Source organism: Scyliorhinus torazame, chromosome 2, assembly GCF_047496885.1.
Source record: "Scyliorhinus torazame isolate Kashiwa2021f chromosome 2, sScyTor2.1, whole genome shotgun sequence".
Classification (NCBI taxonomy): domain Eukaryota; kingdom Metazoa; phylum Chordata; class Chondrichthyes; order Carcharhiniformes; family Scyliorhinidae; genus Scyliorhinus; species Scyliorhinus torazame.
Window position 1 is genome coordinate 378,492,663 of NC_092708.1, and position 68,884 is coordinate 378,561,546.

Consider the following 68,884-nt stretch of genomic DNA (forward strand, 5'->3'; position numbering starts at 1 on the left):
GCTGCAGCCAGCTTTGAACAAAGGCTGCCGTTCGCAGGAGCTGATGTCCAATAATGGTGCGAATGGCCTAAACATTGACTGTTCTCACACAATGGTTTCAACAAGAGGGCCTCGTTTAACAAGCCAAAACCAGTATCACAGGAGCGAGCGAGACTTGGGCTAGCAGAATTCCTTTCATGATACAGTCTTTGGGCGTGAGGGGAAATCTTCCTGCCTGGCTCGAGTGGTTAGAATCTGCAATGCACTGGGTTCAGAAAGCTGGAGAGGATTAAGTTTGCCCTGAGAGGGTTCTGCAGGCGGTGGCAACCGTTCCTAGACTACCTCGCGGAGCGTTAGAGGAAGGTCGGTCAGCAGCAACACTGGGGGGGGGCGGAGGGGAGGGGGGAACGAGAGATTGTTTGAGGGGATGGATGAGCAGGAGATAACATGGAGGGTGGGGGAAACTGGCACGTGCGGGCGAGAGCCAGTGTATAAAGCTATGTAAATATACCATTTTGCCATGTATATATCTTGCTCAGTGCGATTTTGTTACGGAGGGGGGGTTATTGTTTGTAAGGGGAAAAAATTGTGTTGTTAAAAAACTTTAATAAATATATTTTTAAAACAAGAATCTGCAATGCACTGCCTGAGAGAGGGTGCTGTGGGCAGTTTCAAGCCTGCCTTTCAAAAGACAATGGGATAATTATCTGAAGGGAAAATATTTGCAGGGCCACGGGGAAAAGGCAGGTTGCTGCTGCTGCATTCTCACTGGCAAGACATGCAAGTGTTTTCAAAAGCTTGCTCCGCAGCGGTGACAGTGACGTACGTGTGGATAGGTGGAGTACTGCTCATTTACATAACTGTCATGCAGTCTGATTGACAAAGGGGAAAAGAGGCAGGTTCTGTCAATATGAATCTCCTGTTTCAATGGCAAAGGCCAGGAGCAATGTGGCAAGAGTGAAAGTGTCAGTGCTTTCATCGAAGAGTCTTTGGAATGCTGTCAGCGTGCTGTAAAAGAGGGAGGGCATATGGCACTCGGGCAACTCAAGAACATTGGCCATCGCTTCTCGGCCTTTTGGCTAAGATCAAGTGTAGTATCTGTTCTTATCAGTTTAATATCTGATACGTCCCTTATCTGGGGACCATATATTAAATTGATTTTTGGAGCAGGGAGATGGAATAGGGGCTTGCTCCGTCCACTCCACGCATCGACCTGGTATTGCAGTATCTCCAGCAACGGTGCACACCAACCCTTCATGGGGAATTTCAAACTCAAAAAACAGCTCAAACACATACAAATATACACTTTATTCACAGTTCTTTCAGCACACAACAAAATCCTTTGGCAACTGGCTGCTGCTACTCACCATCTACCTGGCCCCGGGGTGTCATGAAGAATGACCAAACGCATCTTACAAGCACAACGGCGAAAGGGAACTCATTCGAAATTCACCACCCATTTCACTCTTCAATGTGCATTACTCCGCTTCTCGGCCTTTTGGCTAAGATCAAGTGTAGTCTCATTTGATCGAGGGAAGCTGAGGATTTTGATGACGATCGTGGATTGGAGAACTCGGAGGGATTGAAGTCGTCAAAGAAGAAACGTTTGGAGCTTGGCTGCTATTGGTGGATCTACATGCTGGCCTAAACCTCGGGTTTAGGCCTAACGCCGATACAGTTTCACACCCAACGTACGAGCTATGGATGCAGCTGCATCCCGACCACCAGGCTGGGGCGTGCGAAACACTGTCCGAGTCACAGTGAAGAAAACGGATGGAGAGTCACCTTTGGACCGGAAACACTTCGTGAAGAAGGTGCTGCTCGAGTGCTGTGGGTTTAAAGCAACAGAGATCTTCTGCTTGCAAAACTTCCCCAAGAATGGTTTCTTTGATGTCACCTTCAAGAGCGTCGCAGCGTGCATCAAATTCTTGAACGTCTTCAAGGAAAAAGGTAACCAGAGTCCCTTGTCGATCCTGACTGCGGAACCTCTGTTTACGCTACCGGCACAGCGAAATCGGGTTGTTACACTGCACACGTACAACCCCCACGTCCCTGTATCTGATGTGCTCACGTTCCTCGCCAGGTACGCTGAGCTGAAAAGTGACAGCGTGCAAGTGAAAGACACCTTCGGCATCTGGACAAGTGAGCACCAGGTCAAGGTGACCCTAAGAACGGACAGCAACGGAGCCATCCTGCATCCCCCCTCCAATTTCGCTATTGGAGTAAATCGTGGCTACCTCTACTACGTGGGACAGCCACGAGTATGCCACACCTGTGGCAAAACGGGGCATGTTGCCGCAAACTGCAGTGTGACCTTCTGCAAGAACTGCAGGCAGGAGGGACACATGACTAAGGACTGCAAAGAAGACAAGTGCTGCAACCTGTGTGGGGAGGCCGGCCATCTTTACAGGGCCTGCCCGAAACGCGGGGCGACATACGCTCAAATCATCAGCAGCGGAGTTAAAAAGGCGACCAGAGAGGAGGTGCATACACCCTCCACCGAAAAAGACACCACGGCTCAGAATGAGGAAAAGCAACAAAAGGGCCCCCAACAAAAAGAAGAGGCCCCAGCACCTCCTGACAACCCAACCCCAGCCCCATCTGATGAGGAACACTCAATGGAAGAGGAAGAGGATGGGACAAAGAATAAAGAGCCCTGGGAAACAGTGAACAGGGACAAACGAAAGCGGAAACAAAAAAACAAACTGAAGAACCCCCCGAGGGGTAGTGGCAAAAAGCGACACCTCTCAGCCGGCGCACTTAGCGCCGACACCTCATCCGATGAGGGAAAACAGGACAAGAATCGGCCTCAAATAAAGAGGCAAAGCACCAACGTGGAACGGAAGGCACAGACCCCCCAGACCACCGACCGGGAAGGAAACAAGGTCACAGACCAACCCCCGATAGTAACGAGCAGCAACAACCCAGGTGAAGACCGGCCTGCAACCCCAACACCTACTGACTGCCATGACGAACGCCAGGGCTACATCACCCCCCCAATGCATCTGCATCAAAATCACGGGGCCAGTACGGACCAGAACAGCTTTCTCAGCCCTGCAACTGTGCTAAAGTTTGCGAGCACCACCGGCATGCTGGGGAACATCGAACAGCTGGAACAGCCAACTGTATAGACTCTGGACTCTTGAGACTGGTAAATCTATCCTTTTTATAATGGGTTTAAAAATTGCATCCATAAATGTGCGAAGCATCAAAGATACTTCGCGGTGTGTAGCCACACTCAACTATTTGGCAAATGTAAAAGCTGACCTACTGTTCCTGCAGGAGTGCGGAATTCCGCACCTCAGCAACTACAGGCGCTGGTCGAGCTGGTGGTCCCACGGGCCATCCATCTGGTCAGGAGGAAACGACTGCCGCTCCTCCGGCCTGGGTATTCTGCTGCGGGGAGGCAACTTCACCATCTCCGACGTTAAGGAGGTGGTGGGCGGGCGCCTCCTCGTAGCAGACGTGAAATACAAAAACACCCCTCTCAGACTTATTAATGTGTACGCCCCGGCCGTAAAAAGTGAGCGGCTGGCAGTTCTTCAGCAACTCCCACTGCTGTTGGCCACCTCCAAGCCGGTCATCCTGGGTGGTGACTTCAACTGCATCATCGATGCGGCTGGACGATCCAGCAAAGCCGACAGCAAACTAGACGCTACGTCCAGACTCCTGATGGAAACGGTAAAAGACGCCAAGCTGCTCGACGTCTGCAGCAACCCTGCAGACGGCGCGCAGCGTAGATATACATGGTCACGGCCGGATGGGTCCGTCCGCTCCAGGATAGACTTCTTTTTTGTGTCCCGAGCTTTCACGGTCAGGTCCACCGACGTAACGCCGGTGTTCTTCTCTGACCACTGCCTCCTACTGGCCGACTGCCACCTGCAGGAAGACCAGGGGGTAGGCAGGGGGACGTGGAAGCTAAATGTAAAACTGCTGACCCCTGAGAACATCGAGGAACTCAGGAGGGATTACAAAGGTTGGAGAACCGTGAAACCCCTCTTTGAGGCCCCACATCTCTGGTGGGAAGCAATCAAGGGGAATATCAAGAGGTTTTTCATCCTCAAGGGCGTTCAAAAGGTGAGAGAGAGACGAGGGGTCATGTCCAGGCTCCAGAAAAGTATGCAAAATTTGCTCCAGCTGCAGTCGATGGGGGTGGATGTCAAGGAGGATCTCCAAGAGGTGAAGAGCCAGCAAGCCTCGCTCTACACCTCGGAGGCCTCCAAGGTTATCTTCCGTTCCAGAGTCCGCTCCGTGGAGCAGGACGAAAAGTGCTCACGCTTCTTCTTCCAAAAGGTGCACAGAGACACCTCTGTGATCAGCAGCCTGAAGGAAGAAGATGGCTCTGAAAAGTCATCGCAGTCTGACATCCTGAGGATCAGCCAATCCTTTTATGCCGGACTGTATGACCTGAAGCCAACAGATAGCACTGTTTCCCAGACCTTCCTGTCGACTATCACGGAGGTCATAGGCGACAGCGAGCTGGAAAACCTGGACAAACCACTAACTCTGGACGAGCTGACAAAGGCCGCCAAGTCCTTCGAGACGAGTAAAACTCCCGGAAGCGACGGCTTACCGGTTGAGTTGTATTCGGCTCTGTGGGACTGGATGGGCCCAGACCTGCTGGAAGTGTACGAGAGTATGCTTCTGGAAGGCAGCATGTCAGAGTCCATGAGGAAAGGCATCATCACCCTCATCTACAAACAGAAGGGGGAAAGGGAAGAAATTCGAAATTGGCGACCCATTTCACTGTTGAATGTGGACTACAAAATTCTAGCAAAGGTCATCGCCAATCGGGTCAGGTCTGCTCTGGAGTCGGTGATCCACCCTGACCAGACCTGTGCTGTACCCGGCAGGAAGATCTCTGATAGCCTCGCGCTACTCAGGGATACGATCGCCTACGTGCAGGACAGGGGGGTGGACACTTGCCTCATCAGCCTTGACCAGGAGAAGGCTTTTGACAGAATATCGCACACCTACATGATGGATGTGCTCTCCAAAATGGGGTTTGGGGAGGGAATTCGCAATTGGATCAAACTGCTCTACACAAACATCTATAGCGCAGTCTCAATCAATGGGTGGGAATCAGAAAAGTTCCAGATCAGATCTGGAGTCAGGCAGGGCTGCCCTCTCTCCTCTGCCCTTTTTGTGTGCTGCATAGAACCTTTTGCCGAGTCCATCAGGAGGGATCCGGGTATAAGAGGAGTGACGATCCCAGGCAGTGGAGGCATGCAAGTCAAGGCCTCCCTGTACATGGACGACGTTGCCGTCTTCTGCTCGGATCCTGCGTCTGTACGCAGGCTCTTAACCACCTGCGACCAGTTTGAACTGGCCTCTGGAGCCAAGGTAAACCGGGGCAAGAGCGAGGCCATGTTCTTTGGGAACTGGGCCGACCGGTCCTTTGTCCCCTTCACTGTCAGGTCCGATTACCTGAAGGTGCTGGGGATATGGTTCGGAGCTGCTGGGGCGTGCACCAAAAACTGGGAGGAGCGCATAGGAAAGGTAAGACAGAAACTGGGCTGGTGGGAGCAACGCTCCCTCTCCATTGCGGGCAAAACCCTGGTCATCAGGTGTGAGGTACTCTCGGTGCTACTGTACGTGGCGCAGGTCTGGCCCATAACCCGACCCTACGCCACAGCAGTCACCCGGGCCATCTTCAAATTTATCTGGCGATCCAAGATGGACCGTGTCCGAAGGGACACCATGTACAAACCTCTGGAGAAGGGAGGGCGGAACGTACCCAACGCCTCCCTCATCCTGCTGGCCACCTTTGTGTCCAGCTGCATCAAGCTGTGCGTGGACCCCCAGTATGCAAACACCAAGTGTCACTACATACTGAGGTTCTACCTGTCCCCGGTGTTGCGAAGGATGGGCCTGGCCTCATTGCCGCGGAACGCTCCAAGTAGTTGGACCGTACCGTACCACCTGTCCTTTGTGGAAAAGTTTTTGAAGGAAAACACCTTTGACCACAAGGCAATGAAGCAGTGGTCAGCACGTAATGTCCTCGAGGCCCTCAGGGAAAAGGAGACCGTGGAGGACGTTGGATGGTTCCCTGAGCAGACTGCCAGAGTCATCTGGCAGAACGCCTCATCACCAGAACTTTCAAACAAGCACCAAGACCTAGCTTGGCTGGTGGTGAGAAGGGTCCTCCCTGTCAGATTCTTCATGCACACCCGAAGGCTCTGCACCAATGCACGCTGCCCTCGGAGTGGCTGTGGGGGAAATGAGACGGTCACACACCTCCTTGTGGAATGTGCCTTTGCAAAGAAGGTCTGGAGAGAGATGCAGTGGTATTTGTCAAGGTTTATCCCAAACAGATCTGTGACACAGGACTCTGTGCTCTACGGACTGTTTCCAGGGACACACACCGAGACAAATATCAACTGCTGCTGGAAGGTCATCAACTCGGTAAAAGACGCTCTTTGGTCTGCCCGAAACTTGCTGATCTTCCAGTGCAAAGAATTGTCCTCGACCGAGTGTTGCAGACTGGCACATTCCAAGGTCCAGGACTACGTGCTGAGGGACGCACTCAAGCTTGGGGCAGCTGCCGCCAAGGCGCAATGGGGAAAGACCACAGTGTAAAGTCTTTCCAGCAAATGTACACCGAGGGGCGCGTAACAGTGTAAAGCCCCTCGGTCTGGGCAACCAACACTCCAATGTATAAAACAAACATGACAATGTAAATATTTAAGAAGGAATTGTAATGTAAAGAGTGATATGTGTACGACAATATCAAAATTGAATGAAAGAAAGTCAAGGCAACATGTAACCCTGCCGGAAATGTACAGTCAAGACAATTTGAAATGTTTCTGTAACGCTCATGATAAATTTTTATGAATAAAGTATATTTATTTGAATAAAAAAAAAAAAAAAAAAAAAAAATCTGTTCTTATCAGTTTAATATCTGATACGTCCCTTATCTGGGGACCATATATTAAATTGATTTTTGGAGCAGGGAGATGGAATAGGGGCTTGCTCCGTCCACTCCACGCATCGACCTGGTATTGCAGTATCTCCAGCAACGGTGCACACCAACCCTTCATGGGGAATTTCAAACTCAAAAAACAGCTCAAACACATACAAATATACACTTTATTCACAGTTCTTTCAGCACACAACAAAATGCTTTGGCAACTGGCTGCTGCTACTCACCATCTACCTGGCCCCGGGGTGTCATGAAGAATGACCAAACGCATCTTACAAGCACAACGGCGAAAGGGAACTCATTCGAAATTCACCACCCATTTCACTCTTCAATGTGCATTACTCCGCTTCTCGGCCTTTTGGCTAAGATCAAGTGTAGTCTCATTTGATCGAGGGAAGCTGAGGATTTTGATGACGATCGTGGATTGGAGAACTCGGAGGGATTGAAGTCGTCAAAGAAGAAACGTTTGGAGCTTGGCTGCTATTGGTGGATCTACATGCTGGCCTAAACCTCGGGTTTAGGCCTAACGCCGATACAGTTTCACACCCAACGTACGAGCTATGGATGCAGCTGCATCCCGACCACCAGGCTGGGGCGTGCGAAACACTGTCCGAGTCACAGTGAAGAAAACGGATGGAGAGTCACCTTTGGACCGGAAACACTTCGTGAAGAAGGTGCTGCTCGAGTGCTGTGGGTTTAAAGCAACAGAGATCTTCTGCTTGCAAAACTTCCCCAAGAATGGTTTCTTTGATGTCACCTTCAAGAGCGTCGCAGCGTGCATCAAATTCTTGAACGTCTTCAAGGAAAAAGGTAACCAGAGTCCCTTGTCGATCCTGACTGCGGAACCTCTGTTTACGCTACCGGCACAGCGAAATCGGGTTGTTACACTGCACACGTACAACCCCCACGTCCCTGTATCTGATGTGCTCACGTTCCTCGCCAGGTACGCTGAGCTGAAAAGTGACAGCGTGCAAGTGAAAGACACCTTCGGCATCTGGACAAGTGAGCACCAGGTCAAGGTGACCCTAAGAACGGACAGCAACGGAGCCATCCTGCATCCCCCCTCCAATTTCGCTATTGGAGTAAATCGTGGCTACCTCTACTACGTGGGACAGCCACGAGTATGCCACACCTGTGGCAAAACGGGGCATGTTGCCGCAAACTGCAGTGTGACCTTCTGCAAGAACTGCAGGCAGGAGGGACACATGACTAAGGACTGCAAAGAAGACAAGTGCTGCAACCTGTGTGGGGAGGCCGGCCATCTTTACAGGGCCTGCCCGAAACGCGGGGCGACATACGCTCAAATCATCAGCAGCGGAGTTAAAAAGGCGACCAGAGAGGAGGTGCATACACCCTCCACCGAAAAAGACACCACGGCTCAGAATGAGGAAAAGCAACAAAAGGGCCCCCAACAAAAAGAAGAGGCCCCAGCACCTCCTGACAACCCAACCCCAGCCCCATCTGATGAGGAACACTCAATGGAAGAGGAAGAGGATGGGACAAAGAATAAAGAGCCCTGGGAAACAGTGAACAGGGACAAACGAAAGCGGAAACAAAAAAACAAACTGAAGAACCCCCCGAGGGGTAGTGGCAAAAAGCGACACCTCTCAGCCGGCGCACTTAGCGCCGACACCTCATCCGATGAGGGAAAACAGGACAAGAATCGGCCTCAAATAAAGAGGCAAAGCACCAACGTGGAACGGAAGGCACAGACCCCCCAGACCACCGACCGGGAAGGAAACAAGGTCACAGACCAACCCCCGATAGTAACGAGCAGCAACAACCCAGGTGAAGACCGGCCTGCAACCCCAACACCTACTGACTGCCATGACGAACGCCAGGGCTACATCACCCCCCCAATGCATCTGCATCAAAATCACGGGGCCAGTACGGACCAGAACAGCTTTCTCAGCCCTGCAACTGTGCTAAAGTTTGCGAGCACCACCGGCATGCTGGGGAACATCGAACAGCTGGAACAGCCAACTGTATAGACTCTGGACTCTTGAGACTGGTAAATCTATCCTTTTTATAATGGGTTTAAAAATTGCATCCATAAATGTGCGAAGCATCAAAGATACTTCGCGGTGTGTAGCCACACTCAACTATTTGGCAAATGTAAAAGCTGACCTACTGTTCCTGCAGGAGTGCGGAATTCCGCACCTCAGCAACTACAGGCGCTGGTCGAGCTGGTGGTCCCACGGGCCATCCATCTGGTCAGGAGGAAACGACTGCCGCTCCTCCGGCCTGGGTATTCTGCTGCGGGGAGGCAACTTCACCATCTCCGACGTTAAGGAGGTGGTGGGCGGGCGCCTCCTCGTAGCAGACGTGAAATACAAAAACACCCCTCTCAGACTTATTAATGTGTACGCCCCGGCCGTAAAAAGTGAGCGGCTGGCAGTTCTTCAGCAACTCCCACTGCTGTTGGCCACCTCCAAGCCGGTCATCCTGGGTGGTGACTTCAACTGCATCATCGATGCGGCTGGACGATCCAGCAAAGCCGACAGCAAACTAGACGCTACGTCCAGACTCCTGATGGAAACGGTAAAAGACGCCAAGCTGCTCGACGTCTGCAGCAACCCTGCAGACGGCGCGCAGCGTAGATATACATGGTCACGGCCGGATGGGTCCGTCCGCTCCAGGATAGACTTCTTTTTTGTGTCCCGAGCTTTCACGGTCAGGTCCACCGACGTAACGCCGGTGTTCTTCTCTGACCACTGCCTCCTACTGGCCGACTGCCACCTGCAGGAAGACCAGGGGGTAGGCAGGGGGACGTGGAAGCTAAATGTAAAACTGCTGACCCCTGAGAACATCGAGGAACTCAGGAGGGATTACAAAGGTTGGAGAACCGTGAAACCCCTCTTTGAGGCCCCACATCTCTGGTGGGAAGCAATCAAGGGGAATATCAAGAGGTTTTTCATCCTCAAGGGCGTTCAAAAGGTGAGAGAGAGACGAGGGGTCATGTCCAGGCTCCAGAAAAGTATGCAAAATTTGCTCCAGCTGCAGTCGATGGGGGTGGATGTCAAGGAGGATCTCCAAGAGGTGAAGAGCCAGCAAGCCTCGCTCTACACCTCGGAGGCCTCCAAGGTTATCTTCCGTTCCAGAGTCCGCTCCGTGGAGCAGGACGAAAAGTGCTCACGCTTCTTCTTCCAAAAGGTGCACAGAGACACCTCTGTGATCAGCAGCCTGAAGGAAGAAGATGGCTCTGAAAAGTCATCGCAGTCTGACATCCTGAGGATCAGCCAATCCTTTTATGCCGGACTGTATGACCTGAAGCCAACAGATAGCACTGTTTCCCAGACCTTCCTGTCGACTATCACGGAGGTCATAGGCGACAGCGAGCTGGAAAACCTGGACAAACCACTAACTCTGGACGAGCTGACAAAGGCCGCCAAGTCCTTCGAGACGAGTAAAACTCCCGGAAGCGACGGCTTACCGGTTGAGTTGTATTCGGCTCTGTGGGACTGGATGGGCCCAGACCTGCTGGAAGTGTACGAGAGTATGCTTCTGGAAGGCAGCATGTCAGAGTCCATGAGGAAAGGCATCATCACCCTCATCTACAAACAGAAGGGGGAAAGGGAAGAAATTCGAAATTGGCGACCCATTTCACTGTTGAATGTGGACTACAAAATTCTAGCAAAGGTCATCGCCAATCGGGTCAGGTCTGCTCTGGAGTCGGTGATCCACCCTGACCAGACCTGTGCTGTACCCGGCAGGAAGATCTCTGATAGCCTCGCGCTACTCAGGGATACGATCGCCTACGTGCAGGACAGGGGGGTGGACACTTGCCTCATCAGCCTTGACCAGGAGAAGGCTTTTGACAGAATATCGCACACCTACATGATGGATGTGCTCTCCAAAATGGGGTTTGGGGAGGGAATTCGCAATTGGATCAAACTGCTCTACACAAACATCTATAGCGCAGTCTCAATCAATGGGTGGGAATCAGAAAAGTTCCAGATCAGATCTGGAGTCAGGCAGGGCTGCCCTCTCTCCTCTGCCCTTTTTGTGTGCTGCATAGAACCTTTTGCCGAGTCCATCAGGAGGGATCCGGGTATAAGAGGAGTGACGATCCCAGGCAGTGGAGGCATGCAAGTCAAGGCCTCCCTGTACATGGACGACGTTGCCGTCTTCTGCTCGGATCCTGCGTCTGTACGCAGGCTCTTAACCACCTGCGACCAGTTTGAACTGGCCTCTGGAGCCAAGGTAAACCGGGGCAAGAGCGAGGCCATGTTCTTTGGGAACTGGGCCGACCGGTCCTTTGTCCCCTTCACTGTCAGGTCCGATTACCTGAAGGTGCTGGGGATATGGTTCGGAGCTGCTGGGGCGTGCACCAAAAACTGGGAGGAGCGCATAGGAAAGGTAAGACAGAAACTGGGCTGGTGGGAGCAACGCTCCCTCTCCATTGCGGGCAAAACCCTGGTCATCAGGTGTGAGGTACTCTCGGTGCTACTGTACGTGGCGCAGGTCTGGCCCATAACCCGACCCTACGCCACAGCAGTCACCCGGGCCATCTTCAAATTTATCTGGCGATCCAAGATGGACCGTGTCCGAAGGGACACCATGTACAAACCTCTGGAGAAGGGAGGGCGGAACGTACCCAACGCCTCCCTCATCCTGCTGGCCACCTTTGTGTCCAGCTGCATCAAGCTGTGCGTGGACCCCCAGTATGCAAACACCAAGTGTCACTACATACTGAGGTTCTACCTGTCCCCGGTGTTGCGAAGGATGGGCCTGGCCTCATTGCCGCGGAACGCTCCAAGTAGTTGGACCGTACCGTACCACCTGTCCTTTGTGGAAAAGTTTTTGAAGGAAAACACCTTTGACCACAAGGCAATGAAGCAGTGGTCAGCACGTAATGTCCTCGAGGCCCTCAGGGAAAAGGAGACCGTGGAGGACGTTGGATGGTTCCCTGAGCAGACTGCCAGAGTCATCTGGCAGAACGCCTCATCACCAGAACTTTCAAACAAGCACCAAGACCTAGCTTGGCTGGTGGTGAGAAGGGTCCTCCCTGTCAGATTCTTCATGCACACCCGAAGGCTCTGCACCAATGCACGCTGCCCTCGGAGTGGCTGTGGGGGAAATGAGACGGTCACACACCTCCTTGTGGAATGTGCCTTTGCAAAGAAGGTCTGGAGAGAGATGCAGTGGTATTTGTCAAGGTTTATCCCAAACAGATCTGTGACACAGGACTCTGTGCTCTACGGACTGTTTCCAGGGACACACACCGAGACAAATATCAACTGCTGCTGGAAGGTCATCAACTCGGTAAAAGACGCTCTTTGGTCTGCCCGAAACTTGCTGATCTTCCAGTGCAAAGAATTGTCCTCGACCGAGTGTTGCAGACTGGCACATTCCAAGGTCCAGGACTACGTGCTGAGGGACGCACTCAAGCTTGGGGCAGCTGCCGCCAAGGCGCAATGGGGAAAGACCACAGTGTAAAGTCTTTCCAGCAAATGTACACCGAGGGGCGCGTAACAGTGTAAAGCCCCTCGGTCTGGGCAACCAACACTCCAATGTATAAAACAAACATGACAATGTAAATATTTAAGAAGGAATTGTAATGTAAAGAGTGATATGTGTACGACAATATCAAAATTGAATGAAAGAAAGTCAAGGCAACATGTAACCCTGCCGGAAATGTACAGTCAAGACAATTTGAAATGTTTCTGTAACGCTCATGATAAATTTTTATGAATAAAGTATATTTATTTGAATAAAAAAAAAAAAAAAAAAAAAAAATCTGTTCTTATCAGTTTAATATCTGATACGTCCCTTATCTGGGGACCATATATTAAATTGATTTTTGGAGCAGGGAGATGGAATAGGGGCTTGCTCCGTCCACTCCACGCATCGACCTGGTATTGCAGTATCTCCAGCAACGGTGCACACCAACCCTTCATGGGGAATTTCAAACTCAAAAAACAGCTCAAACACATACAAATATACACTTTATTCACAGTTCTTTCAGCACACAACAAAATGCTTTGGCAACTGGCTGCTGCTACTCACCATCTACCTGGCCCCGGGGTGTCATGAAGAATGACCAAACGCATCTTACAAGCACAACGGCGAAAGGGAACTCATTCGAAATTCACCACCCATTTCACTCTTCAATGTGCATTACTCCGCTTCTCGGCCTTTTGGCTAAGATCAAGTGTAGTCTCATTTGATCGAGGGAAGCTGAGGATTTTGATGACGATCGTGGATTGGAGAACTCGGAGGGATTGAAGTCGTCAAAGAAGAAACGTTTGGAGCTTGGCTGCTATTGGTGGATCTACATGCTGGCCTAAACCTCGGGTTTAGGCCTAACGCCGATACAGTTTCACACCCAACGTACGAGCTATGGATGCAGCTGCATCCCGACCACCAGGCTGGGGCGTGCGAAACACTGTCCGAGTCACAGTGAAGAAAACGGATGGAGAGTCACCTTTGGACCGGAAACACTTCGTGAAGAAGGTGCTGCTCGAGTGCTGTGGGTTTAAAGCAACAGAGATCTTCTGCTTGCAAAACTTCCCCAAGAATGGTTTCTTTGATGTCACCTTCAAGAGCGTCGCAGCGTGCATCAAATTCTTGAACGTCTTCAAGGAAAAAGGTAACCAGAGTCCCTTGTCGATCCTGACTGCGGAACCTCTGTTTACGCTACCGGCACAGCGAAATCGGGTTGTTACACTGCACACGTACAACCCCCACGTCCCTGTATCTGATGTGCTCACGTTCCTCGCCAGGTACGCTGAGCTGAAAAGTGACAGCGTGCAAGTGAAAGACACCTTCGGCATCTGGACAAGTGAGCACCAGGTCAAGGTGACCCTAAGAACGGACAGCAACGGAGCCATCCTGCATCCCCCCTCCAATTTCGCTATTGGAGTAAATCGTGGCTACCTCTACTACGTGGGACAGCCACGAGTATGCCACACCTGTGGCAAAACGGGGCATGTTGCCGCAAACTGCAGTGTGACCTTCTGCAAGAACTGCAGGCAGGAGGGACACATGACTAAGGACTGCAAAGAAGACAAGTGCTGCAACCTGTGTGGGGAGGCCGGCCATCTTTACAGGGCCTGCCCGAAACGCGGGGCGACATACGCTCAAATCATCAGCAGCGGAGTTAAAAAGGCGACCAGAGAGGAGGTGCATACACCCTCCACCGAAAAAGACACCACGGCTCAGAATGAGGAAAAGCAACAAAAGGGCCCCCAACAAAAAGAAGAGGCCCCAGCACCTCCTGACAACCCAACCCCAGCCCCATCTGATGAGGAACACTCAATGGAAGAGGAAGAGGATGGGACAAAGAATAAAGAGCCCTGGGAAACAGTGAACAGGGACAAACGAAAGCGGAAACAAAAAAACAAACTGAAGAACCCCCCGAGGGGTAGTGGCAAAAAGCGACACCTCTCAGCCGGCGCACTTAGCGCCGACACCTCATCCGATGAGGGAAAACAGGACAAGAATCGGCCTCAAATAAAGAGGCAAAGCACCAACGTGGAACGGAAGGCACAGACCCCCCAGACCACCGACCGGGAAGGAAACAAGGTCACAGACCAACCCCCGATAGTAACGAGCAGCAACAACCCAGGTGAAGACCGGCCTGCAACCCCAACACCTACTGACTGCCATGACGAACGCCAGGGCTACATCACCCCCCCAATGCATCTGCATCAAAATCACGGGGCCAGTACGGACCAGAACAGCTTTCTCAGCCCTGCAACTGTGCTAAAGTTTGCGAGCACCACCGGCATGCTGGGGAACATCGAACAGCTGGAACAGCCAACTGTATAGACTCTGGACTCTTGAGACTGGTAAATCTATCCTTTTTATAATGGGTTTAAAAATTGCATCCATAAATGTGCGAAGCATCAAAGATACTTCGCGGTGTGTAGCCACACTCAACTATTTGGCAAATGTAAAAGCTGACCTACTGTTCCTGCAGGAGTGCGGAATTCCGCACCTCAGCAACTACAGGCGCTGGTCGAGCTGGTGGTCCCACGGGCCATCCATCTGGTCAGGAGGAAACGACTGCCGCTCCTCCGGCCTGGGTATTCTGCTGCGGGGAGGCAACTTCACCATCTCCGACGTTAAGGAGGTGGTGGGCGGGCGCCTCCTCGTAGCAGACGTGAAATACAAAAACACCCCTCTCAGACTTATTAATGTGTACGCCCCGGCCGTAAAAAGTGAGCGGCTGGCAGTTCTTCAGCAACTCCCACTGCTGTTGGCCACCTCCAAGCCGGTCATCCTGGGTGGTGACTTCAACTGCATCATCGATGCGGCTGGACGATCCAGCAAAGCCGACAGCAAACTAGACGCTACGTCCAGACTCCTGATGGAAACGGTAAAAGACGCCAAGCTGCTCGACGTCTGCAGCAACCCTGCAGACGGCGCGCAGCGTAGATATACATGGTCACGGCCGGATGGGTCCGTCCGCTCCAGGATAGACTTCTTTTTTGTGTCCCGAGCTTTCACGGTCAGGTCCACCGACGTAACGCCGGTGTTCTTCTCTGACCACTGCCTCCTACTGGCCGACTGCCACCTGCAGGAAGACCAGGGGGTAGGCAGGGGGACGTGGAAGCTAAATGTAAAACTGCTGACCCCTGAGAACATCGAGGAACTCAGGAGGGATTACAAAGGTTGGAGAACCGTGAAACCCCTCTTTGAGGCCCCACATCTCTGGTGGGAAGCAATCAAGGGGAATATCAAGAGGTTTTTCATCCTCAAGGGCATTCAAAAGGTGAGAGAGAGACGAGGGGTCATGTCCAGGCTCCAGAAAAGTATGCAAAATTTGCTCCAGCTGCAGTCGATGGGGGTGGATGTCAAGGAGGATCTCCAAGAGGTGAAGAGCCAGCAAGCCTCGCTCTACACCTCGGAGGCCTCCAAGGTTATCTTCCGTTCCAGAGTCCGCTCCGTGGAGCAGGACGAAAAGTGCTCACGCTTCTTCTTCCAAAAGGTGCACAGAGACACCTCTGTGATCAGCAGCCTGAAGGAAGAAGATGGCTCTGAAAAGTCATCGCAGTCTGACATCCTGAGGATCAGCCAATCCTTTTATGCCGGACTGTATGACCTGAAGCCAACAGATAGCACTGTTTCCCAGACCTTCCTGTCGACTATCACGGAGGTCATAGGCGACAGCGAGCTGGAAAACCTGGACAAACCACTAACTCTGGACGAGCTGACAAAGGCCGCCAAGTCCTTCGAGACGAGTAAAACTCCCGGAAGCGACGGCTTACCGGTTGAGTTGTATTCGGCTCTGTGGGACTGGATGGGCCCAGACCTGCTGGAAGTGTACGAGAGTATGCTTCTGGAAGGCAGCATGTCAGAGTCCATGAGGAAAGGCATCATCACCCTCATCTACAAACAGAAGGGGGAAAGGGAAGAAATTCGAAATTGGCGACCCATTTCACTGTTGAATGTGGACTACAAAATTCTAGCAAAGGTCATCGCCAATCGGGTCAGGTCTGCTCTGGAGTCGGTGATCCACCCTGACCAGACCTGTGCTGTACCCGGCAGGAAGATCTCTGATAGCCTCGCGCTACTCAGGGATACGATCGCCTACGTGCAGGACAGGGGGGTGGACACTTGCCTCATCAGCCTTGACCAGGAGAAGGCTTTTGACAGAATATCGCACACCTACATGATGGATGTGCTCTCCAAAATGGGGTTTGGGGAGGGAATTCGCAATTGGATCAAACTGCTCTACACAAACATCTATAGCGCAGTCTCAATCAATGGGTGGGAATCAGAAAAGTTCCAGATCAGATCTGGAGTCAGGCAGGGCTGCCCTCTCTCCTCTGCCCTTTTTGTGTGCTGCATAGAACCTTTTGCCGAGTCCATCAGGAGGGATCCGGGTATAAGAGGAGTGACGATCCCAGGCAGTGGAGGCATGCAAGTCAAGGCCTCCCTGTACATGGACGACGTTGCCGTCTTCTGCTCGGATCCTGCGTCTGTACGCAGGCTCTTAACCACCTGCGACCAGTTTGAACTGGCCTCTGGAGCCAAGGTAAACCGGGGCAAGAGCGAGGCCATGTTCTTTGGGAACTGGGCCGACCGGTCCTTTGTCCCCTTCACTGTCAGGTCCGATTACCTGAAGGTGCTGGGGATATGGTTCGGAGCTGCTGGGGCGTGCACCAAAAACTGGGAGGAGCGCATAGGAAAGGTAAGACAGAAACTGGGCTGGTGGGAGCAACGCTCCCTCTCCATTGCGGGCAAAACCCTGGTCATCAGGTGTGAGGTACTCTCGGTGCTACTGTACGTGGCGCAGGTCTGGCCCATAACCCGACCCTACGCCACAGCAGTCACCCGGGCCATCTTCAAATTTATCTGGCGATCCAAGATGGACCGTGTCCGAAGGGACACCATGTACAAACCTCTGGAGAAGGGAGGGCGGAACGTACCCAACGCCTCCCTCATCCTGCTGGCCACCTTTGTGTCCAGCTGCATCAAGCTGTGCGTGGACCCCCAGTATGCAAACACCAAGTGTCACTACATACTGAGGTTCTACCTGTCCCCGGTGTTGCGAAGGATGGGCCTGGCCTCATTGCCGCGGAACGCTCCAAGTAGTTGGACCGTACCGTACCACCTGTCCTTCGTGGAAAAGTTTTTGAAGAAAAACACCTTTGACCACAAGGCAATGAAGCAGTGGTCAGCACGTAATGTCCTCGAGGCCCTCAGGGAAAAGGAGACCGTGGAGGACGTTGGATGGTTCCCTGAGCAGACTGCCAGAGTCATCTGGCAGAACGCCTCAGCACCAGAACTTTCAAACAAGCACCAAGACCTAGCTTGGCTGGTGGTGAGAAGGGCCCTCCCTGTCAGATTCTTCATGCACACCCGAAGGCTCTGCACCAATGCACGCTGCCCTCGGAGTGGCTGTGGCGGAAATGAGACGGTCACACACCTCCTTGTGGAATGTGCCTTTGCAAAGAAGGTCTGGAGAGAGATGCAGTGGTATTTGTCAAGGTTTATCCCAAACAGATCTGTGACACAGGACTCTGTGCTCTACGGACTGTTTCCAGGGACACACACCGAGACAAATATCAACTGCTGCTGGAAGGTCATCAACTCGGTAAAAGACGCTCTTTGGTCTGCCCGAAACTTGCTGATCTTCCAGTGCAAAGAATTGTCCTCGACCGAGTGTTGCAGACTGGCACATTCCAAGGTCCAGGACTACGTGCTGAGGGACGCACTCAAGCTTGGGGCAGCTGCCGCCAAGGCGCAATGGGGAAAGACCACAGTGTAAAGTCTTTCCAGCAAATGTACACCGAGGGGCGCGTAACAGTGTAAAGCCCCTCGGTCTGGGCAATCAACACTCCAATGTATAAAACAAACATGCCACTGTAAATATTTCAGAAGGAATTGTAATGTAAAGAGTGATATGTGTACGACAATATCAAAATTGAATGAAAGAAAGTCAAGGCAACATGTAACCCTGCCGGAAATGTACAGTCAAGACAATTTGAAATGTTTCTGTAATGCTCATGATAAATTTTTATGAATAAAGTATATTTTTTTGAGAAAAAAAAAAAAAAAAAAAAAAAATCTGTTCTTATCAGTTTAATATCTGATACGTCCCTTATCTGGGGACCATATATTAAATTGATTTTTGGAGCAGGGAGATGGAATAGGGGCTTGCTCCGTCCACTCCACGCATCGACCTGGTATTGCAGTATCTCCAGCAACGGTGCACACCACCCCTTCATGGGGAATTTCAAACTCAAAAAACAGCTCAAACACATACAAATATACACTTTATTCACAGTTCTTTCAGCACACAACAAAATGCTTTGGCAACTGGCTGCTGCTACTCACCATCTACCTGGCCCCGGGGTGTCATGAAGAATGACCAAACGCATCTTACAAGCACAACGGCGAAAGGGAACTCATTCGAAATTCACCACCCATTTCACTCTTCAATGTGCATTACTCCGCTTCTCGGCCTTTTGGCTAAGATCAAGTGTAGTCTCATTTGATCGAGGGAAGCTGAGGATTTTGATGACGATCGTGGATTGGAGAACTCGGAGGGATTGAAGTCGTCAAAGAAGAAACGTTTGGAGCTTGGCTGCTATTGGTGGATCTACATGCTGGCCTAAACCTCGGGTTTAGGCCTAACGCCGATACAGTTTCACACCCAACGTACGAGCTATGGATGCAGCTGCATCCCGACCACCAGGCTGGGGCGTGCGAAACACTGTCCGAGTCACAGTGAAGAAAACGGATGGAGAGTCACCTTTGGACCGGAAACACTTCGTGAAGAAGGTGCTGCTCGAGTGCTGTGGGTTTAAAGCAACAGAGATCTTCTGCTTGCAAAACTTCCCCAAGAATGGTTTCTTTGATGTCACCTTCAAGAGCGTCGCAGCGTGCATCAAATTCTTGAACGTCTTCAAGGAAAAAGGTAACCAGAGTCCCTTGTCGATCCTGACTGCGGAACCTCTGTTTACGCTACCGGCACAGCGAAATCGGGTTGTTACACTGCACACGTACAACCCCCACGTCCCTGTATCTGATGTGCTCACGTTCCTCGCCAGGTACGCTGAGCTGAAAAGTGACAGCGTGCAAGTGAAAGACACCTTCGGCATCTGGACAAGTGAGCACCAGGTCAAGGTGACCCTAAGAACGGACAGCAACGGAGCCATCCTGCATCCCCCCTCCAATTTCGCTATTGGAGTAAATCGTGGCTACCTCTACTACGTGGGACAGCCACGAGTATGCCACACCTGTGGCAAAACGGGGCATGTTGCCGCAAACTGCAGTGTGACCTTCTGCAAGAACTGCAGGCAGGAGGGACACATGACTAAGGACTGCAAAGAAGACAAGTGCTGCAACCTGTGTGGGGAGGCCGGCCATCTTTACAGGGCCTGCCCGAAACGCGGGGCGACATACGCTCAAATCATCAGCAGCGGAGTTAAAAAGGCGACCAGAGAGGAGGTGCATACACCCTCCACCGAAAAAGACACCACGGCTCAGAATGAGGAAAAGCAACAAAAGGGCCCCCAACAAAAAGAAGAGGCCCCAGCACCTCCTGACAACCCAACCCCAGCCCCATCTGATGAGGAACACTCAATGGAAGAGGAAGAGGATGGGACAAAGAATAAAGAGCCCTGGGAAACAGTGAACAGGGACAAACGAAAGCGGAAACAAAAAAACAAACTGAAGAACCCCCCGAGGGGTAGTGGCAAAAAGCGACACCTCTCAGCCGGCGCACTTAGCGCCGACACCTCATCCGATGAGGGAAAACAGGACAAGAATCGGCCTCAAATAAAGAGGCAAAGCACCAACGTGGAACGGAAGGCACAGACCCCCCAGACCACCGACCGGGAAGGAAACAAGGTCACAGATCAACCCCCGATAGTAACGAGCAGCAACAACCCAGGTGAAGACCGGCCTGCAACCCCAACACCTACTGACTGCTACAACGAACCCCAGGGCTACACCACCCCCCCAATGCATCTGCATCAAAATCACGGGGCCAGTACGGACCAGAACAGTTTTCTCAGCCCTGCAACTGTGCTAAAGTTTGCGAGCACCACCGGAATGCTGGGGAACATTCAACAGCTGGAACAGCCAACTGTATAGACTCTGGACTCTTGAGACTGGTAAATCTATCTTTTTATAATGGGTTTAAAAATTGCATCCATAAATGTGCGAAGCATCAAAGATACTTCGCGGTGTGTAGCCACACTCAACTATTTGGCAAATGTAAAAGCTGACCTACTGTTCCTGCAGGAGTGCGGAATTCCGCACCTCAGCAACTACAGGCGCTGGTCGAGCTGGTGGTCCCACGGGCCATCCATCTGGTCAGGAGGAAACGACTGCCGCTCCTCCGGCCTGGGTATTCTGCTGCGGGGAGGCAACTTCACCATCTCCGACGTTAAGGAGGTGGTGGGCGGGCGCCTCCTCGTAGCAGACGTGAAATACAAAAACACCCCTCTCAGACTTATTAATGTGTACGCCCCGGCCGTAAAAAGTGAGCGGCTGGCAGTTCTTCAGCAACTCCCACTGCTGTTGGCCACCTCCAAGCCGGTCATCCTGGGTGGTGACTTCAACTGCATCATCGATGCGGCTGGACGATCCAGCAAAGCCGACAGCAAACTAGACGCTACGTCCAGACTCCTGATGGAAACGGTAAAAGACGCCAAGCTGCTCGACGTCTGCAGCAACCCTGCAGACGGCGCGCAGCGTAGATACACATGGTCACGGCCAGACGGGTCCGTCCGCTCCAGGATAGACTTCTTTTTTGTGTCCCGAGCTTTCACGGTCAGGTCCACCGACGTAACGCCGGTGTTCTTCTCTGACCACTGCCTCCTACTGGCCGACTGCCACCTGCAGGAAGACCAGGGGGTAGGCAGGGGGACGTGGAAGCTAAATGTAAAACTGCTGACCCCTGAGAACATCGAGGAACTCAGGAGGGATTACAAAGGTTGGAGAACCGTGAAACCCCTCTTTGAGGCCCCACATCTCTGGTGGGAAGCAATCAAGGGGAATATCAAGAGGTTTTTCATCCTCAAGGGCGTTCAAAAGGTGAGAGAGAGACGAGGGGTCATGTCCAGGCTCCAGAAAAGTATGCAAAATTTGCTCCAGCTGCAGTCGATGGGGGTGGATGTCAAGGAGGATCTCCAAGAGGTGAAGAGCCAGCAAGCCTCGCTCTACACCTCGGAGGCCTCCAAGGTTATCTTCCGTTCCAGAGTCCGCTCCGTGGAGCAGGACGAAAAGTGCTCACGCTTCTTCTTCCAAAAGGTGCACAGAGAGACCTCTGTGATCAGCAGCCTGAAGGAAGAAGATGGCTCTGAAAAGTCATCGCAGTCTGACATCCTGAGGATCAGCCAATCCTTTTATGCCGGACTGTATGACCTGAAGCCAACAGATAGCACTGTTTCCCAGACCTTCCTGTCGACTATCACGGAGGTCATAGGCGACAGCGAGCTGGAAAACCTGGACAAACCACTAACTCTGGACGAGCTGACAAAGGCCGCCAAGTCCTTCGAGACGAGTAAAACTCCCGGAAGCGACGGCTTACCGGTTGAGTTGTATTCGGCTCTGTGGGACTGGATGGGCCCAGACCTGCTGGAAGTGTACGAGAGTATGCTTCTGGAAGGCAGCATGTCAGAGTCCATGAGGAAAGGCATCATCACCCTCATCTACAAACAGAAGGGGGAAAGGGAAGAAATTCGAAATTGGCGACCCATTTCACTGTTGAATGTGGACTACAAAATTCTAGCAAAGGTCATCGCCAATCGGGTCAGGTCTGCTCTGGAGTCGGTGATCCACCCTGACCAGACCTGTGCTGTACCCGGCAGGAAGATCTCTGATAGCCTCGCGCTACTCAGGGATACGATCGCCTACGTGCAGGACAGGGGGGTGGACACTTGCCTCATCAGCCTTGACCAGGAGAAGGCATTTGACAGAATATCGCACACCTACATGATGGATGTGCTCTCCAAAATGGGGTTTGGGGAGGGAATTCGCAATTGGATCAAACTGCTCTACACAAACAAATATAGCGCAGTCTCAATCAATGGGTGGGAATCAGAAAAGTTCCAGATCAGATCTGGAGTCAGGCAGGGCTGCCCTCTCTCCTCTGCCCTTTTTGTGTGCTGCATAGAACCCTTTGCCGAGTCCATCAGGAGGGATCCGGGTATAAGAGGAGTGACGATCCCAGGCAGTGGAGGCATGCAAGTCAAGGCCTCCCTGTACATGGACGACGTTGCCGTCTTCTGCTCGGATCCTGCGTCTGTACGCAGGCTCTTAACCACCTGCGACCAGTTTGAACTGGCCTCTGGAGCCAAGGTAAACCGGGGCAAGAGCGAGGCCATGTTCTTTGGGAACTAGGCCGACCGGTCCTTTGTCCCCTTCACTGTCAGGTCCGATTACCTGAAGGTGCTGGGGATATGGTTCGGAGCTGCTGGGGCGTGCACCAAAAACTGGGAGGAGCGCCTAGGAAAGGTAAGACAGAAACTGGGCTGGTGGGAGCAACGCTCCCTCTCCATTGCGGGCAAAACCCTGGTCATCAGGTGTGAGGTACTCTCGGTGCTACTGTACGTGGCGCAGGTCTGGCCCATAACCCGACCCTACGCCACAGCAGTCACCCGGGCCATCTTCAAATTTATCTGGCGATCCAAGATGGACCGTGTCCGAAGGGACACCATGTACAAACCTCTGGAGAAGGGAGGGCGGAACGTACCCAACGCCTCCCTCATCCTGTTGGCCACCTTTGTGTCCAGCTGCATCAAGCTGTGCGTGGACCCCCAGTATGCAAACACCAAGTGTCACTACATACTGAGGTTCTACCTGTCCCCGGTGTTGCGAAGGATGGGCCTGGCCTCATTGCCGCGGAACGCTCCAAGTAGTTGGACCGTACCGTACCACCTGTCCTTTGTGGAAAAGTTTTTGAAGGAAAACACCTTTGACCACAAGGCAATGAAGCAGTGGTCAGCACGTAATGTCCTCGAGGCCCTCAGGGAAAAGGAGACCGTGGAGGACGTTGGATGGTTCCCTGAGCAGACTGCCAGAGTCATCTGGCAGAACGCCTCATCACCAGAACTTTCAAACAAGCACCAAGACCTAGCTTGGCTGGTGGTGAGAAAGGCCCTCCCTGTCAGATTCTTCATGCACACCCGAAGGCTCTGCACCAATGCACGCTGCCCTCGGAGTGGCTGTGGCGGAAATGAGACGGTCACACACCTCCTTGTGGAATGTGCCTTTGCAAAGAAGGTCTGGAGAGAGATGCAGTGGTATTTGTCAAGGTTTATCCCAAACAGATCTGTGACACAGGACTCTGTGCTCTACGGACTGTTTCCAGGGACACACACCGAGACAAATATCAACTGCTGCTGGAAGGTCATCAACTCGGTAAAAGACGCTCTTTGGTCTGCCCGAAACTTGCTGATCTTCCAGTGCAAAGAATTGTCCTCGACCGAGTGTTGCAGACTGGCACATTCCAAGGTCCAGGACTACGTGCTGAGGGACGCACTCAAGCTTGGGGCAGCTGCCGCCAAGGCGCAATGGGGAAAGACCACTGTGTAAAGTCTTTCCAGCAAATGTACACCGAGGGGCGCGTAACAGTGTAAAGCCCGTCGGTCTGGGCAACCAACACTCCAATGTATAAAACAAACATGACAATGTAAATATTTAAGAAGGAATTGTAATGTAAAGAGTGATATGTGTCTGACAATATCAAAATTGAATGAAAGAAAGTCAAGGCAACATGTAACCCTGCCGGAAATGTACAGTCAAGACAATTTGAAATGTTTCTGTAATGCTCATGATAAATTTTTATGAATAAAGTATATTTTTTTGGGAAAAAAAAAAAAAAAAAAAAAAAAAAAAAAATCTGTTCTTATCAGTTTAATATCTGATACGTCCCTTATCTGGGGACCATATATTAAATTGATTTTTGGAGCAGGGAGATGGAATAGGGGCTTGCTCTGTCCACTCCACGCATCGACCTGGTATTGCAGTATCTCCAGCAACGGTGCACACCACCCCTTCATGGGGAATTTCAAACTCAAAAAACAGCTCAAACACATACAAATATACACTTTATTCACACTTCTTCCAGCACACAACAAAATGCTTCGGCAACTGGCTGCTGCTACTCACCTTCTACCTGGCCCCGGGGGTGTCATCAAGAATGACCAAACGCATCTTACAAGCACAACGGCGAAAGGGAACTCATTCGAAATTCACCACCCATTTCACTCTTCAATGTGCATTACTCGGCTTCTCGGCCTTTTGGCTAAGATCAAGTGTAGTCTCATTTGATCGAGGGAAGCTGAGGATTTCGATGACGATCGTGGATTGGAGAACTCGGAGGGATTGAAGTCGTCAAAGAAGAAACGTTTGGAGCTTGGCTGCTATTGGTGGATCTACATGCTGGCCTAAACCTCGGGTTTAGGCCTAACGCCGATACAGTTTCACACCCAACGTACGAGCTATGGATGCAGCTGCATCCCGACCACCAGGCTGGGGCGTGCGAAACACTGTCCGAGTCACAGTGAAGAAAACGGATGGAGAGTCACCTTTGGACCGGAAACACTTCGTGAAGAAGGTGCTGCTCGAGTGCTGTGGGTTTAAAGCAACAGAGATCTTCTGCTTGCAAAACTTCCCCAAGAATGGTTTCTTTGATGTCACCTTCAAGAGCGTCGCAGCGTGCATCAAATTCTTGAACGTCTTCAAGGAAAAAGGTAACCAGAGTCCCTTGTCGATCCTGACTGCGGAGCCTCTGTTTACGCTACCGGCACAGCGAAATCGGGTTGTTACACTGCACACGTACAACCCCCACGTCCCTGTATCTGATGTGCTCACGTTCCTCGCCAGGTACGCTGAGCTGAAAAGTGACAGCGTGCAAGTGAAAGACACCTTCGGCATCTGGACAAGTGAGCACCAGGTCAAGGTGACCCTAAGAACGGACAGCAACGGAGCCATCCTGCATCCCCCCTCCAATTTCGCTATTGGAGTAAATCGTGGCTACCTCTACTACGTGGGACAGCCACGTGTATGCCACACCTGTGGCAAAACGGGGCATGTTGCCGCAAACTGCAGTGTGACCTTCTGCAAGAACTGCAGGCAGGAGGGACACATGACTAAGGACTGCAAAGAAGACAAGTGCTGCAACCTGTGTGGGGAGGCCGGCCATCTTTACAGGGCCTGCCCGAAACGCGGGGCGACATACGCTGAAATCATCAGCAGCGGAGTTAAAAAGGCGACCAGAGAGGAGGTGCATACACCCTCCACCGAAAAAGACACCACGGCTCAGAATGAGGAAAAGCAACAAAAGGGCCCCCAACAAAAAGAGGCCCCAGCACCTCCTGACAACCCAACCCCAGCCCCATCTGATGAGGAACACTCAATGGAAGAGGATGGGACAAAGAATAAAGAGCACTTGGAAAACGGGAACAGGGACAAACGTAAGAGGAAACAAAAAAACAAACTAAAGAACCCCCTGAGGGGTAGTGGCAAAAAGCGACACCTCTCAGCCGGCGCACTTAGTGCCGACACCTCATCCGATGAGGGAAAACAGGACAAGAATCGGCCTCAGATAAAGAGGCAAAGCACCAACGTGGAACGGAAGGCACAGACACCCCAGACCACCGACCGGGAAGAAAACAAGGTCACAGACCAACCCCCGATAGCAACGAGCAGCAACAACCCAGGTGAAGACCGGCCTGCAACCCCAACACCTACTGACTGCCATGACGAACGCCAGGGCTACATCACCCCCCCAATGCATCTGAATCAAAATCACGGGGCCAGTACGGACCAGAACAGCTTTCTCAGCCCTGCAACTGTGCTAAAGTTTGCGAGCACCACCGGCATGCTGGGGAACATCGAACAGCTGGAACAGCCAACTGTATAGACTCTGGACTCTTGAGACTGGTAAATCTATCTTTTTTATAATGGGTTTAAAAATTGCATCCATAAATGTGCGAAGCATCAAAGATACTTCGCGGTGTGTAGCCACACTCAACTATTTGGCAAATGTAAAAGCTGACCTACTGTTCCTGCAGGAGTGCGGAATTCCGCACCTCAGCAACTACAGGCGCTGGTCGAGCTGGTGGTCCCACGGGCCATCCATCTGGTCAGGAGGAAATGACTGCCGCTCCTCCGGCCTGGGTATTCTGCTGCGGGGAGGCAACTTCACCATCTCCGACGTTAAGGAGGTGGTGGGCGGGCGCCTCCTCGTAGCAGACGTGAAATACAAAAACACCCCTCTCAGACTTATTAATGTGTACGCCCCGGCCGTAAAAAGTGAGCGGCTGGCAGTTCTTCAGCAACTCCCACTGCTGTTGGCCACCTCCAAGCCGGTCATCCTGGGTGGTGACTTCAACTGCATCATCGATGCGGCTGGACGATCCAGCAATGCCGACAGCAAACTAGACGCTACGTCCAGACTCCTGATGGAAACGGTAAAAGACGCCAAGCTGCTCGACGTCTGCAGCAACCCTGCAGACGGCGCGCAGCGTAGATACACATGGTCACGGCCAGACGGGTCCGTCCGCTCCAGGATAGACTTCTTTTTTGTGTCCCGAGCTTTCACGGTCAGGTCCACCGACGTAACGCCGGTGTTCTTCTCTGACCACTGCCTCCTACTGGCCGACTGCCACCTGCAGGAAGACCAGGGGGTAGGCAGGGGGACGTGGAAGCTAAATGTAAAACTGCTGACCCCTGAGAACATCGAGGAACTCAGGAGGGATTACAAAGGTTGGAGAACCGTGAAACCCCTCTTTGAGGCCCCACATCTCTGGTGGGAAGCAATCAAGGGGAATATCAAGAGGTTTTTCATCCTCAAGGGCGTTCAAAAGGTGAGAGAGAGACGAGGGGTCATGTCCAGGCTCCAGAAAAGTATGCAAAATTTGCTCCAGCTGCAGTCGATGGGGGTGGATGTCAAGGAGGATCTCCAAGAGGTGAAGAGCCAGCAAGCCTCGCTCTACACCTCGGAGGCCTCCAAGGTTATCTTCCGTTCCAGAGTCCGCTCCGTGGAGCAGGACGAAAAGTGCTCACGCTTCTTCTTCCAAAAGGTGCACAGAGACACCTCTGTGATCAGCAGCCTGAAGGAAGAAGATGGCTCTGAAAAGTCATCGCAGTCTGACATCCTGAGGATCAGCCAATCCTTTTATGCCGGACTGTATGACCTGAAGCCAACAGATAGCACTGTTTCCCAGACCTTCCTGTCGACTATCGCGGAGGTCATAGGCGACAGCGAGCTGGAAAACCTGGACAAACCACTAACTCTGGACGAGCTGACAAAGGCCGCCAAGTCCTTCGAGACGAGTAAAACTCCCGGAAGCGACGGCTTACCGGTTGAGTTGTATTCGGCTCTGTGGGACTGGATGGGCCCAGACCTGCTGGAAGTGTACGAGAGTATGCTTCTGGAGGGCAGCATGTCAGAGTCCATGAGGAAAGGCATCATCACCCTCATCTACAAACAGAAGGGGGAAAGGGAAGAAATTCGAAATTGGCGACCCATTTCACTGTTGAATGTGGACTACAAAATTCTAGCAAAGGTCATCGCCAATCGGGTCAGGTCTGCTCTGGAGTCGGTGATCCACCCTGACCAGACCTGTGCTGTACCCGGCAGGAAGATCTCTGATAGCCTCGCGCTACTCAGGGATACGATCGCCTACGTGCAGGACAGGGGGGTGGACACTTGCCTCATCAGCCTTGACCAGGAGAAGGCTTTTGACAGAATATCGCACACCTACATGATGGATGTGCTCTCCAAAATGGGGTTTGGGGAGGGAATTTGCAATTGGATCAAACTGCTCTACACAAACATCTATAGCGCAGTCTCAATCAATGGGTGGGAATCAGAAAAGTTCCAGATCAGATCTGGAGTCAGGCAGGGCTGCCCTCTCTCCTCTGCCCTTTTTGTGTGCTGCATAGAACCTTTTGCCGAGTCCATCAGGAGGGATCCGGGTATAAGAGGAGTGACGATCCCAGGCAGTGGAGGCATGCAAGTCAAGGCCTCCCTGTACATGGACGACGTTGCCGTCTTCTGCTCGGATCCTGCGTCTGTACGCAGGCTCTTAACCACCTGCGACCAGTTTGAACTGGCCTCTGGAGCCAAGGTAAACCGGGGCAAGAGCGAGGCCATGTTCTTTGGGAACTGGGCCGACCGGTCCTTTGTCCCCTTCACTGTCAGGTCAGATTACCTGAAGGTGCTGGGGATATGGTTCGGAGCTGCTGGGGCGTGCACCAAAAACTGGGAGGAGCGCATAGGAAAGGTAAGACAGAAACTGGGCTGGTGGGAGCAACGCTCCCTCTCCATTGCGGGCAAAACCCTGGTCATCAGGTGTGAGGTACTCTCGGTGCTACTGTACGTGGCGCAGGTCTGGCCCATAACCCGACCCTACGCTACAGCAGTCACCCGGGCCATCTTCAAATTTATCTGGCGATCCAAGATGGACCGTGTCCGAAGGGACACCATGTACAAACCTCTGGAGAAGGGAGGGCGGAACGTACCCAACGCCTCCCTCATCCTGTTGGCCACCTTTGTGTCCAGCTGCATCAAGCTGTGCGTGGACCCCCAGTATGCAAACACCAAGTGTCACTACATACTGAGGTTCTACCTGTTCCCGGTGTTGCGAAGGATGGGCCTGGCCTCATTGCCGCGGAACGCTCCAAGTAGTTGGACCGTACCGTACCACCTGTCCTTTGTGGAAAAGTTTTTGAAGGAAAACACCTTTGACCACAAGGCAATGAAGCAGTGGTCAGCACGTAATGTCCTCGAGGCCCTCAGGGAAAAGGAGACCGTGGAGGACGTTGGATGGTTCCCTGAGCAGACTGCCAGAGTCATCTGGCAGAACGCCTCATCACCAGAACTTTCAAACAAGCACCAAGACCTAGCTTGGCTGGTGGTGAGAAAGGCCCTCCCTGTCAGATTCTTCATGCACACCCGAAGGCTCTGCACCAATGCACGCTGCCCTCGGAGTGGCTGTGGGGGAAATGAGACGGTCACACACCTCCTTGTGGAATGTGCCTTTGCAAAGAAGGTCTGGAGAGAGATGCAGTGGTATTTGTCAAGGTTTATCCCAAACAGATCTGTGACACAGGACTCTGTGCTCTACGGACTGTTTCCAGGGACACACACCGAGACAAATATCAACTGCTGCTGGAAGGTCATCAACTCGGTAAAAGACGCTCTTTGGTCTGCCCGAAACTTGCTGATCTTCCAGTGCAAAGAATTGTCCTCGACTGAGTGTTGCAGACTGGCACATTCCAAGGTCCAGGACTACGTGCTGAGGGACGCACTCAAGCTTGGGGCAGCTGCCGCCAAGGCGCAATGGGGAAAGACCACAGTGTAAAGTCTTTCCAGCAAATGTACACCGAGGGGCGCGTAACAGTGTAAAGCCCCTCGGTCTGGGCAACCAACACTCCAATGTATAAAACAAACATGACAATGTAAATATTTAAGAAGGAATTGTAATGTAAAGAGTGATATGTGTATGACAATATCAAAATTGAATGAAAGAAAGTCAAGGCAACATGTAACCCTGCCGGAAATGTACAGTCAAGACAATTTGAAATGTTTCTGTAATGCTCATGATAAATTTTTATGAATAAAGTATATTTTTTTGAAAAAAAAAAAAAAAAAAAAAAAATCTGTTCTTATCAGTTTAATATCTGATACGTCCCTTATCTGGGGACCATATATTAAATTGATTTTTGGAGCAGGGAGATGGAATAGGGGCTTGCTCCGTCCACTCCACGCATCGACCTGGTATTGCAGTATCTCCAGCAACGGTGCACACCACCCCTTCATGGGGAATTTCAAACTCAAAAAACAGCTCAAACACATACAAATATACACTTTATTCACTTCTTTCAGCACACAACAAAATGCTTCGGCAACTGGCTGCTGCTACTTACCTTCTACCTGGCCCCGGTGTCATGAAGAATGACCAAACGCATCTTACAAGCACAACGGCGAAAGGGAACTCATTCGAAATTGACCACCCATTTCACTCTTCAATGTGCATTACTCGGCTTCTCGGCCTTTTGCCTAAGATCAAGTGTAGTCTCATTTGATCGAGAGAAGCTGAGGATTTCCATGTCGATCGTGGATTGGAGAACTCGGAGGGATTGAAGTCGTCAAAGAGGAAACGTTTGGAGCTTGGCTGCTATTGGTGGATCTACATGCTGGCCTAAACCTCGGGTTTAGGCCTAACGCCGATACAGTTTCACACCCAACGTCCGAGCTATGGATGCAGCTGCATCCCGACCACCAGGCTGGGGAGTGCGAAACACTGTCCGAGTCACAGTGAAGAAAACGGAGGGAGAGTCACCTTCGGACCGGAAACACTTCGTGAAGTGGGTGCTGCTTGAGTGTTGTGGGTTTAAAGCAACAGAGATCTTCTGCTTGCAAAACTTCCCCAAGAATGGTTTCTTTGATGTCACCTTCAAGAGCGTCGCAGCGTGCATCAAATTCTTGAACGTCTTCAAGGAAAAAGGTAACCAGAGTCCCTTGTCGATCCTGACTGCGGAGCCTCTGTTTACGCTACCGGCACAGCGAAATCGGGTTGTTACACTGCACACGTACAACCCCCACGTCCCTGTATCTGATGTGCTCACGTTCCTCGCCAGGTACGCTGAGCTGAAAAGTGACAGCGTGCAAGTGAAAGACACCTTCGGCATCTGGACAAGTGAGCACCAGGTCAAGGTGACCCTAAGAACGGACAGCAACGGAGCCATCCTGCATCCCCCCTCCAATTTCGCTATTGGAGTAAATCGTGGCTACCTCTACTACGTGGGACAGCCACGAGTATGCCACACCTGTGGCAAAACGGGGCATGTTGCCGCAAACTGCAGTGTGACCTTCTGCAAGAACTGCAGGCAGGAGGGACACATGACTAAGGACTGCAAAGAAGACAAGTGCTGCAACCTGTGTGGGGAGGCCGGCCATCTTTACAGGGCCTGCCCGAAACGCGGGGCGACATACGCTCAAATCATCAGCAGCGGAGTTAAAAAGGCGACCAGAGAGGAGGTGCATACACCCTCCACCGAAAAAGACACCACGGCTCAGAATGAGGAAAAGCAACAAAAGGGCCCCCAACAAAAAGAAGAGGCCCCAGCACCTCCTGACAACCCAACCCCAGCCCCATCTGATGAGGAACACTCAATGGAAGAGGAAGAGGATGGGACAAAGAATAAAGAGCCCTGGGAAACAGTGAACAGGGACAAACGAAAGCGGAAACAAAAAAACAAACTGAAGAACCCCCCGAGGGGTAGTGGCAAAAAGCGACACCTCTCAGCCGGCGCACTTAGCGCCGACACCTCATCCGATGAGGGAAAACAGGACAAGAATCGGCCTCAAATAAAGAGGCAAAGCACCAACGTGGAACGGAAGGCACAGACCCCCCAGACCACCGACCGGGAAGGAAACAAGGTCACAGACCAACCCCCGATAGTAACGAGCAGCAACAACCCAGGTGAAGACCGGCCTGCAACCCCAACACCTACTGACTGCCATGACGAACGCCAGGGCTACATCACCCCCCCAATGCATCTGCATCAAAATCACGGGGCCAGTACGGACCAGAACAGCTTTCTCAGCCCTGCAACTGTGCTAAAGTTTGCGAGCACCACCGGCATGCTGGGGAACATCGAACAGCTGGAACAGCCAACTGTATAGACTCTGGACTCTTGAGACTGGTAAATCTATCTTTTTTATAATGGGTTTAAAAATTGCATCCATAAATGTGCGAAGCATCAAAGATACTTCGCGGTGTGTAGCCACACTCAACTATTTGGCAAATGTAAAAGCTGACCTACTGTTCCTGCAGGAGTGCGGAATTCCGCACCTCAGCAACTACAGGCGCTGGTCGAGCTGGTGGTCCCACGGGCCATCCATCTGGTCAGGAGGAAATGACTGCCGCTCCTCCGGCCTGGGTATTCTGCTGCGGGGAGGCAACTTCACCATCTCCGACGTTAAGGAGGTGGTGGGCGGGCGCCTCCTCGTAGCAGACGTGAAATACAAAAACACCCCTCTCAGACTTATTAATGTGTACGCCCCGGCCGTAAAAAGTGAGCGGCTGGCAGTTCTTCAGCAACTCCCACTGCTGTTGGCCACCTCCAAGCCGGTCATCCTGGGTGGTGACTTCAACTGCATCATCGATGCGGCTGGACGATCCAGCAATGCCGACAGCAAACTAGACGCTACGTCCAGACTCCTGATGGAAACGGTAAAAGACGCCAAGCTGCTCGACGTCTGCAGCAACCCTGCAGACGGCGCGCAGCGTAGATACACATGGTCACGGCCAGACGGGTCCGTCCGCTCCAGGATAGACTTCTTTTTTGTGTCCCGAGCTTTCACGGTCAGGTCCACCGACGTAACGCCGGTGTTCTTCTCTGACCACTGCCTCCTACTGGCCGACTGCCACCTGCAGGAAGACCAGGGGGTAGGCAGGGGGACGTGGAAGCTAAATGTAAAACTGCTGACCCCTGAGAACATCGAGGAACTCAGGAGGGATTACAAAGGTTGGAGAACCGTGAAACCCCTCTTTGAGGCCCCACATCTCTGGTGGGAAGCAATCAAGGGGAATATCAAGAGGTTTTTCATCCTCAAGGGCGTTCAAAAGGTGAGAGAGAGACGAGGGGTCATGTCCAGGCTCCAGAAAAGTATGCAAAATTTGCTCCAGCTGCAGTCGATGGGGGTGGATGTCAAGGAGGATCTCCAAGAGGTGAAGAGCCAGCAAGCCTCGCTCTACACCTCGGAGGCCTCCAAGGTTATCTTCCGTTCCAGAGTCCGCTCCGTGGAGCAGGACGAAAAGTGCTCACGCTTCTTCTTCCAAAAGGTGCACAGAGACACCTCTGTGATCAGCAGCCTGAAGGAAGAAGATGGCTCTGAAAAGTCATCGCAGTCTGACATCCTGAGGATCAGCCAATCCTTTTATGCCGGACTGTATGACCTGAAGCCAACAGATAGCACTGTTTCCCAGACCTTCCTGTCGACTATCGCGGAGGTCATAGGCGACAGCGAGCTGGAAAACCTGGACAAACCACTAACTCTGGACGAGCTGACAAAGGCCGCCAAGTCCTTCGAGACGAGTAAAACTCCCGGAAGCGACGGCTTACCGGTTGAGTTGTATTCGGCTCTGTGGGACTGGATGGGCCCAGACCTGCTGGAAGTGTACGAGAGTATGCTTCTGGAGGGCAGCATGTCAGAGTCCATGAGGAAAGGCATCATCACCCTCATCTACAAACAGAAGGGGGAAAGGGAAGAAATTCGAAATTGGCGACCCATTTCACTGTTGAATGTGGACTACAAAATTCTAGCAAAGGTCATCGCCAATCGGGTCAGGTCTGCTCTGGAGTCGGTGATCCACCCTGACCAGACCTGTGCTGTACCCGGCAGGAAGATCTCTGATAGCCTCGCGCTACTCAGGGATACGATCGCCTACGTGCAGGACAGGGGGGTGGACACTTGCCTCATCAGCCTTGACCAGGAGAAGGCTTTTGACAGAATATCGCACACCTACATGATGGATGTGCTCTCCAAAATGGGGTTTGGGGAGGGAATTCGCAATTGGATCAAACTGCTCTACACAAACATCTATAGCGCAGTCTCAATCAATGGGTGGGAATCAGAAAAGTTCCAGATCAGATCTGGAGTCAGGCAGGGCTGCCCTCTCTCCTCTGCCCTTTTTGTGTGCTGCATAGAACCTTTTGCCGAGTCCATCAGGAGGGATCCGGGTATAAGAGGAGTGACGATCCCAGGCAGTGGAGGCATGCAAGTCAAGGCCTCCCTGTACATGGACGACGTTGCCGTCTTCTGCTCGGATCCTGCGTCTGTACGCAGGCTCTTAACCACCTGCGACCAGTTTGAACTGGCCTCTGGAGCCAAGGTAAACCGGGGCAAGAGCGAGGCCATGTTCTTTGGGAACTGGGCCGACCGGTCCTTTGTCCCCTTCACTGTCAGGTCAGATTACCTGAAGGTGCTGGGGATATGGTTCGGAGCTGCTGGGGCGTGCACCAAAAACTGGGAGGAGCGCATAGGAAAGGTAAGACAGAAACTGGGCTGGTGGGAGCAACGCTCCCTCTCCATTGCGGGCAAAACCCTGGTCATCAGGTGTGAGGTACTCTCGGTGCTACTGTACGTGGCGCAGGTCTGGCCCATAACCCGACCCTACGCTACAGCAGTCACCCGGGCCATCTTCAAATTTATCTGGCGATCCAAGATGGACCGTGTCCGAAGGGACACCATGTACAAACCTCTGGAGAAGGGAGGGCGGAACGTACCCAACGCCTCCCTCATCCTGTTGGCCACCTTTGTGTCCAGCTGCATCAAGCTGTGCGTGGACCCCCAGTATGCAAACACCAAGTGTCACTACATACTGAGGTTCTACCTGTTCCCGGTGTTGCGAAGGATGGGCCTGGCCTCATTGCCGCGGAACGCTCCAAGTAGTTGGACCGTACCGTACCACCTGTCCTTTGTGGAAAAGTTTTTGAAGGAAAACACCTTTGACCACAAGGCAATGAAGCAGTGGTCAGCACGTAATGTCCTCGAGGCCCTCAGGGAAAAGGAGACCGTGGAGGACGTTGGATGGTTCCCTGAGCAGACTGCCAGAGTCATCTGGCAGAACGCCTCATCACCAGAACTTTCAAACAAGCACCAAGACCTAGCTTGGCTGGTGGTGAGAAAGGCCCTCCCTGTCAGATTCTTCATGCACACCCGAAGGCTCTGCACCAATGCACGCTGCCCTCGGAGTGGCTGTGGGGGAAATGAGACGGTCACACACCTCCTTGTGGAATGTGCCTTTGCAAAGAAGGTCTGGAGAGAGATGCAGTGGTATTTGTCAAGGTTTATCCCAAACAGATCTGTGACACAGGACTCTGTGCTCTACGGACTGTTTCCAGGGACACACACCGAGACAAATATCAACTGCTGCTGGAAGGTCATCAACTCGGTAAAAGACGCTCTTTGGTCTGCCCGAAACTTGCTGATCTTCCAGTGCAAAGAATTGTCCTCGACTGAGTGTTGCAGACTGGCACATTCCAAGGTCCAGGACTACGTGCTGAGGGACGCACTCAAGCTTGGGGCAGCTGCCGCCAAGGCGCAATGGGGAAAGACCACAGTGTAAAGTCTTTCCAGCAAATGTACACCGAGGGGCGCGTAACAGTGTAAAGCCCCTCGGTCTGGGCAACCAACACTCCAATGTATAAAACAAACATGCCACTGTAAATATTTCAGAAGGAATTGTAATGTAAAGAGTGATATGTGTATGACAATAACAAAATTGAATGGAAGAAAGTCAAGGCAACATGTAACCCTGCCGGAAATGTACAGTCAAGACAATTTGAAATGTTTCTGTAATGCTCATGATAAATTTTTATGAATAAAGTATATTTTTTTGAGAAAAAAAAAAAAAAAAAAAAAATCTGTTCTTATCAGTTTAATATCTGATACGTCCCTTATCTGGGGACCATATATTAAATTGATTTTTGGAGCAGGGAGATGGAATAGGGGCTTGCTCCGTCCACTCCACGCATCGACCTGGTATTGCAGTATCTCCAGCAACGGTGCACACCACCCCTTGATGGGGAATTTCAAACTCAAAAAACAGATCAAACACATACAAATATACACTTTATTCACTTCTTCCAGCACACATACAAAAAGTATATTAAATTGATGCGCTAAGCGTCAAGAACCACAAAGACATGTGAGACTTTAACTCAGGCTGAACAGGTAGCATCTCTAGCAGGGCAGCGTTTCCTGGGGTGTTTTGCCTGGCCACAAAAATAACACTGGGGCCCAGGCATTTTTACTGCTGGAGTGGCTGGGTGGGCCGTGACTTGCAGGGGTTGTTGCTGGGAGGTAGCGGCCACGTAGGGAGCGTGGACAGGAGCAAAGGAAGTTTGTGCAGGCGTGTAGGACGCATTATTGTCGTAGGCTGCCTGTTGGGCCTCTGCCATAGTGACTGCCGTGTCCAGAGTCAGGGTAGTTTGTGTCAGAAGGAGTTGGCGAATCGGGACGGAAGCAATGCCAGCTACAAAGGCATCAAGCGCCAGGGCCTCAGTGTTCTGCTCAGCGGAGACTGCTGGCGCGTTGCAGGTGAGCGCGAGGGCACGGAGGTCCCGAACAAACACGGATAGGGGTTCACCCGGCTGCTGGTGCCGGGAGGCGAGGCGGTGGCGGGCGTAAATAGAATTAACAGTTCGTGCATACCGGCTTTTGAGCTTCACGATGGCATCGGCATAGGTCGTTGTTCCCGTGATGAGGTCGAAAAGCCCGTAGTCGAGCCGTGAGCACAGGAGATTGAGTCGGTCGGCGTCCGTTTTGGCGAAGGCGGAGGATGCTTCCAGGTAGGCCTCGAAACACCGGAGCCAGCAGTTGAAAAGGTGATCTGCGCGTGGAGCGTGGGGGTCGAGCGAGAGCTTGTCGGGTTTCAGAGCAGCCTCCATTATAACTGTAATATCACACACCTACATGATGGATGTGCTCTCCAAAATGGGGTTTGGGGAGGGAATTCGCAATTGGGTCAAACTGCTCTACACAAACATCTATAGCGCAGTCTCAATCAATGGGTGGGAATCAGAAAAGTTCCAAATCAAATCTGGAGTCAGGCAGGGCTGCCCTCTCTCCTCTGCCCTTTTTGTGTGCTGCATAGAACCTTTTGCCGAGTCCATCAGGAGGGATCCGGGCATAAGAGGAGTGACGATCCCAGGCAGTGGAGGCATGCAAGTCAAGGCCTCCCTGTACATGGACGACGTTGCCGTCTTCTGCTCGGATCCTGCGTCTGTACGCAGGCTCTTGACCACCTGCGACCAGTTTGAACTGGCCTCTGGAGCCAAGGTAAACCGGGGCAAGAGCGAGGCCATGTTCTTTGGGAACTGGGCCGACCGGTCCTTTGTCCCCTTCACTGTCAGGTCCGATTACCTGAAGGTGCTGGGGATATGGTTCGGAGCTGCTGGGGCGTGCACCAAAAACTGGGAGGAGCGCATAGGAAAGGTAAGACAGAAACTGGGCTGGTGGGAGCAACGCTCCCTCTCCATTGCGGGCAAAACCCTGGTCATCAGGTGTGAGGTACTCTCGGTGCTACTGTACGTGGCGCAGGTCTGGCCCATAACCCGACCCTACGCCACAGCAGTCACCCGGGCCATCTTCAAATTTATCTGGCGATCCAAGATGGACCGTGTCCGAAGGGACACCATGTACAAACCTCTGGAGAAGGGAGGGCGGAACGTACCCAACGCCTCCCTCATCCTGTTGGCCACCTTTGTGTCCAGCTGCATCAAGCTGTGCGTGGACCCCCAGTATGCAAACACCAAGTGTCACTACATACTGAGGTTCTACCTGTCCCCGGTGTTGCGAAGGATGGGCCTGGCCTCATTGCCGCGGAACGCTCCAAGTAGTTGGACCGTACCGTACCACCTGTCCTTTGTGGAAAAGTTTTTGAAGGAAAACACCTTTGACCACAAGGCAATGAAGCAGTGGTCAGCACGTAATGTCCTCGAGGCCCTCAGGGAAAAGGAGACCGTGGAGGACGTTGGATGGTTCCCTGAGCAGACTGCCAGAGTCATCTGGCAGAACGCCTCATCACCAGAACTTTCAAACAAGCACCAAGACCTAGCTTGGCTGGTGGTGAGAAGGGCCCTCCCTGTCAGATTCTTCATGCACACCCGAAGGCTCTGCACGCTGCCCTCGGAGTGGCTGTGGGGGAAATGAGACGGTCACACACCTCCTTGTGGAATGTGCCTTTGCAAAGAAGGTCTGGAGAGAGATGCAGTGGTATTTGTCAAGGTTTATCCCAAACAGATCTGTGACACAGGACTCTGTGCTCTACGGACTGTTGCCAGGGACACACACCGAGACAAATATCAACTGCAGCTGGAAGGTCATCAACTCGGTAAAAGACGCTCTTTGGTCTGCCCGAAACTTGCTGATCTTCCAGTGCAAAGAATTGTCCTCGACCGAGTGTTGCAGACTGGCACATTCCAAGGTCCAGGACTACGTGCTGAGGGACGCACTCAAGCTTGGGGCAGCTGCCGCCAAGGCGCAATGGGGAAAGACCACTGTGTAAAGTCTTTCCAGCAAATGTACACCGAGGGGCGCGTAACAGTGTAAAGCTCCTCGGTCTGGGCAACCAACACTCCAATGTATAAAACAAACATGCCACTGTAAATATTTAAGAAGGAATGGTAATGTAAAGAGTGATATGTGTACGACAATATCAAAATTGAATGGAAGAAAGTCAAGGCAACATGTAACCCTGCCGGAAATGTACAGTCAAGACAATTTGAAATGTTTCTGTAACGCTCATGATAAATTTTTATGAATAAAGTATATTTTTTTGAAAAAAAAAAAAAATCTGTTCTTATCAGTTTAAAGAACTTAAAGAAGGAATTGTAATGTAAAGAGTGATATGTGTATGACAATATCAAGATTGAATGAAAGAAAGTCAAGGCAACATGTAACCCTGCCGGAAATGTACAGTCAAGACAATTTGAAATGTTTCTGTAATGCTCATGATAAATTTTTATGAATAAAGTATATTTTTTTGAAAAAAAAAATAAAAAATCTGTTCTTATCAGTTTAATATCTGATATGTCCCTTATCTGGGGACCATATATTAAATTGATTTTTGGAGCAGGGAGATGGAATAGGGGCTTGCTCCGTCCACTCCACGCATCGACCTGGTATTGCAGTATCTCCAGCAACGGTGCACACCACCCCTTCATGGGGAATTTCAAACTCAAAAAACAGCTCAAACACATACAAATATACACTTTAATCACTTCTTCCAGCACACAACAAAATGCTTCAGCAAGTGGCTGCTGCTACTTACCTTCTACCTGGCCCCGGTGTCATGAAGAATGACCAAACGCATCTTACAAGCACAACGGCGAAAGGGAACTCATTCGAAATTGACCACCCATTTCACTCTTGAATGTGCATTACTCGGCTTCTCGGCCTTTTTCCTAAGATCAAGTGTCGTCTCATTTGATCGAGTGAAGCTGAGGATTTCGATGTCGATCGTGGATTGGACAACTCGGAGGGATTGAAGTCGTCAAAGAGGAAACGTTTGGAGCTTGGCTGCTATTGGTGGATCTACATGCTGGCCTAAACCTCGGGTTTAGGCCTAACGCCGATACAGTTTCACACCCAACGTACGAGCTATGGATGCAGCTGCATCCCGACCACCAGGCTGGGGCGTGCGAAACACTGTCCGAGTCACAGTGAAGAAAACGGATGGAGAGTCACCTTTGGACCGGAAACACTTCGTGAAGAAGGTGCTGCTCGAGTGCTGTGGGTTTAAAGCAACAGAGATCTTCTGCTTGCAAAACTTCCCCAAGAATGGTTTCTTTGATGTCACCTTCAAGAGCGTCGCAGCGTGCATCAAATTCTTGAACGTCTTCAAGGAAAAAGGTAACCAGAGTCCCTTGTCGATCCTGACTGCGGAACCTCTGTTTACGCTACCGGCACAGCGAAATCGGGTTGTTACACTGCACACGTACAACCCCCACGTCCCTGTGCCTGATGTGCTCACGTTCCTCGCCAGGTACGCTGAGCTGAAAAGTGACAGCGTGCAAGTGAAAGACACCTTCGGCATCTGGACAAGTGAGCACCAGGTCAAGGTGACCCTAAGAACGGACAGCAACGGAGCCATCCTGCATCCCCCCTCCAATTTCGCTATTGGAGTAAATCGTGGCTACCTCTACTACGTGGGACAGCCACGAGTATGCCACGCATGTGGCAAAACGGGGCATGTTGCCGCAAACTGCAGTGTGACCTTCTGCAAGAACTGCAGGCAGGAGGGACACATGACTAAGGACTGCAAGGAAGACAAGTGCTGCAACCTGTGTGGGGAGGCCGGCCATCTTTACAGGGCCTGCCCGAAACGCGGGGCGACATACGCACAGATCATCAGCAGCGGAGTCAAAAAGGCGACCAGAGAGGAGGTGCATACACCCTCCACCGAAAAAGACACCATGGTTCAGAATGAGGAAAAGCAACAGAAGGGCCCCCAACAAAAAGAGGAGGCCCCAGCACCTCCTGACAACCCAACCCCAGCCCCATCTGATGAGGAACACTCAATGGAAGAGGAAGAGGATGGGACAAAGAATAAAGAGCCCTGGGAAACCGTGAACAGGGACAAACGTAAGAGGAAACAAAAAAACAAACTGAAGAACCCCGAGGGGTAGTGGCAAAAAGCGACACCTCTCAGCCGGCGCACTTAGCGCCGACACCTCATCCGATGAGGGAAAACAGGACAAGAATCGGCCTCAAATAAAGAGGCAAAGCACCGACGTGGAACGGAAGGCACAGACCCCCCAGACCACCGACCGGGAAGAAAACAAGGTCACAGACCAACCCCCGATAGCAACGAGCAGCAATAACCCAGGTGAAGACCGGCCTGCAACCCCAACACCTACTGACTGCCACGACGAACCCCAGGGCTACACCACCCCCCCAATGCATCTGCATCAAAATCACGGGGCCAGTACGGACCAGAACAGTTTTCTCAGCCCTGCAACTGTGCTAAAGTTTGCGAGCACCACCGGCATGCTGGGGAACATTCAACAGCTGGAACAGCCAACTGTATAGACTCTGGACTCTTGAGATTGGTAAATCTATCTTTTCTTAATGGGTTTAAAAATTGCATCCATAAATGTGCGAAGCATCAAAGATACTTCGCGGTGTGTAGCCACACTCAACTATTTGGCAAATGTAAAAGCTGACCTACTGTTCCTGCAGGAGTGCGGAATTCCGCACCTCAGCAACTACAGGCGCTGGTCGAGTTGGTGGTCCCACGGGCCATCCATCTGGTCAGGAGGAAACGACTGCCGCTCCTCCGGCCTGGGTATTCTGCTGCGGGGAGGCAACTTCACCATCTCCGACGTTAAGGAGGTGGTGGGCGGGCGCCTCCTCGTAGCAGACGTGAAATACAAAAACACCCCTCTCAGACTTATTAATGTGTACGCCCCGGCCGTAAAAAGTGAGCGGCTGGCAGTTCTTCAGCAACTCCCACTGCTGTTGGCCACCTCCAAGCCGGTCATCCTGGGTGGTGACTTCAACTGCATCATCGATGCGGCTGGACGATCCAGCAAAGCCGACAGCAAACTAGACGCTACGTCCAGACTCCTGATGGAAACGGTAAAAGACGCCAAGCTGCTCGACGTCTGCAGCAACCCTGCAGACGGCGCGCAGCGTAGATACACATGGTCACGGCCAGACGGGTCCGTCCGCTCCAGGATAGACTTCTTTTTTGTGTCCCGAGCTTTCACGGTCAGGTCCACCGACGTAACGCCGGTGTTCTTCTCTGACCACTGCCTCCTACTGGCCGACTGCCACCTGCAGGAAGACCAGGGGGTAGGCAGGGGGACGTGGAAGCTAAATGTAAAACTGCTGACCCCTGAGAACATCGAGGAACTCAGGAGGGATTACAAAGGTTGGAGAACTGTGAAACCCCTCTTTGAGGCCCCACATCTCTGGTGGGAAGCAATCAAGGGGAATATCAAGAGGTTTTTCATCCTCAAGGGCGTTCAGAAGGTGAGAGAGAGACGAGGGGTCATGTCCAGGCTCCAGAAAAGTATGCAAAATTTGCTCCAGCTGCAGTCGATGGGGGTGGATGTCAAGGAGGATCTCCAAGAGGTGAAGAGCCAGCAAGCCTCGCTCTACACCTCGGAGGCCTCCAAGGTTATCTTCCGTTCCAGAGTCCGCTCCGTGGAGCAGGACGAAAAGTGCTCACGCTTCTTCTTCCAAAAGGTGCACAGAGAGACCTCTGTGATCAGCAGCCTGAAGGAAGAAGATGGCTCTGAAAAGTCATCGCGGTCTGACATCCTGAGGATCAGCCAATCCTTTTATGCCGGACTGTATGACCTGAAGCCAACAGATAGCACTGTTTCCCAGACCTTCCTGTCGACTATCACGGAGGTCATAGGCGACAGCGAGCTGGAAAACCTGGACAAACCACTAACTCTGGACGAGCTGACAAAGGCCGCCAAGTCCTTCGAGACGAGTAAAACTCCCGGAAGCGACGGCTTACCGGTTGAGTTGTATTCGGCTCTGTGGGACTGGATGGGCCCAGACCTGCTGGAAGTGTACGAGAGCATGCTTCTGGAAGGCAGCATGTCAGAGTCCATGAGGAAGGGCATCATCACCCTCATCTACAAGCAGAAGGGGGAAAGGGAAGAAATTCGAAATTGGCGACCCATTTCACTGTTGAATGTGGACTACAAAATTCTAGCAAAGGTCATCGCCAATCGGGTCAGGTCTGCTCTGGAGTCGGTGATCCACCCTGACCAGACCTGTGCTGTACCCGGCAGGAAGATCTCTGATAGCCTCGCGCTACTCAGGGATACGATCGCCTACGTGCAGGACAGGGGGGTGGACACTTGCCTCATCAGCCTTGACCAGGAGAAGGCTTTTGACAGAATATCGCACACCTACATGATGGATGTGCTCTCCAAAATGGGGTTTGGGGAGGGAATTCGCAATTGGATCAAACTGCTCTACACAAACATCTATAGCGCAGTCTCAATCAATGGGTGGGAATCAGAAAAGTTCCAGATCAGATCTGGAGTCAGGCAGGGCTGCCCTCTCTCCTCTGCCCTTTTTGTGTGCTGCATAGAACCTTTTGCCGAGTCCATCAGGAGGGATCCGGGTATAAGAGGAGTGACGATCCCAGGCAGTGGAGGCATGCAAATCAAGGCCTCCCTGTACATGGACGACGTTGCCGTCTTCTGCTCGGATCCTGCGTCTGTACGCAGGCTCTTAACCACCTGCGACCAGTTTGAACTGGCCTCTGGAGCCAAGGTAAACCGGGGCAAGAGCGAGGCCATGTTCTTTGGGAACTGGGCCGACCGGTCCTTTGTCCCCTTCACTGTCAGGTCAGATTACCTGAAGGTGCTGGGGATATGGTTCGGAGCTGCTGGGGCGTGCACCAAAAACTGGGAGGAGCGCATAGGAAAGGTAAGACAGAAACTGGGCTGGTGGGAGCAACGCTCCCTCTCCATTGCGGGCAAAACCCTGGTCATCAGGTGTGAGGTACTCTCGGTGCTACTGTACGTGGCGCAGGTCTGGCCCATAACCCGACCCTGCGCCACAGCAGTCACCCGGGCCATCTTCAAATTTATCTGGCGATCCAAGATGGACCGTGTCCGAAGGGACACCATGTACAAACCTCTGGAGAAAGGAGGGCGGAACGTACCCAACGCCTCCCTCATCCTGTTGGCCACCTTTGTGTCCAGCTGCATCAAGCTGTGCGTGGACCCCCAGTATGCAAACACCAAGTGTCACTACATACTGAGGTTCTACCTGTCCCCGGTGTTACGAAGGATGGGCCTGGCCTCATTGCCGCGGAACGCTCCAAGTAGTTGGACCGTACCGTACCACCTGTCCTTCGTGGAAAAGTTTTTGAAGAAAAACACCATTGACCACAAGGCAATGAAGCAGTGGTCAGCACGTAATGTCCTCGAGGCCCTCAGGGAAAAGGAGACTGTGGAGGACGTTGGATGGTTCCCTGAGCAGACTGCCAGAGTCATCTGGCAGAACGCCTCATCACCAGAACTTTCAAACAAGCACCAAGACCTAGCTTGGCTGGTGGTGAGAAGGGCCCTCCCTGTCAGATTCTTCATGCACACCCGAAGGCTCTGCACCAATGCACGCTGCCCTCGGAGTGGCTGTGGGGGAAATGAGACGGTCACACACCTCCTTGTGGAATGTGCCTTTGCAAAGAAGGTCTGGAGAGAGATGCAGTGGTATTTGTCAAGGTTTATCCCAAACAGATCTGTGACACAGGACTCTGTGCTCTACGGACTGTTTCCAGGGACACACACCGAGACAAATATCAACTGCTGCTGGAAGGTCATCAACTCGGTGAAAGACGCTCTTTGGTCTGCCCGAAACTTGCTGATCTTCCAGTGCAAAGAATTGTCCTCGACCGAGTGTTGCAGACTGGCACATTCCAAGGTCCAGGACTACGTGCTGAGGGACGCACTCAAGCTTGGGGCAGCTGCCGCCAAGGCGCAATGGGGAAAGACCACTGTGTAAAGTCTTTCCAGCAAATGTACACCGAGGGGCGGGTAACAGTGTAAAGCCCCTCGGTCTGGGCAACCAACACTCCAATGTATAAAACAAACATGACAATGTAAATATTTAAGAAGGAATTGTAACGTAAAGAGTGATATGTGAATAATAATATCAAAATTGAATGAAAGAAAGTCAAGGCAACATGTAACCCTGCCGGAAATGTACAGTCAAGACAATTTGAAATGTTTCTGTAATGCTTATGATAAATTTTTATGAATAAAGTAAATTTTTTTGGAAAAAAAAAAAAAATCTGTTCTTATCAGTTTAATATCTGATACGTCCCTTATCTGGGGACCATATATTAAATTGATTTTTGGAGCAGGGAGATGGAATAGGGGCTTGCTCCGTCCACTCCACGCATCGACCTGGTATTGCAGTATCTCCAGGAACGGTGCACACCACCCCTTCATGGGGAATTTCAAACTTAAAAAACAGATCAAACACATACAAATATACACTTTATTCACAGTTCTTTCAGCACACAACAAAATGCTTCGGCAAGTGGCTGCTGCTACTCAGCTTCTACCTGGCCCCGGTGTCATGAAGAATGACCAAACGCATCTTACAAGCACAACGGCGAAAGGGAACTAATTCTAAATTGACCACCCATTTCACTCTTGAATGTGCATTACTCGGCTTCTCGGCCTTTTGCCTAAGATCAAGTGTAGTCTCATTTGATCGAGAGAAGCTGAGGATTTCCATGTCGATCGTGGATTGGAGAACTCGGAGGGATTGAAGTCGTCAAAGAGGAAACGTTTGGAGCTTGGCTGCTATTGGTGGATCTACATGCTGGCCTAAACCTCGGGTTTAGGCCTAACACCGATACAGTTTCACACCCAACGAACGAGCTATGGATGCAGCTGCATCCCGACCACCAGGCTGGGGAGTGCGAAACACTGTCCGAGTCACAGTGAAGAAAACGGAAGGAGAGTCACCTGTGGACCGGAAACTCTTCGTGAAACGGGTGCTGCTCGAGTGTTGTGGGTTTAAAGCAACAGAGATCTTCTGCTTGCAAAACTTCCCCAACAATGGATATTTTGATGTCACCTTCAAGAGCGTCGCAGCGTGCATCAGATTCTTGAACGTCTTCAAGGAAAAAGGTAATCAGAGTCCCCTGTCGATCCTGACTGCGGAGCCTCTGTTTACGCTACCGTCGCAGCAAAACCGGGTTGTAACACTGCACACGTACAACCCCCACGTCCCCGTGTCTGATGTGCTCACGTTCCTCGCCAGGTACGCTGAGCTGAAAAGTGACAGCGTGCAAGTGAAAGACACCTTCGGCATCTGGACAAGTGAGCACCACATCAAGGTGACTCTAAGAACAGACGGCAGCGGAACCATCCTGCATCCCCCCTCCAGTTTCATTATTGGAGGAAATCGTGGCTACCTCTACTACGTGGGACAGCCACGAGTATGCCACACCTGTGGCAAAACGGGGCATGTTGCCGCAAACTGCAGTGTGACCTTCTGCAAAAACTGCAGGCAGGAGGGACACATGACTAAGGACTGCAAAGAAGACAAGTGCTGCAACCTGTGTGGGGAGGCCGGCCATCTTTACAGGGCCTGCCCGAAACGGGGGGCGACATATGCACAGATCATCAGCAGCGGAGTTAAAAAGGCGACCAGAGAGGAGGTTCATGCACCCCCCACCGAAAAAGACACCACGGCACAGAATGCGGAAAAGCAACAGAAGGGCCCCCAACAAAAAGAGGAGGCCCCAGCACGCCCTGACAACCCAACCCCAGCCTCATCTGATGAGGAACACTCAATGGAAGAGGAAGAGGATGGGACAAAGAATAGAGAGCCCTGGCAAACAGTGAACAGGGACAAACGAAAGAGGAAACAAAAAAACAAACTGAAGAACCCCCCGAGGGGTAGTGGCAAAAAGCGACACCTTTCAGCCAGCGGACTTAATGCCGACACCTCCTCCGATGAGGGAAAACAAGACAAGAATCGGCCTCAAATAAAGAGGCAAAGACTTCCGGGTGCGGCGATGACCAGCTAAGTCGCACGTTTCGGCAGCTCCCGGTGGAACGGACTTTTGGGCTCTTGATAGGAGCCCCAACCGCAAGTTTAACGGCTAAAAACACTGTGCGGTAACCAGAAGGGAATTCCCCCTGGACACGGATGGAAAAAGGAGAGGAAAGTGGCCGGATTGCGGAGGATCCTCTAGAGCAGCGGCAAGGAAGGCAAGCACAAAGCAAGATGGCGTCGGAAGGTGGCCGTCTAGTATGGGGCCCTGACCAACAAGAGTTCCTGCGGCGCTGTGTGGAAGAACTTAAAAAGGAGATGAAGAAGGAGCTGCTGGCCCCGATATTACAGGCGATTGAAGGGCTAAAGGAGGAGCAAAAGACCCAGGAGCAGGAGCTTCGGGTCGTGAAGGCAAAGGTCGCTGAAAATGAAGACGAAATACAGGGCCTGGTGGTGAAGACAGAGACGCACGAGGAACAGCACAAAAGGAGTGTGGAAAGGCTGGAGGTGCTGGAGAATAATGCGAGGAGGAAGAATTTAAGGATTCTTGGTCTTCCCGAAGGTGCAGACGTCGGGACATATGTGAGCACGATGCTTCACTCGTTAATGGGATCGGAGGCCCCGACGGGCCCGTTGGAGGTGGAGGGAGCTTATCGAGTTATGACGTGAAGACCGAGGGCTGGAGAAATACCTTGAGCCATAGTGGTGAGATTTCTCCGATATAATGACAGAGACATGGTCCTCAGATGGGCGAAGAAAACTCGGAGCAGTAGGTGGGAGAATGCGGTGATCCGCGTATATCAAGATTGGAGTGCGGAGGTGGCGAGAAGGAGGGCAAGTTTTAATCGGGCCAAGGCGGTGCTTCACAAAAGGAAGGTCAAATTTGGAATGTTGCAGCCGGCAAGACTGTGGGTCACACACCAAGGGAAGCACCACTACTTTGAGACGGCAGAAGAGGCGTGGACATTTATTGTGGAGGAGAAGCTGCAATAGGCGGGCCAGAAAAAGAACGTTTGGGACAAAGTGGTGGGGTGATTACGTGGGGTGAAGGGGGGGAAAAAGGGGGAAGGGATGATCTCTCAAGTTGTTAATCTTGCGACCCTGTAACTTTTCGCTCTTCCCCATGTCGTGGGGGAGAGGGGGGAGGGAGGATGAGGAATTGTGGGCGCCGGCCATTAGGGGTGGGGCCAAGTGGGAAAGGCGGGCTTTGTTCCCGCGCTATGGTAATCATGGCGGGAACAGGGAAGCAGGAAGAAGGGGGCCTCGCTCAGTGGGGGCCGAGGTCACGGGGGGAAGCAGAGGTCAGCCAGAGTTTGCTGACTTCTGGGAGCAACATGGGGGGTGCAATTACGCTAGAAAAGGATCTAGCGGGGGGGGGGGCCTAACTGGGTTGCTGCTGCTGGGGAGAAGGGGGAGCTGGTATGGGCTTGGGTGGTCGAAGCGGGAGGGCGCCGTCAGGGGGAGATACGGCTACGTGGGAACTGGGTGAGGAGCTGGATTAAAAAAGGGGATGGCTAGTCGACAAGGGGGGGGGGTAAAGAGCCCCCCAACCCGGCTGATCACGTGGAATGTGACAGGGCTGAACGGGCCGATTAAAAGGGCACGGATACTCGCACACCTAATGAAATTAAAGGCAGATGTGGTTATGTTGCAGGAGACGCATTTGAAACTGATAGACCAGGTCAGACTACGCAAAGGATGGGTGGGGCAGGTGTTTCATTCGGGGTTAGACGCAAAGAACAGGGGCGTGGCTATATTAGTGGGGAAACGGGTACGGTTTGAGGCAAAGACCATAGTGGCGGATAGTGGGGGTAGATACGTGATGGTGAGTGGCAGATTGCAAGGGGAGGTGGTGGTTCTAGTGAACGTATATGCCCCGAACTGGGATGATGCCAATTTTATGAGGCGTATGTTGGGACGTATCCCGGACATAGAGGCGGGAAAGTTGGTAATGGGGGGAGACTTCAATACGGTGCTGGACCCAGGGCTGGACAGATCGAGGTCCAGGACCGGGAGGAGGCCGGCTGCAGCTAGGGTGCTCAAGGACTTTATGGAGCAGATGGGAGGAGTAGACCCCTGGAGATTTAGCAGGCCTAGGAGTAAGGAGTTCTCGTTTTTCTCCTATGTCCATAAAGTATATTCACGGATAGACTTTTGTGTTTTGGGAAGGGCGCTGATCCCGAAGGTGACAGGGACGGAGTACACGGCTATAGCTATCTCGGACCACGCTCCACATTGGGTGGACCTGGAGATAGGGGAGGAAAAAGAACAGCACCCGCCCTGGAGAATGGACATGGGATTACTGGCAGATGAGGGGGTATGTTTAAGGGTGAGGGGGTGTATTGAAAGGTACTTGGAGCTTAATGACAATGGGGAGGTTCAGGTGGGAGTGGTCTGGGAGGCACTGAAGGCAGTGGTTAGAGGGGAGCTGATATCTATTAGGGCACATAAAGGAAAGCAGGAGGGTAGGGAAAGGGAGCGGTTGCTGAAAGAACTTTTGAGGGTGGACAGACAATGTGCGGAGGCACCGGAGGAGGGACTGTACAGGGAAAGGCAAAGGCTACATGTAGAATTTGACTTGTTGACTACGGGTAATGCAGAGGCACAATGGAGGAAGGCACAGGGTGTACAGTACGAATATGGGGAGAAGGCGAGCCGGTTGCTGGCCCACCAACTGAGGAAGAGGGGAGCAGCGAGGGTGATAGGGGGGGTGAGATATGAGGAGGGAGAGATGGAGCGGGGAGCGGAGAGAGTGAATGGTGTGTTCAAGGCATTCTACGAAACATTATACAAAGCTCAGCCCCCGGAAGGGAAGGAGAGAATGATGAGCTTTCTGGATCAGCTGGAATTCCCTAAGGTGGAGGAGCAGGAGAGGGCGGGACTGGGAGCACAGATTGAGATGGAGGAGGTAGTGAAAGGGATTGGGAGCATGCAGGCGGGGAAGGCTCCGGGACCAGACGGATTCCCGGTGGAATTTTATAGGAAGTATATGGACTTGCTGGCCCCGCTTCTGACAAGAACCTTTAATGAGGCTAGGGAAAGGGGGCAGTTGCCCCCGACTATGTCAAAGGCAACGATATCGCTCCTCCTAAAGAAGGAAAAAGACCCGCTGCAATGCGGGTCCTATAGGCCCATTTCTCTTTTAAATGTGGATGCTAAGATTCTGGCCAAGGTAACGGCGACGAGGATAGAGGACTGTGTCCCGGGGGTGGTTCATGAGGACCAAACTGGGTTTGTGAAGGGGAGACAGCTGAACACGAACATACGGAGGTTGCTAGGGATAATGATGATGCCCCTGCCAGAGGGGGAAGCGGAGATAGTGGTGGCGATGGATGCCGAGAAAGCATTTGATAGAGTGGAGTGGGATTATCTGTGGGAGGTGCTGAGGAGATTTGGCTTTGGAGATGGGTATATCGGATGGGTACAGTTGCTGTATAGGGCACCGATGGCGAGTGTGGTTACGAATGGACGGGGGTCTGATTATTTCCGGCTTTACAGAGGGACGAGGCAGGGGTGTCCCCTGTCTCCGTTATTGTTTGCACTGCCGATTGAGCCCCTGGCCATAGCACTGAGGGGTTCCAGGAAGTGGAGGGGAGTGTTTAGGGGAGGAGAAGAACACCGGGTATCTTTGTATGCGGATGATTTGTTGTTGTATGTGGTGGACCCGGTGGAGGGGATGCCAGAGATAATGCGGATACTTGGGGAGTTTGGGGATTTTTCGGGGTATAAATTGAACATGGGGAAAAGTGAGTTGTTTGTGGTGTATCCGGGGGAGCAGAGCAGGGAAATAGAGGATTTACCGCTGAGGAAGGTAACAAGAGACTTCCGGTACTTGGGGATTCAGATAGCCAAGAATTGGGGAACCTTACACCGGCTTAATTTAACACGATTGGTGGAACAAATGGAGGAGGACTTCAAGAGATGGGACATGGTGTCCCTGTCACTGGCAGGTAGGGTGCAGGCGGTTAAAATGGTGGTTCTCACGAGATTCCTCTTTGTGTTTCAGTGCCTCCCGGTGATGGTCACGAAGGCTTTTTTTAAGAGAATCGAGAAAAGCATTATGAGTTGTGTGGGGGCCGGGAAGACCCCGAGAGTGAGGAGGGGGTTCTTGCAGTGTAGTAGGGATAGGGGGGGGCTGGCACTACCGAGCCTAAATGATTATTACTGGACCGCCAATATTTCAATGGTGTGTAAGTGGATGGGAGAAGGGGAGGGAGCGGTGTGCAAGAGATTGGAAAGGGCGTCCTGCAAGGGGACCAGCTTACAAGCAATGGTGACGGCACCGTTGCCGTTCTCACCGAAGAAATACACTACAAGCCCGGTGGTGGTGGCAACATTAAAAATTTGGGGGCAGTGGAGACGGCATAGGGGAAGGACGGGAGCCTCGGTGCGGTCCCCGATAAGAAATAACCATAGGTTTGTTCCGGGGAGAATGGATGGGGGATTTGGAGCATGGCAAAGAGCTGGGGTAGTACAATTGAGAGATCTGTTCGTAGATGGGACGTTTGCGAGTCTGGGAGCGCTGACGGAAAAATATGGGTTGCCCCAAGGGAATGCATTTCGGTATATGCAACTGAGGGCTTTTGTGAGGCAACAGGTGAGGGAATTCCCGCAGCTCCCGACGCAGGAGGTGCAGGATAGAGTGATCTCAGAGACATGGGTGGGGGATGGTAGGGTGTCGGATATATACAGGGAAATGAGGGACGAGGGGTAGATCATGGTAGATGAGCTGAAAGGGAAATGGGAAGAGCTGGGGAAGAGATTGAGGAGGGGCTGTGGGCTGAGGCCCTACGTAGGGTAAACCCGTCGTCCTCGTGTGCCAGGCTAAGCCTGATACAATTCAAGGTTCTACACAGGGCGCATATGACTGGAGCACGGCTCAGTAAATTTTTCGGGGTAGAGGATAGGTGTGGGAGATGCTCGCGAAGCCCAGCGAATCACACCCACATGTTCTGGTCATGTCCGGCATTACAGGGGTTCTGGGTGGGGGTGGCGAAGGTGCGTTCGAAGGTGGTGGGGGTCCGGGTCGAGCCAAGCTGGGGGTTAGCTATATTCGGGTTGCAGAAGAGCCGTGAGTGCAGGAGGCGAAAGAGGCTTATGTTTTGGCCTTTGCGTCCCTAGTAGCCCGGCGAAGGATATTGCTTATGTGGAAGGAAGCCAAACCTCTGGGCGTGGAGACTTGGATAAACGACATGACAGGGTTTATAAAGTTAGAACGGATCAAGTTCGTATTAAGGGGTTCGGCTCAAGGGTTCACCAGGCGGTGGCAACCATTCGTCAACTACCTCACAGAACGATAGAAGGAATGAAAAAGAAAGAAAGACAACAGCACCAAGCCAGGGGGGGAGGGAGGGGGGGGGGGGGCTCTCAGGGATGTCATTGTATATGTATAGACATTTGTTATAGGAAATGTATATTGGACTGTTGGATTGTATCTTTGGAGAGTAACTATTTTTGACAAGGCAGTTGCCATTTAGTTTTGTTTTTGTTTCTGTTTATACATTATTTATTTATTTGTTTAAAACTGGCCACTGTTATTTATATTGTTTTATTGTTGTTTAAATTAAAAACTATGTACTGTTATGTTTGGCCAAAAAATCTTGAATAAAATATATTTTAAAAAAATAAATAAATAAAGAGGCAAAGCACCAACGTGGAACGGGAGGCACAGACCCCCCCAGACCACCGACCGGGAAGAAAACAAGGTCACAGACCTACCCCCGAAAGTAACGAGCAGCAACAACCCAGGCCAAGACCGGCCTGCAACCCCAACACCTACTGACTGCCACAACGAACGCCAGAGCTACACCACCCCCCCCCCCAATGCATCTGCATCAAGTTCACGTGGCCAGTGCGGACCAGAACAGTTTTCTCAACCCTGCAACTGTGCTAAAGTTTGCGAGCACCACCGGCATGCTGGGGAACATCCAACAGCTGGAACAGCCAACTGTATAGACTCTGGACTCTTGAGACTGGTAAATCTACGTTTTTATAATGGGTTTTAAAATTGCATCCAGAAATGTGCGAAGCATCAAAGATACTTCGCGGTGTGTAGCCACACTCAACTATTTAGCAAATGTGAAAGCTGACCTACTGTTCCTGCAGGAGTGCGGAATTCCGCACCTCAGCTACTACAGGCGCTGGTCGAGCTGGTGGTCCCACGGGCCATCCATCTGGTCAGGAGGAAACGACTGCTGCTCCTCCGGCCTGGGTATTCTGCTGCGGGGAGGCAACTTCACCATCTCCGACGTTAAGGAGGTGGTGGGAGGGCGCCTCCTCGTAGCAGACGTGAAATACAAAAACACCCCTCTCAGACTTATTAATGTGTACGCGCCGGCCGTAAAAAGTGAGCGGCTGGCAGTCCTTCAGCAACTCCCACTGTTGTTGGCCACCTCCAAGCCGGTCATCCTGGGCGGTGACTTCAACTGCATCATCGATGCGGCTGGACGATCTGGCAGAGCCGACAGCAAACTAGACGCTACGTCCAGACTCCTGATGGAAACGGTAAAAGACGCCAAGCTGCTCGACGTCTGCAGCAACCCTGCAGACGGAGCGCAGCGTAGATTCACATGGTCACGTCCAGACGGGTCCATCCGCTCCAGGATAGACTTCTTTTTTGTGTCCCGAGCTTTCACGGTCAGGTCCACCGACGTAAGGCCGGTGTTCTTCTCTGACCACTGCCTCCTACTGGCCGACTGCCACCTGCAAGGAAAACCAGGGGGTAGGCAGGGGGACATGGAGGCTAAATGTAAAACTGCTGACCCCTGAGAACCTCGAGGAACTCAGGAGGGATTACAAAGGTTGGAGAACCGTGAAACCCCTCTTTGAGGCCCCACATCTCTGGTGGGAAGCAATCAAGGGGAATTTCAAGAGGTTTTTCATCCTCAAGGGCGTTCAGAAGGTGAGAGAAAGACGAGGGGTCATGTCCAGGCTCCAGAAAAGTATGCAGAATTTGCTCCAGCTGCAGTCGATGGGGGTGGATGTCAAAGGGGATCTCCAAGAGGTGAAGAGCCAGCAAGCCTCGCTCTACACCTCGGAGGCCTCCAAGGTTATCTTCCGTTCCAGAGTCCGCTCCGTGGAGCAGGATGAAAAGTGCTCACGCTTCTTCTTCCAAAAGGTGCACAGAGAGACCTCTGTGATCAGCAGCCTGAAGGAAGAAGATGGCTCTGAAAAGTCATCGCAGTCTGACATCCTGAGGATCAGCCAATCCTTTTATGCCGGACTGTATGACCTGAAGCCAACAGATAGCACTGTTTCCCAGACCTTCCTGTCGACTATCACGGAGGTCATAGGCGGCAGCGAGCTGGAAAACCTGGACAAACCACTAACTCTGGATGAGCTGACAAAGGCCGTCAAGTCCTTCGAGACGAGTAAAACCCCCGGAAGCGACGGCTTACCGGTTGAGTTGTATTTGGCTCTGTGGGACTGGATGGGCCCAGACCTGCTGGAAGTGTACGAGAGTATGCTTCTGGAAGGCAGCATGTCAGAGTCCATGAGGAAAGGCATCATCACCCTCATCTACATGCAGAAGGGGGAAAGGGAAGAAATTCGAAATTGGCGACCCATTTCACTGTTGAATGTGGATTACAAAATTCTAGCCAATGTCATCCCCAATCGGGTCAAGTCTGCTCTGGAGTCGGTGATCCACCCTGACCAGACCTGTGCTGTACAAGGCAGGAAGATCTCTGATAGCCTCGCGCTACTCAGGGATACGATCGCCTACGTGCAGGACAGGAGGGTGGACACCTGCCTCATCAGCCTTGACCAGGAGAAGGCTTTTGACAGAATATCGCACACCTACATGATAGCTGTGCTCTCCAAAATGGGGTTTGGGGAGGGAATCCGCAATTGGATCAAACTCCTCTACACCAACATCTATAGCGCAGTCTCAATCAATGGGTGGGAATCAGAAAAGTTCCAGATCAAATCCGGAGTCAGGCAGGGCTGCCCTCTCTCCTCTGCCCTTTTTGTGTGCTGCATAGAACCTTTTGCTGAGTCCATCAGGAAGGATCTGGGTATAAGTGGAGTGACGATCCCAGTCAGTGGAGGCATGCAAGTCAAGGCCTCCCTGTAAATGGAGGACGTTGCCGTCTTCTGCTCGGATCCTGCATCTGTACGCAGGCTCTTGACCGCCTGCGACCAGTTTGAACTGGCCTCGGGAGCCAAGGTAAACCGTGGCAAGAGCGAGGCCATGATCTTTGGGAACTGGGCCGACCGGTCCTTTGTCCCCTTCACTGTCAGGTCAGATTACCTGAAGGTGCTGGGGATATGGTTCGGAGCTGCTCGGGTGTGCACTAAAAACTGGGAGGAGCGCATAGCAAAGGTAAGGCAGAAACTGGGCTGGTGGGAGCAACGCTCCCTCTCCATTGCGGGCAAAACCCTGGTCATCAGGTGTGAGGTACTCTCGGTGCTACTGTACGTGGCGCACGTCTGGCCCATAACCCGACCCTACGCCACAGCAGTCACCCGGGCCATCTTCAATTTCATCTGGAGATCCAAGATGGACCGTGTCCGAAGGGACACCATGTACAAACCTCTGGAGAAGGGAGGGCGGAAGGTACCCAACGCCTCCCTCATCCTGTTGGCCACCTTTGTGTCCAGCTGCATCAAGCTGTGCGTGGACCCCCAGTATGCAAACACCAAGTGTCACTGCATACTGAGGTTCTACCTGTCCCCGGTGTTACGAAGGATGGGCCTGGCCTCATTGCCGCGGAATGCTCCAAGTAGTTGGACCGTACCGTACCACCTGTCCTTCGTGGAAAGGGTTTTGAAGGAAAACACCTTTGACCACAAGGCAATGAAGCAGTGGTCAGCACGTAATGTCCTCGAGGCCCTCAGGGAAAAGGAGACCGTGGAGGACGTTGGATGGTTCCCTGAGCAGACTGCCAGAGTCATCTGGCAGAACGCCTCATCACCAGAACTTTCAAACAAGCACCAGACAGAAAGGACAGCAGCAGCAACCCAGGGGGGAGGGGGGAGCACTATTTTGTGTTTTTGCTATTTGTTTTTTCTTTTCTAGTTTTGTTGTAAGCTCACTATATTATTTAAATAATGTTTAATGTATAATCCCTTGTTGAGTTGTAAAAACGGGAAAAATTTTTGTTTGAAAAATTTCAATAAAATATATATTTTTTAACAAGGACTTAGGTTAAGGTATCCAGATTATATGTCTGTGATTAAGGGTTAACAGCTAGGCAGGCTGTGATGTCACTCTTGGCAGGAGCTGCGTCTCTTTTTAGTTTCGTTTCCAGCCCTGCTCTGGATTCTGAGGAAAAGAGTTGTGTCTCTCAGACTGCCTTCTGAAAGTTTCTCTCCAAGGACTTTGTGAACAAATCCTGAGTGTTAACTTTATTAATGAAAGCCACCCTCGTCCCAGAGGGCCATAGGCTACTCTTCCCTTTGAGAGAGGGAGAGTGCAGACTTGTGGTGATTTGACCTGTGGGCCACCTCACCTCAAGCAAGGGTCAAGGTTGAGAAGGCGAGGCCTTCCTGGTAACCTCAGCCAATACGGGAATTGAACTCCCCCCTGTTGGCATTGCTCTGCGTCACAAACCAGCCATCCAGCTAACTGATTCCCCCACACTTTATTAATAAGTGCCATTTGACCCGAATGTGGATCTTGCCCCATTGAAATTTTAGAAGTAGACGAGAAAGTCAGCGCAAAGACTTTTTAAAAAAGAACTGTTCATTGAAAAGCTGTTTTCTCCTTGGATGTCAATGGGGTTAATCCTGTGTTAATAATGTTTGTTTTAATACGTTTTTGTTTTTGTTAGTGGAATCACTCCCAGGCATACAGCATCCTTTCCTCATAGTGTACAAATTGGAAAATTGTTGGGGTTTCTTCTCCGGTTTCCTAATATAAATTGGGGGGGGGTCTGGTCTGGTACTGTTAACATTGCGGGTCTGGTCTGGTACTGTTAACATTGCAATGTTTTTATTCAAGCCAAGGACTCAGAGTTGCCAATCTACACGAAGGAAAAAGCATTAAACACCTAAAGAAAAGCCCGGGTCCCAGGCCCGGTGAGGCACAGATGCTAACCATCGTGTTGTCCCTCCCTCCAGTACTGCACAAAAGGAGTCACTTGCATTTGTAGAGCATCGATCACGAACCACAGGACATCCAAAGGCACTTTACACCAACTGGGAGAAAGATCTGCTGTAAAGCGAGAAGGGGGGCAGCCAACATGCGCACAGCAAGGCTCCACAATGTGACAACAATCAGGTGATCGGTTTCTTTTTTATATGTACGTTTAGTGTAGCCAATTCTTTGTTCCCCAATTAAGGGGCAATTTAGTGTGGCCAATCCACCTAGCCTGCACATCTTTTTGGGTTGTGGGGGTGAAACCCACGCAGACACGGGGGGGATTGTGCAAACTCCACACGGACAGTGACCCAGGGCCAGGATCGACCCCGGGTCCTCGGTGCGCTGGGGCAGCAGTGCTAACCACTGCACCAACATGCCGCCCCGATCTGTTTCAGAGATCCTGATGGTGGGGGTGAATGTTGGCCAAGGCACTGGGAGATCACCAAAATGTTTTTGCATTCCCCTGGATTAGGGGTTCAAATCCCAAACCACATATTGCAACCTGATTTTAACCCTGCAGCGTATTTTTGGCGATATTGACATTCAATACACAAAATAGAAGTCAACGCCAATAACTCCAGGGTTTCTTCACCTCAGCAGCAAAGTGACTCAGCGCAATAGCTCCTCCGCTTGGCACCGGTCCCCTGCCTCGGGCCCAGTACCCGGCGCCCGGTCCCCTGCCACGGGCCCGGTCCCCTGCCACGGGCCCGGTCCCCTGCCCCGGCGCCCGGGCCCGGTCCCCTGCCCCCGGGCCCGGTCCCCTGCCCCGGCGCCCGGGCCCGGTCCCCTGCCCCGGGCCCGGTCCCCTGCCACGGCGCCCTGGCCCGGTCCCCGGCCCCGCGCCTCAGACAACGCGCGCCTCAGACAGCCCGAGACCCAGCTCGAGCCTCCCCCTCCGCGCGCGCAGCCAGTCTCGGAGGCTCGAGCGCGGCTTTCAAACTGATCGCCCCGCCCCCTCCGGCAACCGCCGGATCGGGGCGAGCGCAGGCGCAGTCCTGATCGCAAAGCCTGGTTCACCAAGCAATGGGGGTGAGGAGGGGAGGGAGAAAAGAGGGCGTGGGGGTTGGGATAGAGGGAGGGTCTTGGAATGGAAGGGCGGGGTTTGAAGAGAAGGGGCGGGGTTTGAAGAGAAGGGGCGGGGTTAGGGGTGGGGCGGGGTTACAGGAGGGGGCGCGGCTCCAGGAGGGGCGGAGTTACGGGACAGGGGGCGGGGTCAGGCAGCGGAGGGGGAGGGGCAGATCGATGGGGTTTTGGTGCGGGGAGGGGCAGGGATCAATGGGGTGGGGTTAGTGAGGGGGAGGGGCAGGGATCGATGGGGCGAAGTTCGGGAGTGGAGGGGGCGGGGAGGCAGAGGTGGGGGAGGTGTATCAAATAAACATGACAATGTAAATATTTAAGAAGGAATTGTAATGTAAAGAGTGATATGTGTATAATATTATCAAAATTGAATGGAAGAAAGTCAAGGCAATGTGTAACTGACGGAAATGTACAGTCAAGACAATTCGAAATGTTCTGTAATGCTTATGATAAATTTTATGAATAAATCATATTTTTTTGAATTAAAAAAAAAAAATCTGTTCTTATCAGTTTAAGGTGTAGTTTAAGGCCAGCAAACCTCGCTCTACACCTCGGAGGCCTCCAAGGTTATCTTCCGTTCCAGAGTCCGCTCCGTGGAGCAGGACGAAAAGTGCATTTGATAGGGTGGAGTGGGAGTATCTATGGGAGGTGCTGAGGAGGTTCGGGTTCGGGGACGGGTTTGTTAGCTGGGTCAAACTCCTCTATGGGGCCCCAACGGCAAGTGTGGTCACGGGTCGGCAAAGATCGCAGTATTTTCGACTATTCAGGGGAACAAGACAGGGATGCCCGCTATCTCCATTACTGTTCGCGTTGGCAATTGAACCACTGGCCATGGCGCTGAGAGACTCCAGAAAATGGAGAGGGGTGATGAGAGGGGGAGAGGAACACCGAGTATCACTCTATGCGGATGACCTACTGCTATATGTAGCGGACCCGGTGGGGGGGATGACAGGTCATGCAGATATTGAGGGAGTTCGGAGATTTCTCGGGATATAGGCTTAACATGGGAAAGAGTGAACTTTTTGTGATACACCCTGGGGACCAGAGTAGAGGGATAGATGGCCTACCGCTAAGGAGAGTGGAAAGAAACTTTCGATACCTGGGGATTCAGATAGCCAGGAGCTGGGGAACCTTACACAGACTTAATCTGACACGACTGGTGGAACAAATGGAAGAGGATTTCAAGAGGTGGGACATGCAGCCGCTGTCACTGGCGGGCAGAGTGCAGGCAATTAAGATGATGGTCCTCCCGAGGTTCCTATTTGTGTTCCAATGTCTCCCTATACTGATCACTAAGGCCTTTTTTTAAAAAATAGACAGGAGCATCACGAGCTTCGTGTGGGCAGGGAAGGTTCCGAGGGTAAGGAGGGGGTTCTTACAACGTAGGAGAGACAGAGGGGGACTGGCGCTGCCGAATTTAGGCGACTACTACTGGGCCGCCAATGTGGCGATGATTCGTAAGTAGATGATAGAGGGAGAGGGAGCGGCGTGGAAAAGACTAGAGATGAAGTCCTGTAAAGGGACGAGTCTAGAAGCGCTGGTGACGGCGCCACTACCGCTCTCACCAAAAATATTTACCACGAACCCAGTGGTGGCGGCAACATTAAGTATCTGGGGGCAATAGAGGCGACAGAGAGGTGTGCTGGGAGCCTTGATGGGGTCCCCAATTAGGAACAACCATAGGTTTGCCCCAGGGAGGCTGGATGGAGGATTCCAGAGCTGGCACCAGTTGGGAATTAGGAGAGTGGGAGATTTATTTATAGACGGGATGTTTGCGAGCTTGGGAGCGCTGGAGGAAAAGTATAAGCTGCCCCGGGGAAATTTCTTTAGGTATATGAGGGCAGGTGAGGGCGTTCACAAGACAACAGGTGAGGGAATTTCCGTTGCTCCCGACACAGGGGATCCAGGATAGAGTGCATTCGGGGGGGGGGGGGGGGAGGGGTCGGGGAGGGCAAGGTGTCAGAGATATACCGGGAGATGAGAGAAGAGGGGGAGGAGCTGGTGGGCGAACTGAAAGGAAGATGGGAAGAAGAGCTCGGGGAGGAGATTGAGGAGGGTTTGTGGGCTGATGCCCTAAGCAGGGTAAATTCCTATTCCTCGTGTGCCAGGCTTAGCCTGATCCAATTTAAGGTGCTGCATAGAGCACACATAACGGGAGCAAGGTTGAGCAGGTTCTTCGGAGTGGATTTTTTAATTTTTTAATTAAAAAAAAATATATTTTATTAAAGTTTTTCAATCACAATTTTTTCCCCTTACACATCAATCAAAATAAAAATAAAAAGTACAAGTAACATGATAACTACAATCTAACAATGAGTAACTAACTAACATGGTAAACTAACCAAATAACATAAAATGAAACTCCCCCCCCCCCCCCTCCCAGAACCCAAACATCTTACCCCCCCCCTCCCTCCCTCCCTCCCTTCCCCGCCCCCCCCCCCCCCGGGTTGCTGCTGCTGGTCATCTATCTTCCCTCTAACGTTCTGCTTGGTAGTCGAGGAACGGTTGCCACCGTCTGGTGAACCCTTGAGCCGATCCTCTCAGCGCAAACTTAATCTGCTCCAGTTTTATAAACCCCGCCATATCGTTTATCCAGGTCTCCAGGCCGGGGGGTTTCACTTCCTTCCACATGAGTAAAATCCTACGCCGGGCTACTAGGGACGCAAAGGCCACAACATCGGCCTCTTTCGCCTCCTGCACTCCCGGCTCATCCGCTACTCCAAATAGAGCTAACCCCCAGCCTGGCTACCTTCAGCACCTTCGAGATCACTCCCGTCACTCCCCTCCAATACCCCTCCAGTGCCGGACACGACCAAAACATATGTGTGTGGTTTGCCGGGCTTCCGCCGCACCTCCCGCACCTGTCCTCCACTCCGAAGAACCTGCTCAACCTTGCTCCCGTTATGTGTGCTCTATGCAGCACCTTAAATTGGATCAGGCTAAGCCTGGCACACGAGGAAGAGGAATTTACCCTGCTTAGGGCATCAGCCCACAAACCCTCCTCAATCTCCTCCCCGAGCTCTTCTTCCCATTTTCCCTTCAGTTCGTCCATCAGCTCCTCCCCCTCTTCTCTCATCTCCCGGTACATCTCGGACACTTTGCCCTCCCCGACCCACACCCCCGAAAGCACCCTGTCCTGGATCCCCTGTGTCGGGAGCAGCGGAAATTCCCTCACCAGTTGTCTCGTGAACGCTCTCACCTGCATATACCTAAAGGTATTTCCAAGGGGCAGCTCATACTTTTCCTCAAGTATTCCCAAACTCGCAAACGTCCCATCTATAAATAAGTCTCCCACTCTCCTGATTCCTGCCCGGTACCAGCTCTGGAATCCTCCGTCCAGCCTCCCTGGGGCAAACCTATGGTTGTTCCTGATCGGGGACTACACCGAGGCTCCCAGCACACCCCTCTGTCGCCTCCATTGCCCCCAGATACTTAATGTTGCCGCCACCACTGGGTTCATGGTAAACTTTTTTGGGGAGAGCGATAATGGCGCCGTCACCAGTGCCTTCAAGCTCGTCCCTTTGTAGGACTTCATCTCCAACCTTTTCCACACCGCTCCCTCTCCCTCTATCATCCACTTACAAATCATCGCCACGTTGGCGGCCCAATAGTAGTCGCCCAAATTCGGCAACGCCAGTCCCCCTCTGTCTCTACTACGTTGTAGGAACCCCCTCCTTACCCTCGGGGCCTTCCCTGCCCACACGAAGTTCGTGATGCTCCTATCTATTTTTCTAAAGAAGGCCTTAGTGATCAGTATAGGGAGACATTGGAACACAAATAGGAACCTCGGGAGGACCATCATCTTAATTGCCTGCACTCTGCCCGCCAGTGACAGCGGCTGCATGTCCCACCTTTTGAAATCCTCTTCCATTTGTTCCACCAGCCGTGTCAGATTGAGTCTGTGTAAGGTTCCCCAGCTCCTGGCTATCTGAATCCCCAGGTATCGGAAGTTTCTTTCCACTCTCCTTAGTGGTAGGCCATCTATCCCTCTACTCTGATCCCCAGGGTGTATCACAAAAAACTCACTCTTTCCTATGTTAAGCCTATATCCCGAGAAATCTCCAAACTCCCTCAATATCTGCATGGCCTCTGTCATCCCCCCCACTGGATCCGTCACATACTGCAGTAGGTCATCCGCATAGAGTGACACTCGGTGTTCCTCTCCCCCTCTAACCACCCCTCTCCATTTTCTGGAGTCTCTCAGCGCTATGGCCAGTGGTTCAATTGCCAGCGCGAACAGTAATGGGGACAGCGGGCATCCCTGTCTTGTTCCCCTGTGCAGTCGAAAATACTCCGACCTTTGCCGATTTGTGACCACACTTGCCGTTGGGGCCCCTTAGAGGAGTTTAACCCAGCTGACAAACCCCTCCCCGAACCCGAACCTCCTCAGCACCTCCCATAGATACTCCCACGCCACCCTATCAAATGCCTTCTCTGCATCCATTGCCGCCACTATCTCTGCCTCCCCCTCTGCTGGGGGCATCATTATCACCCCTATTAGCCGTCGCACGTTGACATTCAATTGTCTCCCCTTTACGAACCCTGTCTGGTCTTCGTGTACCACCCCCGGGACACAATCCTTCATCCTCGTCGCCAGCACATTTGCCAGCAACTTGGCGTCCACATTTAGAAATGAGATAGGCCTATCGGACCCGCACTGCAGCGGATCTTTATCTCGCTTCAAGATTCGAGATATCGTCGCCTCCGACATTGTTGGGGGTAGGGTCCCCCCTTCTCTGGCCTCGTTAAAGGTTCTTACCAGCAGCGGGGCCAACAGGTCCGCATATTTTCTATAGAATTCCACCGGGAACACATCTGGTCCCGGGGCCTTCCCTGCCTGCATGTTCCCCAGCCCTTTGATCACCTCGTCCACCCCAATTGGCGCCCCCAGGCCTGCCACCTCCTGCTCCTCCACCTTCGGGAACCTTAGTTGGTCCAGAAACTGCTGCATCCCTTCTTTTCCCTCCAGGGTTGGGACCTATATAGCCTCTCGTAAAAGGTCTTAAACACCTCGTTTATCTTCCCTGCTCTCCGCACAGTGGCTCCCGTTTCATCCCTAACTCCCCCTATCTCCTTCGCTGCTGTCCTCTTTCGCAGCTGGTGGGCCAACAGGCGACTCACCTTTTCCCCATATTCATATCTCATCCCCTGTGCCTTCCTCCACTGTGCCTCTGCCCTCCCTGTGGTGAGCAGATCGAACTCCGTCTGGAGTCGTCGCCTCTCCCTGTATAGTCATTCATCCGGGGCCTCCGCATATTTTTTATCTACCCTCAAAATCTCTCCCAGTAGTCTTTCCCTTTCTTTGGCCTCCGTTTTCCCCTTGTGAGCCCTGATGGAGATCAACTCTCCCCTGACCACCGCTTTTAGTGCTTCCCATACTACTCCTACTTGGACCTCCCCGTCGTCATTGGCCTCCAGGTATCTTTCGATACATCCCCGCACCCTTCCGCAGACTCCCTCATCCGCCAATAATCCCATATCCAGTCGCCAGAGTGGACGCTGCTCCCTCTCCTCTCCTAGTTCCAGGTCCACCCAGTGTGGGGAATGATCTGAAACAGCTATGGCTGAGTACTCAGTTCCTTCCACCCTCGATATCAGTGACCTACCCAAAACAAAGAAATCTATCCGGGAGTATACATTATGGACATGGGAGTAAAAGGAGAACTCTTTGGCCAGTGGCCTAGCAAATCTCCACGGATCCACTCCCCCCATTTGGTCCATAAACCCCTTAAGCACCTTGGCCACTGCCGGCCTTCTTCCGGTCGTGGATCTAGATTGATCTAACCCTGGGTCCAGCACGGTGTTGAAGTCCCCCCCCCATTATCAGGTTTCCTACCTCCAGGTCCGGGATACATCCCAGCATCCGCTTCATAAATCCCACATCATCCCAATTCGGGACAGAGACATTAACCAACACGACCTCCATTGCCTGCAGTCTGCCGCTCACCATCACATATCTGCTACCGCTGTCCGCTACAATGTTCCTAGCCTCGAATGACACCCGTTTCCCCACCAATATGGCCACCCCCCTTGTTCTTTGCGTCCAGCCCCGAGTGGAACGCCTGTCCCACCCATCCTTTCCTTAACCTAACCTGGTCCGCCACCTTCAGGTGCGTCTCCTGAAGCATGGCCACGTCTGCCTTCAGTTCTTTTAAGTGCGCGAACACTCGGGCCCTCTTAATCGGCCCATTTAGGCCTCTCACATTCCACGTGATCAGCCGGACCCGTGCCCGCCCCCCTCCCCTGTCGACTAGCCATCACCCTCTCTGGGCCAGTCCCACGTCCCGGTTCCGCGCACCCACCCGTCCCCCAGGCGGCGCATACCTGCCCCGACCACCTTCTCTTTTACCAGTTCCTTCTCGATCTCCGCAGCAGCAACCCAGTTATTCCCCCCCCCGCTAGACCCCCATCTAGCAAGGTTACTCCCCCCATATTGCTTCCGAAAGTCAGCTGACTTCAACTGACCCCGGCTTCTCCCGCTCTCTCCTTGACCCCCCCCCGTGTGAGGAACTCCCATCCAATTGCGCCTATCTTCCCACCATCATCTTTCTGACGCGGGAACAAGGAAAAGAAACCTTGTGTTCTCTAGAGCCGTCCCGCCCCTCGTGGCGCAGCTCCCTCTGCCGCCCCACTCCCATTCCCCATCCCCCGCCTGAGTCTCTTCTTTACCCGCACCGGCGCCCACATTTCTCAATGTCCCCCCCTCCCCAATTTACATTTCTATATACATCAGCACTGACGATTCCCCTCCAAGATCAGTCCCTCAGTTCTGATCCAGTTTCTCGTTTTTAATGAAGGTCCATGCTTCTTCCGCCGGTTCGAAGTAGTAATGCCTCTCCTGGTGCATGACCCACAGTCGCGCCAGCTGCAACATCCCAAACTTCACTTTCTTCTTGTGCAGCACCTCCTTGGCTCGATTGAAGCTCGCCCTCCTTCTCGCCACCTCCTCACTCCAATCCTGATACACTCGTAGCACCGCATTCTCCCATCTACTACTCCGTACCTTCATGGCCCATCTCAGAACCGCCTCTCTATCATTGAAGCAGTGAAATCGCATGATCATCGCCCCAGATGGTTCTGCTGCCTTTGGTCTCCTCGCAGGGACCCGATGGGCCCCTTCCACTTCCAAGGGGCCCGAGGGGGCCTCAGCTCCCATTAGCGAGCGTAGCATCGTACTCACGTAAGCCCCGCCGTCAGCTCCTTCCACTCCCTCGGGGAGACCCAGGATCCGGAGGTTCTTTCTCCGTGATCTGTTTTCTAGGACTTCAATCCTTTCGATGCACTTCTTATGGAGCGCCTCGTGCGTCTGCATTTTGACTGCCCGGCCCAGGATCTCGTCCTCGTTGTCAGTCACCTTCTGCTCCACCACACGGAGCTCTATCTCCTGGGTCTTTTGTGTCTCCTTAAGCCCCTCAATTGCTTGTAGCATCGAGGCCAGCACCTCCTTTTTTAGCAGCTCCACACACCGTCTTAAAAATTCATCCTGGTCCGGTCCCCAGGTCACCTCCGCCGCCATCTTGCTCCTTTCTTCCTTCTGCCACTGCCCTCGAGGATTCTTCGAGATCTGGCCACCACCGCCGATATTTTTCTTTTTCGCTGGGGGGGGGGGGGGGACTCCCTGTTGTCTCACCCCACACCGGGTTTTGTCCCGAAAAAATTCCTCGTTGGGGCTCTTAAAAGAGCCCAAAGGTCCGTTCGAGCTGGAGCCGCCGAAACGTGCGGCTTAGCTGGTCATCGCCGCAACCGGAAGTCAAAGTAAAACACCTTTGACCACAAGGCAATGAAGCAGTGGTCAGCACGTAATGTCCTCGAGGCCCTCAGGGAAAAGGAGACCGTGGAGGACGTTGGATGGTTCCCTGAGCAGACTGCCAGAGTCATCTGGCAGAACGCCTCATCACCAGAACTTTCAAACAAGCACCAAGACCTAGCTTGGCTGGTGGTGAGAAGGGCCCTCCCTGTCAGATTCTTCATGCACACCCGAAGGCTCTGCGCCAATGCACCCTGCTCTCGGAGTGGCTGTGGGGGAAATGAGACGGTCACACACCTTGTGGAATGTAATGTGCCTTTGCAAAGAAGGTCTGGAGAGAGGTGCAGTGGTATTTGTCAAGGTTTATCCCGAACAGCTCTGTGACACAGGACTCTGTGCTCTACGGACTGTTTCCAGGGACACACACCGAGACAAATATCAACTGCTGCTGGAAGGTCATCAACTCGGTGAAAGACGCTCTTTGGTCTGCCCGAAACCTGCTGATCTTCCAGTGCAAAGAATTGTCCTCGACCGAGTGTTGCAGACTGGCACATTCCAAGGTCCAGGACTACGTGCTGAGGGACGCACTCAAGCTTGGGGCAGCAGCCGCCAAGGCGCAATGGGGAAAGACCACTGTGTAAGGTCTTTCCAGCAAATGTACACCGAGGGGCGGGTAACAGTGTAAAGCCCCTCGGTCTGGGCCACCAACACTCCAATGTATAAAACAAACATGACAATGTAAATATTTAAGAGGAATTGTAATGTAAAGAGTGATATGTGTATGATAATATCAAAATTGAATGGAAGTCAAAGCAATGTGTAACTCTGACGGAAATGTACAGTCAAGACAATTCGAAATGTTCTGTAATGCTTATGATAAATTTTATGAATAAAGTATATTTTTTTTAATTAAAAAATGTTTTTTTAAATCTGTTCTTATCAGTTTAATATCTGATACGTCCCTTATCTGGGGAGCATATATTAAATTGATTTTTGGAGCAGGGAGATGGAATAGGGGCTTGCTCCGTCCACTCCACGCATCGACTCCGTATTGCAGTATCTCCGAGAACGGTGCACAAACCCCGTTATGGGGAATTTCAAAGTACAAAAACACTTCAAGCATGCACAGGCACAGCTACACTTTATCCCCTTTCTTACAATTACCGACTACACACAAAAATTCATGCCCATTATACACATCCCACACACGATTCCAGTATCTCCACCAACCCTATTCCATCTCCCTGCTCCAAAAAACCCTCCTCTATGGGGAATTTCAAAGTACAAAAACACTTCAAGCATGCACATGCAATTCTCTACTTTATGCCTTTTCTTACAATTCTCTACTCAATCACACTAAAATTCATGCCCATTCTCCATATGCCACACACTATTCCAGTATCTCCGCGAACCTTGCACCCCCCCCACATGGGGAATTTCAAAGTCTAAAAATAGCTTGAGCACAGTTACACTTCTCCACTTTATACTCTTTTCTGATCATCCTCCAGTCAATCACAACAAAATTAATGCTCATTTTCCACATCCCACACACTAAACGCACCACACTCCCTCACCGCTTTGCTTTGCACAACACCTTAACTACCCCTCACGCTGCCTTGCCAAAGCGCTCTTGTATCTAAATCAATTCAGATACTTCGACCAGCTCCTTCATTAAACTTTACCCAGTATGAGTATTACAAAGTACAGAGACAGATATAATGAAACACACTTTATTAAATGTAGTTAATCCATAAATTACCCACTCTATATACAAGAAACACCCAGGAATCGTCTATCCTACCCGCAAAGGTGGTTTGATAACCTGTAGATCTGCTCCCTGAGTCCCTCTGCTTCCTCTTTGCAAAGGTGATTCTCGCTGAATGTTGGTCTGGTCAAGGTCACCTCACACACCCAGCTTCCAGCCTTTTGCTTCGAGTCTTTCCTCGTGCGATGTCTGGCTGGAAATGCCTATTTTTATCCTTTCTCCACCTGCCCCTGGCCTTCGGCCAATGGAGTCTCAGAAGGCAGGACCCCATTGCCCAATGGTCTGGTTGATGACCTGTTGACAGGGCACCTGAGGCCGCCCTGGGAGGAGCGATGGATTATCAGCAACTGTGGACAATAGGACAATGCATCTCAAGTAGGTGCGATGGATCACCTGAAGGGTTTTCAGCTGCTGCTCCAGACATGCCCCCCTCCCCCCGCAGCCAGTCTGAGTTTCGTATATTCGGATTCTGCAGGCTTCTGCAGACGTGGTTTTTAAAGTGGCCAATTCTTTAATTTAAGATATCCAATTTAATCAACCTTAAAACTAAGCCCTGATTATATTATTACAGTGCGCAGCATAACCAAACACACCTCCCTCCCACCTGGCCCACCTATTCACTCTTACAAATTCTTCCATCGCCCACCACATACAAAAGTCTGACAACACCCACTAACACGTTAAAAAACACCTTCTTCCCCCTCCCCCCACTCTTATCACACTCCTAAACCACCCTCAAATGTCCCTAACCGGAAATCATTGCTTCACCATTGCTTAATCAACATATTCACAATATCACACATAACGACAGTCTCAGACTAGCGTTACAGACTCTCAGCGGTTGTAGCTAGGCCTAAACAACAAAACAAAGTGAAGCCGCGCAGTATCTCCAGCAGCAGCAGCAGCACATCCCTCCCCGATGAACTCAAAGAACGAACAAACAACAAAGAAAATTACAGCACAGGAACAGGCCCTTCGGCCCTCCCAGCCTGCGCCAATCCAGATCCTTTATCTAAACCTGTCTTCTATTTTCCAAGGATCTACTTCCCTCTGTTCCCCGCCCGTTCATCTATCTGTCTAGATGCATCTTAAATGATGCTATCGTGCCCGCCTCTACCACCTCCGCTGGCAAAGCGTTCCAGGCACCCACCACCCTCTGCATAGAAAACTTTCCACGCACATCTCCCTTAAACTTTCCCCCTCTCCCCTTGAAATCGTGACCCCTTGTAATTGATATCCCCACTCTTGGAAAAAGCTTGTTGCTATCCACCCTGTCCATACCTCTCATAATTTTGTAGACCTCAATCAGGTTCCCCCTCAACCTCCGTCTTTCCAACGAAAACAATCCTAATCTACTCAACCTTTCTTCAGAGCTAGCACCCTCCATACCAGGCAACATCCTAGTGAACCTCCTCTGCACCCTCTCTAAAGCACCCACATCCTTCTGGTAATGTGGCGACCAGAACTGCACGCACTATTCCAAATGTGGCCTAACCAAAGTCCTATACAACTGTAACATGACCTGCCGACTCTTGTACTCAATACCCCGTCCGATGAAGGCAAGCGTGCTGTATGCCTTCTTGACCACTCTATCGACCTGCGTTGCTCTTGAATTAGATCTTCCAAAATGCATCACCTCACATTTGCCTGGATTGTACTCCATCTGCGATTTCTCTGCCCAACTCTCCAATCTATCTATATTTTGCTGTATTCTCTGACAGTCCTCCTCACTATCTGCAACTCCACCAATCTTAGTATCATCTGCAAACTTGCTAATCAGACCACCTATACCTTCGTCCAGATCATTTATGTATATCACAAACAACAGT

General features: G+C 52.0%; 8 non-coding genes and 2 pseudogenes across 8 annotated transcripts; all 10 read left to right on the plus strand.

Moving 5' to 3' along the window:
* The first annotated feature begins 1,038 nt into the window (after positions 1–1,038).
* Positions 1,039–1,229, plus strand: LOC140408147 (U2 spliceosomal RNA). The gene has a single exon (XR_011940063.1). It is a non-coding gene; the product is annotated as a U2 spliceosomal RNA (small nuclear RNA).
* Positions 1,230–6,820: 5,591 nt separating this feature from the next.
* Positions 6,821–7,011, plus strand: LOC140408028 (U2 spliceosomal RNA). The gene has a single exon (XR_011939974.1). It is a non-coding gene; the product is annotated as a U2 spliceosomal RNA (small nuclear RNA).
* A 5,591-nt stretch (positions 7,012–12,602) lies between these two features.
* On the plus strand, positions 12,603–12,793 carry LOC140408029 (U2 spliceosomal RNA). The gene has a single exon (XR_011939975.1). It is a non-coding gene; the product is annotated as a U2 spliceosomal RNA (small nuclear RNA).
* Positions 12,794–18,384: 5,591 nt separating this feature from the next.
* On the plus strand, positions 18,385–18,574 carry LOC140407988 (U2 spliceosomal RNA). Its single transcript, XR_011939942.1, has one exon. It is a non-coding gene; the product is annotated as a U2 spliceosomal RNA (small nuclear RNA).
* Positions 18,575–24,164: 5,590 nt separating this feature from the next.
* On the plus strand, positions 24,165–24,361 carry LOC140408025 (U2 spliceosomal RNA). The gene has a single exon (XR_011939972.1). It is a non-coding gene; the product is annotated as a U2 spliceosomal RNA (small nuclear RNA).
* A 5,583-nt stretch (positions 24,362–29,944) lies between these two features.
* On the plus strand, positions 29,945–30,132 carry LOC140407973 (U2 spliceosomal RNA). Its single transcript, XR_011939928.1, has one exon. It is a non-coding gene; the product is annotated as a U2 spliceosomal RNA (small nuclear RNA).
* Positions 30,133–35,719: 5,587 nt separating this feature from the next.
* On the plus strand, positions 35,720–35,907 carry LOC140407976 (U2 spliceosomal RNA). The gene has a single exon (XR_011939931.1). It is a non-coding gene; the product is annotated as a U2 spliceosomal RNA (small nuclear RNA).
* A 2,962-nt stretch (positions 35,908–38,869) lies between these two features.
* LOC140408157 (U2 spliceosomal RNA) lies at positions 38,870–39,050 on the plus strand (annotated as a pseudogene).
* A 5,584-nt stretch (positions 39,051–44,634) lies between these two features.
* On the plus strand, positions 44,635–44,813 carry LOC140408160 (U2 spliceosomal RNA; annotated as a pseudogene).
* Positions 44,814–66,186: 21,373 nt separating this feature from the next.
* On the plus strand, positions 66,187–66,372 carry LOC140408040 (U2 spliceosomal RNA). Its single transcript, XR_011939986.1, has one exon. It is a non-coding gene; the product is annotated as a U2 spliceosomal RNA (small nuclear RNA).
* Positions 66,373–68,884: the final 2,512 nt, after the last annotated feature.